Source organism: Barbus barbus (assembly GCF_936440315.1).
Source record: "Barbus barbus genome assembly, chromosome: 3".
Lineage (NCBI taxonomy): Eukaryota > Metazoa > Chordata > Actinopteri > Cypriniformes > Cyprinidae > Barbus > Barbus barbus.
The window spans coordinates 43,627,572-43,699,660 of record NC_136731.1 but is presented as its reverse complement, the minus strand read 5'-3'; the positions used below and the strand labels follow the sequence as shown (position 1 = coordinate 43,699,660).

At 39.0% G+C, this 72,089-nt stretch overlaps 2 protein-coding genes across 2 annotated transcripts; one reads left to right on the top strand and one right to left on the bottom strand.

The window, feature by feature from the left end:
• Nucleotides 1–11,556: 11,556 nt before the first annotated feature.
• Nucleotides 11,557–13,928, bottom strand: LOC306850103 (uncharacterized protein). The gene is made up of 4 exons (XM_079385545.1): nucleotides 13,798–13,928; nucleotides 13,172–13,477; nucleotides 12,928–12,993; nucleotides 11,557–12,277 (listed from the first exon to the last, which is right to left on the bottom strand). The coding sequence occupies exons 1-4, from the start codon at nucleotides 13,844–13,846 to the stop codon at nucleotides 12,048–12,050; spliced, it is 651 nt and encodes a 216-aa protein (XP_079241671.1). The 5' UTR covers nucleotides 13,847–13,928; the 3' UTR covers nucleotides 11,557–12,047.
• A 36,205-nt stretch (nucleotides 13,929–50,133) lies between these two features.
• On the top strand, nucleotides 50,134–56,893 carry LOC306850154 (uncharacterized protein). Its single transcript, XM_079385617.1, has 2 exons — nucleotides 50,134–51,091; nucleotides 54,991–56,893. Exons 1-2 carry the CDS (start codon nucleotides 50,403–50,405, stop codon nucleotides 54,998–55,000), a joined length of 699 nt encoding a protein of 232 aa, XP_079241743.1. The 5' UTR covers nucleotides 50,134–50,402; the 3' UTR covers nucleotides 55,001–56,893.
• The last annotated feature ends 15,196 nt before the right edge of the window (nucleotides 56,894–72,089 follow it).

Below are 72,089 nucleotides of genomic sequence, written 5' to 3'. Positions count from 1 at the left end.
TGGTCAACTGATCAAAACATAGGCACATGTATTTTACTATGGCACAGTAATATAGTAATAATTTACTACTTTCTCCAGTTTTACTGTTGATTTCCTCTTTTCCTGATCATTTGGAATGAGGATAAAAAGACAAAAAATAACAACAACATGCAAATAAGTTCAAACATCCATTCAATATCTATTATTTCCTGAATATTACTGATGAACTGATCAAAAAGTAGGCTACTGTTCACATGCGTTTTACTACTATATAGAATAGTAATATAGTAATAATTTAGTACTTTCTCCTGTTTTATTGTTGGTTTCCTCTTTTCTGATTATTTGGAATGAGGAGAAAAAGACAAAAAAAAACCAAACAAAAAAATCAAACATCAATTCAATATCTACTATTTCCTAAATATTATGAAATTCAAGAGGGCCGCCCCTGATGACGTCATAATATGCAAATTAGATGAGTATATTTACACCCCACATAAACTTTCGGTCATGCTCAACATTTTTCTAATTTACAGTAGATCTCTATCTTTAAGCCATTTCAAGCCACAAGCTTTTGAAATCTTGATGTCAAAATCCAGCATTTTTTCCAAAAAACCCTGGCGCCTAAAGGGTTAACAAAAAATGTTTTGAGAATTAGCAGTCTTTCATGCAGGGCTCTAGACTCATTCTTCCCACTGATCTCACTTTTGCGCACGAGCACATAATTTGGTTGCAATTTGTTTTTTGTTTTTGCTACAACATTTGATTAATCAATGCATGCTGATGAACTTTTATCATAGTTTATATTTATATGGTAACGAAAGTTTTCAACATTCAACTCTTTTTCATCTGTATTATTTGTGATTTAAATTTTGTGAACAGGAATTCCTTTTTTCGTGTGCTTTTTACTTTCAAATTTGCGATCTTGGTGTCACATTTTACAAGAAAAGATCATTGTCTGTTTTGCTTATATCTATACACCTTTAACTTTTTAAGACTAAAACAAAAGATGGATTCATTGTTATTCTTAATTAAAAAGCGCAACAACAATAAAACAGTACGTTGACAATGACAAACTCTTACATAACATTTATCAACAAAAACGAATAAGACGAGGCATGGCATAGGACACACCACATGCTGTACTATATACCTAGTATATTACAGAATGTTTAGCAAACTCTGAGGAAGCAAATAAATATTAATATATATATATATATATATATATATATATATATATTTATTTAATTAAGGAAAGCAGCATAACCTGAGGTAAACAGCAAAGATAACAAGCTTCTCAAAACGAAAACAAAAAGAAAAGTAAAACTAAACTGGCTGTAGCTGACAGGACTTGCATGTTTTTTCTACAAGAATACCACCACGTTCACCTTCTCTGGTTTAAGAAGCGGTCTTTTACTTTAGTTTGAAAACAAATCCATCCGTTGCGCTCCATCCGCGACGCGCACCTTCGCGCTCGTGCTGACGCGGCAAGTATAAACCAGGCTCTACCCACTAAGCGCTCGCGCTGAAAGCACATCTCTTCACGTGATCAGTGAAATCTGACTCCTGCTATAATGTGCTGCGGCTGGCAGCGCGCGCTGTATGAAGCAGACGCTTTGGAGTAGCGACCTGGCACTCGTACAAATGCGACCACGTCAAATTTTAACTCGCAAACAATTACCATTTTGGTCGCAGTCTAGAGCCCTGTCATGTTAAATGTAATCTTCGTATTACAACAATAAAAAAAAAAATTATTTATAAAAAGCTTTAGCAGCAACACTAATATTAGCAGTAAGCAAAATGAACATAGAAAGTCTAATGTTTTCAAATGGAGAAAATAAAGGAAAGGAGTCATATCAACTTCATTTTTAACTTCATTTTTAAAAACAGTTTTTTAAGCTGTTTAATAGGATAAAGAGTGAAGAATAATTCACTAGATAATGTTAATTCACGGAATAATATTCTCTGGAATATTGGAATATAACAAGCATTGTATTTTATTGCATTTCTCAACTGGCATGCTCTAAATTATGCTGCTGACAGCGCGGTTTATCTATGCCTTTACACAGAACTATAGGCTACTCAAACTGCGATCGATCGCGGAGATAAATAATTAATTTCCATAGAGTTGTATTAATTTAGATGTTTATAAACGAAATAATGGTTATATAGTATGTTAATACAATTTAGGGTGCTTCAAAAAAGTGAATCTTGTTAAAAGTTACATGCGGTGGCCGTGCCGAGCATTTCTTGAGCATCAACCGCTGAGTGAACTGCAATATGAAAGCGGCTTCACGAGACTAATGATGAGCATATAGACAACAGAGAGAGAATTACATTCAATGCTTTTCTTTCCAACATGCAATCATTCATGGCTGTATTATTTAATTCATGCAAAGTTACGTCTTTATTGGGAGAGGACTTGACGGATTATCTATGCGACTCCGACTTCACGAGACTAATAGACCACAGAGAGAATTAAATTCAGCGCTTTTATTTCCACCATGTGCTAATTCATGGCTGTGTTATTTCAGGCAAAGTTATAGCCTATCTTTATAGGGACAGGGCTTGACAGAGTATCTTATTTATCATATTTCTTAGAGCCAAGTTGCATTTAAACTATATATCAGGCATTTATGTAATACATCTAATTTGTGCATTAATGCCTGTATTATTAAATAGTTTACTAACTACAGCAAATCAAGTACCTGCACGCCGTTGCTGTCTCGTCTCCCCTCAGATGCGCTGCAATTGCGATCCTGCGCGCAATTCTGAAAACGTCCACAAGATGGCGGTGTTTATCGGGGAATCCGATATTACAAAACCGATATTCGATTATGGAAAAATGCTTAAATATCGGGAAAAATATCGGTAAATCGATATATCGGTCGATCTCTAATTGTGACAACCCTAGATCAAGGTTGATATAACCGGGGTGGAAGTGGGGGATAAGCGCCCACCTCTCAAGAAATGCCTCATATGGCGTGCATCTCTGTCGCCTCTGTCAACCTGGATATTGAGAAGCACCCCAGCTGTGTGGATTAGGGGTCGACCGATATGTGTTTTTCAGGCCCGATGCCGATACCGATTATTACAGACCAAGTAGACCGATAACCGATATATTGAACCGATATATATGTCTGGTGTAAAAATGAAAATGAATGTCAAAATTAAGAATAACAAGGGCTCTGACAAAAACGGCCTTCCCTAGTGTTGGTTGCACTTCTTACTCTTGTCTTCCCCCATGCATCCATCTACAATAAGGGTAATATATAAAGAGAGAGTTAAAAGTGGGGCCACTGCATGCTTCATGATTAAGCCTATGAATACTAAATACTAAAGCTAAACAGCTTGGGGAAATGTAAGTATTTGGCTTCAATAATTTACATGTTAGAAATGTATGTGTAATAGCATAACCTCTCATAATTCTTCATCATAACCTACAAGAGGTGACTATTCAATTCATCATCTAATGCTCATCAATTGATTAATTTAAAAAGCGCAATGTATATAATACGTGTAAATAATTTAATTGTCTTCATAGCTCCATTGTAGAAGTTGCGAAGAAGACCGCAACTATTTTAATGAAACTATAACACTAATAGCCTGTTATAGGCTCACTTGGTTCAATAGCCTATTGAAATGTCCCAATTTCCGTCATCCTAATCTTGGCCTATGTGACAGTAACTTAATCTTGGCCTATGTGACAGTATCTTAGTCTTGGCCTATGTGACAGTAATTTCCATTAGTTTTCATTTACAGAGCAGTGCAAATGAAGGCATAAAACATTAATTTAATTTATCTTTTAATCAAATGAGAGTTGAACTCTATTTTTTGGCAAACAAATGTGTTTACTATAAATTAAAACATGTAAGAAATAGCGTATTGTGTGATTGTTCTTTTAAACAAAAGTTGTAATAATTGTAGTAGTATTAGTAAATAAACCAAACTTTTATTTTGACGGGTTGCCATGAGGACCTCTTACGTTTCTGTAGCCTATTTATGATATGACGATCGTTTTACTCAAACAAAACAGTCAAATGCTCATGAAGTAACTCTCAGAGCAGTTCTGGCGATGATGTTCATGTATTTATGTCCTCATTTAGTGACATGGCAGATGCGGAAAACACCGCGAGCGTCGCGCACTTCTGTGTGTGTGTGTGTGTGTGTGTGTCAAAACCGCGCGTCTGTGCCTTTCACATATACAGAGACACGCCGAACATGCAGAATTCCTATTTAAATAGTCTTTTTGCAGCTTAATGTTTACAGATAGTCCATATCATGAGTCGATTTAAGTGTACTGACCTACTTTTGATTAATTCATCCAAACTTTGACTAATTCCATGACTCCGCGTTATACAGTAAATTCCATATGACTGGATTCCGCGATTCCCCCTGCGTTTCCCCCATCTCGGAAACCATAAATAGATAAAATTGAGGTTTTTACAACTTCAGTGTAGTGGATTGTAATTTATTGCAACTTGTGCAAGGTCTGCTGCTGCCTTTGAGAGAGAACTGATGCGTGATGAAGCAGCACCAGTTAGCAAGCGCTTTCGGTGTGAGAGTGCCTTTAGTCTTCCACGTTGATTGGTCGGACTCCTGACTCTCAACAAATCAGATGCGCGGTGGGCGGAGACTGCTCTAGGCCACAGAGTGGTGAGTTCCGACAGGCTGCATCGGAGCCAAATAGCGCGTTTCAAAATTAAATAATTTTATCGGCACATCGGTTTTGAAAATGACCGATGCCGATTATCATAAAAATACTTAATATCGGTGCCAATAATCGGCCAGGTCGATAATCGGTCGACCCCTAGTGTGGATAGGGGGTGTCTGCTGCATGGGCAACAACTGATTCTCCATATTACCTTGCCCAGGCCTTGTGGCTCCACTGGAGAGGACAATCCAGTGACGCCGCAAGGTGTCAACACATCATGGGAAGTGGCAGTTACCGGTGATAATTAGAGTAACAAATGACCTACTCTTATCATCTGATCGTGGTTGTAGCTCTCTATTAGTGCTACTGGATCTTAGTGCCACGTTTGACACTATCGACCACAACATTCTTTTGAATAGACTAGAAAACTTTTTTGGCATTAGTGGACGTGCATTAACATTGTTCAAATCGTACTTATCTGACAGCCATTAATTTGTAGCAGTGAATGAAGAGGTATCATATCGATCACAAGTGCAGTATGGAGTACCTCAAGGTTCAGTACTAGGGCCATTACTTTTCACGCTTTACATTTTACCCTTGGGAAATATCATCAGGAAACACAGTGTTAGCTTTCACTGTTATGCTGATGCAGCGTGGCTGGTCTAAACATAAGCACTGACTCCAGTGATACACCATAGATTTGTGCAGATGCGCAGATCAGCACTAACGTCTGCTGTTAAAAATTAACCATCCATTCACCATATCATCACGCAAAACTAAGAATTAGAATCAGTGTATTGTGACGATCAAATATAGGTGCGAGTGGGTGGATAATCTGAAGCAGTGGACTCGGGTGAAGTTTGAGCTCATCCGTGCATCTCTACAACACACTGACATGGGTCACCAGTATCAAACAATTGGCTAGTTGCATATCTCCAACATCTTGGATTTCAGTTCTAGCGAGTGTGTACATAGATACTTCCGGTTGTGCTAAACACCAGTGCAGAGATCCGGGGAAATCCAAATATTGCCTTCTATGTATACACTTCAAATACAGATAAGATCTACACTGCTATTATTCCTATACTGTAAATGTTAACTCTGCCAGTGCATTTGAAACTTAGGTATGTTTGGGTCCAGTAAATGAATGAAATACACTAATCCCTACTGTTCACGAAACGAACGTTGAACTCATGGTCTGTACACACAGCTACACAATGTCTTTTTCCTTTACCAATTGTGTAAATTTACAAATTACTTATTTCTCGAGTTTGTATTACAGAGATTTTTTTTTTTTAAATTAGATATTTATCTTGTGAGACATTGGCTGAGATTGATCTTCATAAATATACTTTTCTCAATTGTGCACATACATAAGATTGTTCCATCATTTTCACAACATATTTTAATATTTTACACAGTTAACTTTGCATCAAGGATATTTTTTAAATGAAAAAAATGGGCTGTAAAAGGATACAACAAATAAATTAATTATCAGATAAAACAAATCTTTAAATTACTAATGCAAAAGAAATCGTAAAAATACTTGCACTGCTTACAGATATTGATTTATGCAACAGATCTTTCACAAAACAAATATTAATAAAACACACAGGGAAATGCAAACACTGATCTTTTAATTAATGCAAACCTACCATAATTACATTAGGCTATATTAAATTGTACAATTACAGTTCTAAATTATCAAATAAAGTGAATAAAACAAAAATCTTGAGTGTCTCGTTTGACAGTCTCAAACCTTATGATCTTATAAATAGCAGTCAGAACAAAAACAACTCTTGAAAATGTACAGTATTGCACATTTGAGTGATTTGTGTTTGAATGAAGAGATCCCCGTAGACTGAGTAACCACTGACACTAAACCGCATAATCAAGAATGAAGCAATTCTCCACGTTTTATCTCCATGAATTTCCACAAAGAGGTACGCAATAATGTAGGGAGGATATTTTCTCTTGTCTTTGATATACCACTATCCGATATTTAATTAGAAAAACATTAATTATATCTATCTAGCCAAGTTTCGTATGAAGTTCCCCTTACAGTAAATGTGAACTTCGCAAGACCGGAAGTAAGTGTGCACACACTCGCGTCGCCAAAGCTCACCAGTGCCATCTTGTGCACTGAGCCCATAAAGCACGCTCTGCTGGACAAACTAAGTAATTAAACCATTTAGAAGCATTTGATCTGCGTAATGGTAGCGCGGCGCTCATCGTTTACTCAGGAAAAAGGTCTATATGTTCTAAAAAAAATTATAATAATCGGCACCATATTCGCCGATAGCGATATATCTGCGACAGGCTCATTCCGGCTGATAAAATCGACAAAAGGATATAACGGTCGAGCTCTAATTTTCATATTTTTGTAGCAAAAACTAGGGCTGTGCAATTTCAATTTCAGCCACCAACCAGCCCCTTTCCAGCAGTGCGCGTTCACTCCTCCACAAAAGCCCAATTTCATGTGTAAATCAGTAAAATCATGTGACGCGACTTCTGCAAAATGGGACATGCTTCATTTTTTTAAGTGTATTAGATTTATTAGGTTTTAAAAGCACAAAAGTCAATTTGCGCTGTTGCTCGGGACGATTTCTGTGCCTGCACTTTACACGGATATGTAAAGTCATCTTTTAGTTTAAGGGGTGCACCTTAATGGGCAAATACACGCAAAAATGTTTCAAAACGCGGCACTTAACGATTATTCACGAAAACCCTCGTCCGCATAGCGATTATTCACGAAAACCCTCGTCCGCTTAGCGATTATTCACGAAAACCCTCGTCCGCTTAGCGATTATTCCCGAAAACCCTCGTCCGCTTAGCGATTATTCACGAAAACCCTCGTCCGCTTAGCGATTATTCACGAAAACCCTCGTCCGCTTAGCGATTATTCACGAAAACCCTCGTCCGCTTAGCGATTATTCACGAAAACCCTCGCCCGCATAGCGATTATTCACGAAAACCCTCGTCCGCATAGCGATTATTCACGAAAACCCTCGTCCGCTTAGCGATTATTCACGAAAACCCTCGTCCGCTTAGCGATTATTCACGAAAACCCTCGTCCGCTTAGCGATTATTCACGAAAACCCTCGTCCGCTTAGCAATTATTCACGTAAAGCGTCGTTATGTAACAAATTAACAAGTGTTGAGAATGAAAATACATGTGTAAGATCCGTGTGGCTCTTAAAGTGACTGCCGACTGTATGCTTAATATTAATCAAACAACAAAAAACTAATTCAAAATCACTAACTGCTCTTGACTGAAGGAAAAAAAGAAAGTTTAATTCTTACAGTGAAGACTATGCTGTTTCATTTTACATTTGATTAACTTTGTTTATTACCCTAGTACTCTGCTGTGGTATTGTGAAATTTCGCTGCTCTCTAAAATATATGCCATGTCAACCTTATAAAAAAAATAAAATAATAATAATAAAAAACATAATAAAAATCATGCTTCTGTTTTTTGCCATAATCGAGCAGCCCTAGCAAAAACTCTAGTCTAGATGAAGAATAAACACCAACCTCCTTGTTCCTCCTGTTTTATTCTCCAGGTTTCTGGTTCTTTATATTTTATTCTCAAGGTTTCTGGTTCCTCGTGTTTTATTCTCCATGTTTCTGGTTCCTCGTGTTTTATTCTCCATGTTTCTGGTTCACTTGTGTTCTCCTCACTCTCTTCTTTAACAAACACCATCTTCACAGCAGATCTCAGTTCAGATGATACTCCTCCAGATATTCCTGCTTGCTTCAAAAATAACGACTCTGAGGATGAGAATATTACAGGTATTTACTGACCTGATTCAAAAACTGTATTTTTCTATTTACAGAAACAACATTTCTAACCGTTTAGCATCCTGACAACACAACAGAGAGCGCGTTGAATCTGAACTTCTTCCTCCTAGACTTCATGGTGTTTGGCAAACAAAAGTGTCTTAGCGCCACCCGCTGGACTGGAGTATGAAGCGGAGAGAGGAGGGAAAATAATACGGGGAAAATTTATATAAATTACTTGGTGAGCCTATAAGGTGCGCTGTATTTATTTATTTTATTTATTTATATATATATTTTTTTTTAAAAAGCCGATCTGCACAAATAAGTAATTAAAATTATAGCCTCACATGGTATTTGATCAGCATCAGGGTCATTCTTCAATTGGGGTGGCAAATGAGAGGCAGAATTTGTAAAAATGCTTGTTTGTTTGTTTTTTCTAATAAAATATATTGCTATGCATTTAAAATTAGTTTAATATGCTGTATCCATTAAAACGAAAGCTTTAGAACATTTAGATTTTTTTATAATTTCAATCAAACTTCTGTCATTTTGAGGAAACACCACAGACTTTATATTGCAAGTTACTATACTCTAACTGTGGTGTTACCATTAAAGACCACAGACAGTGACACCACACAAATCAGCCTAAATCCAGACTTTTCTAAAATGGAGGCTGCCATCATGATGATTTCAAGATCAGGGGACATTTTTGAAATATTAATAAGTATGTATTTATCAAAATTTTGATTAAAACATGTCAGATCTGCAAGTTATCAACATAACACAGACACTAATAAAGTGTGGCACATGAAATTGTCAGAAATTTAGCTAACTTTAAGAAAATTAATAATAAAGAATGTACCCCTCAGATAAACCAGCACCTGCAGTGACCTTTACACACAGGAAGTAGTCCAAATAGATTTCCCCCTTTTCTTAAGGGAGTGACATCCATTGTTGTAACACCACAGACATGAGTTTGGGGGACACAAAGTTCTTCTTAAATAAAAAAATACGTATTTTTTATATAATATAAAAATTGTAGATGTTAAATAAAATCTATATTCACAATATAACCACGTTATTTGTGTTAAAAAATTTATATTGTTGCAATTACATTCCATGGTAACTCTCTATGTGTCATGATTCGCCTACTGTGCAGGAGATGAAGGAGAATTAACATGAACAGTCTTTATTCTTTCAACCAAGCAGAAACACACACATAGGGAGAGGACTGATGACATGGAAAGACACAGGGCTTAAACAGAAGCAAAGTAAACGAGGAAGAACTGAAACAGGTGAGGAGTAATTAAACGCAGGTGGGACTCATGGTACTAAACGAGAACAGGAACAGGAAAAAACAAATATGGGCATAAGGAAACATGAGGGAAACCCAGGCTTGCGTCCCAGTGTGCATACTATCTATCCTAAATTCTATGTGATATTAGTCATTTTCAGTACTATTTAGGGCAGATAGGGTGGATAGTATGCACATTGGGACGCAGGGCAGGCCTGCATTCAGCCCCGACAAAACAGCAAAATGTTTATTAAACGGAAACGGTGGTGCGTTGAACACCTTGTTCTGATGACGCAGGAGTTGCAGCTATGGCAGCTGAGAAGATCACTCTGTGTGTTCTATTTGAAGAATTTTCTGAGCCTGATGAAATCGGTATAGATACGTGTTTAATACTGTAAAATACACTCGATGTTACAGTCACTGCCTTTGCCGTCCAGAATAAAAGAGAACATCCCAGTCGAGTGAAGGGATTTGTGGAAACTGTGGTTCCTAATTACTGTGATCCAACATTTGCCTCGCATTTCAGGATGAAAAGACAAGCATTTCAGTTGAAGGATAATCTGCTTCTTACCTCCGAGACTGTGTTATGATCTATATGACCTTTTTATTTTTATTGTGAGTATTAGGCTCATTATTGCTGATCACTGTTGTTGTGCTATGATATTGTAATATTTACCATAATATAATCAGAGGAGCATAGAAACCCATTGTGCGGTCTGTCTATTTAATAGCGCGTGGTTTATATACACGTTGCTGCTGATTGGGCTGACATTTCCGACACCCACCAAACATGAGAAAATGTATCTCAAACCCCGTTGCACACCGTTTCCAGGAAACATGTCATTCAACCCGGAAACCGTAGAAAAACATTGAGCACCGGTGTGAGCCTGAGCGTGCCCCAGAACATAGAGCACGTGGGGCACAAAACGCAAGACACGGGAACAGAGGCCTGACAGTAAGGCGGGAACATCCATATTTTGTTACAAATGCAATCTCTAAAACTCAATTAAATATGTATTTTAAAACAAAAAAATGTGACTATTAACAGTGCACAAATTGTGTTTACCCTACAGAATACAAACATTTTATGATTTATTGGTATTTAGAAATGTATTTCAACTGTTGTAAAGTAGAGGGACACCACTATAATAATAAAAGATAAATAATAGCCTAATAATAATATAAAAAATAAAAAACCTAAAACCCCCAAACTTTGAACAGGTTTAGCATGAAAAACAACATCCTTGGGTTCTGTGTCCATCTAAATATCTGGGACTTAAGACATAACCGACTGTGTTTACAAGGATATTTTGATATAGGATATTTGTCCTTTCAAATTCAAAATAACACACCCACTTAGCAATTGGTTTCTGGCCCAGCTCTGGTCCACACAACCACTTTACCCTCGGCCCACATACCACAAAGACAGCCCCGGAGTGGCCCTAATCTGAATTAAAGACAGGGGCCACACATGGGCCGTAACTCGGCCAAGTCTCAGCTAGTTTCAGCCTGACGCAGTTATTATTTTCATGTACTGTACCACATTGTTTAAATAGCAAATGCATTTGCACTCATTTATGCGCTCAAGGGTGTGCTGATCTAAAAACGAGGTGTTCAGGTGCATTGTTGGCTATTTTGAGGCAACACACTTATATATATATTTGAGACCTGTCAAACTGATTTATATACCAATCCAGTGCAAACATACAAATATTGTAACATCACTGTAAGGACAATACATTTCTGTTAAAAAACAAGCTCGTCCAGTGGCCTTTTACAGTGATTTCATATTATGTGTCATTTTGATCATAGGAATTAAAATATTAAAAACACTATTACTGTGAAGATCTCTAGCAGTTTATAAATTCACTTTATTCTGTTTATTTATTTATATTTATACAGTGTCTTGTGTGCAGAAGGATTCCAGTAAGTTCATCTGTCAGTCTATATAATCTGTTCCCAAAATAAATGTACATAAAAACATCAAGGAGAATGTGTGCATCGTTTCTGTTTTATGTAGTCAATCAGTATCACATGAATTCTATAAATGACATTCAACTGCTATTTGAATTATATCGAAATACAAACTTTCACTCTGTTGTATAATTAAATCTTTATGAGAAGTCACAAATGGGAGAGTGAACAGAAACAAGAGCTGAGATCATTCTATGGCATCATTTATGGTGCTATGTAATTAACCAACTAATAAATCAATCAAAATCACACTCTGTGCATATCAATAAATGAATTACAAACAACAACAAAACCCAATCCGTTAATAGATATCAATGCAAGTACGGGAAATATTAATGCATGTCTTATTTCTAGGGTTATACCCTAAGTTCAGCAAACATATCTGGAACTAATGCTTCTGCTCATTTCACACTGATGGTCTGATTTCACTCCATGGATCTGACGGAGATATCTAGTCTCTTTCATCCTGTTCAGCTCACTTGAGCCGAGCCTCACTTCTCTGATGTCATAAGCAATAAAAGCAACAGCAGCCACTCCCACCAGAGCAGAGACGACCAATCGGATCACAGTTTCAATAAAACCACAACAGTGGATGTGATCTGAAAAAAGAGAAACGATGAATCAGAACTGTGCCTTTACCTCCTCTTCAATTAGACTTGCAGGTTTTGTGGGTTATATTTAAGTTCAAGCATTCATTGTGAAGGAAAAACATCCAAAAGCTGTACTGTCTGCATGTTTGAATGTGTTTGCATACACTCTTTCTTTGCCAAAACAGCATTAGAGAACATAATTAATATTATTCTAGGCTCTTTTAAAAGCTTCAGCCTCTTCTTTAATCTCAGCTCTCATAGAAACCTGTGCAATTATGTGGTTCTTTCTCTGAGATCTTTTTTTTTGTTGTTTCAATGTTTTATAAAGCCACACGACTCGCGCTCAGACACCTGTTGCTCTTCTGTGGTCTGCTCTCTGCTCCGGTGAAATCACAAAAAGAAAGAAAAGGAAGTGCACTTATTTTTGCACAAACATTTCAATCTTTCTATGAATGCATGAGCTGATCAAATAAACCTTGAATGCAATGTAAGAAAAAGCATCTGCCAAATGCATAAATGCAATGCAAATTCACATCTTGCCATTTTAATTGGTTTATGTGGTGGATTGTTTAGCACCCATCAGCAGTAACATAAAGCGCCACATAAGGATATGTTTGATAACAACTGCATGAGTGTGATTTCTGACTTAAGTGATGTACCTGAACATGGCTGATGGAGTTCAGTAATGTTGGCGTCCTCAGTTTGATTGACAGATACATTATTTACTGCACAAGTGGATGACAAAAAATTGCAGCTTGATGATCTTTCTGGTGATAAAATACTTTGCACAGATTCTGATAATGACAAATACTAATAAGATTTATCTTCAAATGTTCATGTAAGAAATATAGAAAAATACCTAAATGAAGAATGCTCATGCTAACACAGTTATTCTCCACTCACCATAGACAGTAAGATTGAAACGCATGTAGCTGGTCTCTTTGCTGATAACTGTTACTTTATAAAGTCCAGAGTCAGTGGTTCTGGTGTTTGTGATGGTCAGAGATCCAGTCTGATGGTCCAGCTTCAGTCTGTCTTTGAATCTCTCATCAGGACCATCGTATGTTGAGTTGGTTTGCGTGAGTCTGTCAAATTCAGCTATTCTTGTGCTTCCAAACATCCACTGTATCAACAAATATTTCTGTTCTTCAGTAAGATCAGTGTTTAGAGTGACAGAATCTCCCTCCATCACTGATACGGTCTTCACATCTACAGAGAAATGGGAACAGACTATAATCATCAGTTACATTTCTTTAGTGAATATTGGATGAATTGCAGTAATAAGGATGTAAGAATTTAAAGTGAGTGTTATTAGACATTAAAACAATGAAAGTTCAGAAGTTCAGTTTCAGGTAATTTTTCTCTCTTGAAAACAGAAGTGAAACACACATTTGTTTGTGGATCAGACTGATTTCAAACTAAATATCGAGCTCTGTTTGTAAAGATATTAAAGAGATATGGAACTGATAGACTTAAAAAAAAGAAAAAGAAAACCACCGTTTATTTAAAAAAAAACACTCATAACTTACCAACCAGACCCCACGAGCACACAAAGAACAACACAACATCGGTAATCATATCCCCTGCTCGTTTGTCAGACACTTTAAACACGCAGTAAATCTAGCAGCGACCACTTTGTCGCTTCATGTCGCCAAATACCACTAGTAGGCGTTCCCGCTGCTGGTTGCCTATAGAGGATGGTGTTGACTGAATGTGTTTTCTTACCATTTAAAATATACGTTTTGGAGGAGGAACTTTGTACATTAAGTCCATAAACTTAAACCCCCATAATATATATATTTTTTTTTGAGTAATGAATTGAGTAATCAGATAAAATCTGATTTTTTTTGTGTGTGGTAATAAAAACAGACCTAAGTGAACAATAGCCCTTAAAATGATTTAAATATGTATATAATGATATTATGAGGCGATATTAATTCAGTAAAATAAAGTATCAAAAGCAACTAATGTCATGGTTTTATTGAACAACACTGTTATACATAATGCAATACACATCATATAAACAATATACAACAATTAATTAACTTGTATCAATTATGTACAAATGATGGCAGAGGGCGCCAGTGATTGCTTTTGTTAGATTTACAGCGCGATCAGATCCTTGGCATTTAATCTAAATGTCCACTAACTCTTTCATGTTTGGCCACTTCTTTATGATAGAAATGCTACTGTAATTTCTTAAACACGCACATGGACATCAAAATATTTCAATATCTAATTTCAAAATTAGAAACACATTCTCCTGTCTTAGCATAGGTTTACAAATGATAGCACTATTATCTGCTATATTAATGATTATTTTAAAATTGTTTACTATATCGTGTACTGTGTTCATTCATCACTGGAATGCGCCATTTCCTGTATTTTACAGGTGAATTGATCAAATAAATGAATAGAAAGCACGCATATAGCGGCGAAAAACGCAAAACAGTGTTTGAAGAAGGCGTTTTGCGTCACTACGTGTGGGTTGCTTCTTCCCATGTCTTTTAAATTCATGAAATAATCAGTACAATAAAGGCTTTTTAAACAATTTTGAAGAAGAGTGCATTGGATTTCTCTTTTCTACACTGGTTCTTCTTTAAACGTCATTCACGTTTTTGATGAAAGTCGTAATCTTATCTCGTGTAACATCTCTCCGTTAATGTTTTTTCAAAAAACAATCTTTCTTTCTTTTGTAAACCTGTAAACAAACAATGTTTTTGTCTTTTGAGTTTAGGATCTAGTGCGAGCGACTGTAGGACGACAAACAGCAGAGATTAAGCGAAACAGAAAAATAAAAATCTCATCGATCATCTTTAATAAATTCAGATTCTTCACAGCTCTACAACGGCATTAGGAACATGTTTCTCTTTGTGTTTTTATTATTAATGTACGGTAACTTTTGAACCTCGATTTCTTTTCCGTTTCGATTTAGACATGTTTACACAAGTTTAGGCAAGTTTGTTTGATGATGTCTCTATTTAATGATGATTTAGTAATGATAGAGGAAGTAACACATCCAATAGAGATACACTTGAAGAGTATTTTTGCTATTATGCCTACTTGAGAAGAAACATGAAAGACCCAGGGTCAGTTGCATAAACTATATGTTAAAACTGTCTTCAGAAGCAGTTTGAGCAACTTGCAGTAATCAAGGGATAATGCATCCAAACTCAAATTAAACCAATCTAGCACTTTATGTAATTAAGTGACATGAAAAGTTCTGACCAGTCTTGAAAAAAATAAAATGATGACTAACTTTTAACACAGTTTGAGCAGTTTATGCAACCAGCCACAAATGGTTTCAGATAATGTTGTTTTCTACTTCGCCTAAATAGCCTACTATAAGATGAACAAGTCTGAAAACTTATTTAAGTTACAATCTATGAAAACATATCATTAAAGGATAAAATAAAAATGTAGTCCTCAAGTTGTTCTAAACCTATGAGTTTTTGTTCTGTTGAAAATGAAAGCAAAATAAATGTTAAAATGTACACTAAGTGCAAATAGACGCCTTGTTGGCAAAGACTATTTCCACCAACATGTGATTGGGTTAAAACTAAAAAACGACGCTCATTTAGTATTAGTTTCAGTGGTGTAGATGTTAGGCGCATCAACTGACGAACAGTTGTATTGATTAAAATATGAATTGTTCAAGTATAATGAAAGGGAATATAACCATTTCTGTATGAAGTTATTCTACTAATATAATGTTGTATCTGCCTGTGTGTAGAGGCCTGCATGAATGGGACATGGTGAGGCTGCATGTCCTGTTTGACATTACACAAAATATACAAGGGGACCCTTACTTTCACAAACATAAAATTAAGGTCTCCTGTCTGCATCTTGGTAGCAGACTAGACACAAAGCCAACGGTAAAACGCATGTGTATGAAATGTATTGAACACGACTAGAGGAAAAACTATTTAAAGAGGACACAAAAAGATATTTAGGGGAGATCTCTGCAGTTTTCTCGGCCTTATTGTCTAATGATAATAAAGTCTCTCGTCTGGCATCAAAACCTCAAGACTTCAAGAGTGATTCTTCATAGAAAAGGCAGAAGCCACCACACGACCCGAATTCAAGCCCGCCGTTTGCTGAACTTTTTTCTCGCTTTTCAAATCTCATGTTGCATCAGAAAGGCATTTATTTTCAATAAGAATGAAGGACGTAATCAAAAAGTTGAAAATAAAAGTATCAGGTAGGTGTAGGGAGGGCTTTATTGCCCCAATAAGGTGGCATCCATTTAATAATTTGAATTAAAACTATAATTTATATTCAATATGTTATAACTGCATACTGTTTTATAATCTACTACAATACTGAGGTGCAGATAATTGCCACTATTTTCAATAAGTAGTATAAATAGCAGAAAATTTGCTATTTTAACAGTGTAAATATAATCTATATGTTAAATAGCATATGATTAAAAAATACTTTTCTATTTTACTTAGTGTAAATAGCATCTATCGCTACACTTAGTGCAAATAGCATCTATCGCTACACTTAGTGCAAATAGCATCTATCGCTACACTTAGTGCAAATAGCATCTATCGCTACACTTAGTGCAAATAGCATCTATCGCTACACTTAGTGCAAATAGCATCTATCGCTACACTTAGTGCAAATAGCATCTATCGCTACACTTAGTGCAAATAGCATCTATCGCTACACTTAGTGCAAATAGCATCTATCGCTACACTTAGTGCAAATAGCATCTATCGCTACACTTAGTGCAAATAGCATCTATCGCTACACTTAGTGCAAATAGCAAATTTTTTTTAGGGATAATGCGATAAATAGCTGCTGGCTAAAAGAAAACACGTTCAGCAGTTTCTCACTCAGACCCCATGAGAGAGAAGCATGTTGTGGATTATAGTGGAGGACAATCTGCGTCGTACGGTGAAGCCCCCGTGTTTGCTGTGAGGTAGAGCCACATGAATCCGACATTGGAACCCAGGGGGAAGACATGAAGGTGGAAAGCCAAGACATTGCATGTCGGCAGAGCTGCGTTTGTCTATGACCGTATTACACTACTTAAAGGAACACGCCACTTTTTTTGGAAACAGGCTCATTTTACAAGTCCCCTAGAGTTAAAGAGTTGAGTTTTACCGTTTTTGAATCCATTCAGCCGATCTCCGGGTCTGGCGGTAGCACTTTATATCATGTACAAGAAAAGACGTTATTATTACCTTCATTGTAATAATATACCCATATCAAAATTATTAAACATGAATATAGTATTTGTTTTCCTTCTAATTAAATTTTCCATATCCATCCAAGAAATCCTTGTGTACACATTTACAAAACAGATGGACAATAGAAAAATCACAGAAATAATCAATATCAAAATTTAATTTATCTTTTAGACACTTTTAGCAGGATATGTACAATAAAAAAAACAAACTATTTTACTTTATTATGTAAACAGTATGCTATATCTGACAAATACACCGAGCTTTATTCCAATTTTTAAATGAATTGGTCCACATTAAGCTTTTATTCTTTATACATTTATTAGTACAACTTGCCTCAAAAGAAGTACTTCCACAAGCAAAGGTAGATATTTTGAAGAAAGTTTGCAAGCAGGCTGTTTTAGGGCACCATTGACTTCTGTAATAGGATAAAAATACTTCAGAAGTAATGGTGCCCCACGTCCTTCAAAATATCATTGTTTGTGTTCAGCAGAAGAACGATATTCATACAGGTTTGTAACAACATGAGGGTGAGTAAATGAAAGAGTTTTCATTTTAGGGTGAACTGTCCCTTTAAGTCATTTACACAATTCTGAACCAGATTCAAGATTCAAGATTTTTATTTGTCACATACACAATTATACAGGGTATAACCAGCAGTGAAATGTAGGTTTTTTTTTTTTTTTTTAAAAACCACCTTTCCAGTGTGCCTCTTTCTGAGGAATTATCAATATTAAAACAGAAACAATCACTTTCTCTTTTAGTGTTGTTCTCCCTTATTATTTCCCCTTTTTTCTCTCTTTTTAGCCCTTATTATCCTCAAATGTTGAGTGCTAAACTGTGCACTTCGCACTCCAGATCAGTAGATGGCCTTTAATTTGTCGTATTTTAACTATCATCTGTAAAGAAGAAAAAGAAGAGACGTGCTCTGAGCTCTTATGACGTTTTCAAAGCATCTCGAGTCATTTAGAAGTGAAAGCATGCATACAGAAACCTGTATTAATAGAGTTTATTGAAGAGTACAGAGAGAACATGAGTGATCCAGAAGCGTTCAAGAGTGAAGCTGAAGAAGAAAGATGTTGGGGTTTATTCCCGATTCTTCATTAATGATGCTGTGAAACATTAAGCATTAGATTTTTGGTTTGCGCTACTCTTTCTTTACAATCACTTTCAGTTAAACTATAATGTGTTAATAATTTAATTCCATTATTACTATGAATGTAGTTTTTAGAAAACTTTTTAGATGCTATGAGCTCTAATGTAGTACTCACCTGTAGTTAAAGAGGATGGGTGTTGTTTTTACATTTCTGTGTTAATGCTTTATTTATTCATTTATTTCAGTCTTACTGCGGTCTATATTTGGAAGAATTTAATATATATATATATTTTATATTTATTTATACAGATATCGTCTATGTACAGGGGCAAAATGAAAAAAAAAGATAGAAATTTGTGCTCTCAAATGATTAATTGCATCCAAAATAATAATATGTAATAATCAATAATAATTGATATTATATAAAAATATTTTAAATGTAGAAGCTTAACATATTTTTCTTAAATATATACATGCATGTGTGTGTATTTATATATGCATAATAAATATACACGGTACACACATATATATTATGCAAACAGAAACTTTTATTTTTATTAATCGACAATAGAAAGACAGAAAGCAGAAATGCATAGAATGTGGGATGACCACATATGAGATTGCAGTGTTACAGAATGATGTGCTCTTTGTCTCGATGCTTTTACTTTTACTATAGTAATATAATGATTTACAAAGAGACAACACTGTATAAGGCTCTGGTCTCTTCACATATAGAATTAGGAGGACATCTGCTTCACTTACATAAATGCTTAAATGTCTAAATTAGTTAACTGATTTATTTATGATACGTACACACATACAGAAATGAATGTTCAGTGACTCTCCTCTCACATCAATCACACATTCAGCAATTCACCAATACTTGCTATAATATTCCCATCAGTTCACAAGTGAAGATCAGCATCAGATCAAGCTGAAATCTGCAGACTGAGTTTATTAAAGAGGACAGAGAGAAGATGAGAGATCCCTGCAGAATCAAACACACTGAAGATACTCAACAACTAACAGGCTGGTGTTTATTCTTCATTCTTCATTAATGAGGCCGATGGTTATAAAGCTTCAAGCAGATTTTGATTGTTGTAATAGGAACAATCTTTAGAGCTGTTCAATAATCTAGATCCGTGTTTCTGAAACTCTTTACAGTTGCATACCCCTGCAGACATTTATCCTTCTGCATACCCCCTCTCTCACACTAGTCACAACATATTTTACAAACGAGCACATATAACATATATCTTTGTAAAAATAACTCTCTCACATCATTTTAATACAACTTATCCTAAATATATATTATTATAATACTGTTCTTGTTCAGGAAGCTGAAGAAGAGACTGTAACCCTTTTAAGAGAGCCGGGATTTATTTTTTTAACCTTTTTCTTCACTGTTTTTTTTTTTAAATGACTAGTTATTCTTCCACATAAGATATAATAGTTTTAAGGTTAAAACAGCAAGACTTAAAGAGCTGTCTTCACCTAAAAACATACACAATCCAAAAAATGTACAAGTTTTGTGTTCTAGATGAGAAATTTACACCAATAAAGGTTCCCATGAACATTAGAAAACAACATGTAACCCCTCTGGCTGTTAAACGCCTCGGGTAAATAATTTGAAACGTAGGTCTGTCAAATGAGTAAGAGTTCAGTCATACGTTTCGAAAACTTTTCTGAAGTAAAAATTATGTGTTTGTCACAAAGACATCCAAACAGTTATCTACTCATGTGAGAAAACCACTTGGGCGCATTATCATCAAGCTATTTTAAAGAAATTGAAGAATAAAACTGAAGTTTAATTTAAAGACAATAGACATCATGACTTAAGTGACACACAAAGTGTTTAAAACTTTTTAATCATGTTTAAAACTGTCGGTGTAATTATTTTACTGAAGTTTTAAGTGAAATGTGTATTTGTTCTTTTACAGACACATACTATCTACAGTCTAGATTAAAATGAAAACATTTCTTAAATAACAACAAAAAGTAAAAACAACATTTAAAATTTAGCATACTCAGATTTGTGTTTTCTTTATCTATTTAATTCCTACCTTCTTTATCTAATTTAGGTCCAATTCCTAAAGAAAAATCTCTGTAAGTGTCTTGCGTTACTCAGAGGATGTTTGACTGCTTCTAATCCTTTAGTCTAAAGGATTGTGGTTTTAGGTTTGAAAGATCTAAAAACTTATTTGTTAAAACAAAAGTTATATCATTGTTTAATCATGCTACTTTTCATCCCCTTGTAAAGATACCCGGCGTGATTCTAAAAGTTTTTTAAAAAAGGTTTGTATGAGACATCATAAAAGTCTAAATATTTAACTGTATGCTTGTTTATGTGCATGTTTACGTGTAGATGTGTTGAGTGTGTAAAGTGTACATGCAATGCTGTAGGTATGCGCATGTGTTCAAAAACACAAGACAAGGGCGATGAATTAGAGGTGCTGGAAAAACTCATTGAATTTCAAGATTAGAAACAAAAACGGTTTAAAAGGCGGAAACAAAGCGTTTCTGAAAATCCTTTATTGTAAAGGAGCCGTTGTATAGAAGAAACACTGCTGTTAGGACGATAGTAGCAGAAAGGAAGTAGGAGGTGCTACGTACATATATAGAAAATATAGGGTATGTGAGGCTAACAAGAAGCCACTCACACACTCTGAGGAGACAACGCCAATACTAGAACTTTAAATCATAAGATTCATTGATAAACGACCAACAGATTTTTCCAAAAAACCAATTGTTCCGGGTTAGACCAACAGAGATCGAAATTTGAAAATCTTGCATAATGGCATCCAACTGGACAGATAATCAGACTTCTAATGGAACAGCGGAAGTGATTCCTCCAGCGATCCCAGAAACTGTAATCCAGGTTTGTGAAATTGGCACACATATTTTGTGGTCGATTATTCAAGGAATGGACAGACATCTCTGTTGGCGAATTTTTTTCTTTCTTTCTCAATTGATTAGAATAATTTTGATAAAGAGTATAAGTAAAATTATTTTAGTCTGTAATTTAATTGTTGTTTCTGAAGGTTGGAGTAAAATGATTGGCATTAAAGGTATGACAGCATTAGTAATAACCAGCCTATGTAAACTAGGTATGGACCTAGCTGAGCATTTAACTGGCAGAAATGGTTTTGTTGTATGGTGTGATATGATGTTGATTGTAACCAACGCAATATATTTGATGGGTTTATTAATATTTAAATATGGCAAAGCAGCAGGTTTATGGGGATTTGTAGGATCTGTAACCTTAAGTGCTTTTGTGATAGGATATTATTTAAAAAACGAGGAGATTACTCTTTTGGGAATATTAATTATGATGAACAGATGGGATAAAATGAATAAGAAAATTAACCAATGTTTAGAATGTTGTAAGCGGATGGCAAATATGAACTCAGCCGATCCAGCTTTTATTTAATTTTCAGGAGCTGATGAATTTTGCTAAGCTTAATCATATGGGTTTTGATGAAGCCCTTCAAGCTGAGAAAGACAGGAAGGAACATAGACAAAGACAAGAATAATAACTTGTTTTGAATGAATTAATTACAGACGATATTGTTCTAAATGTATGACACAATCAAATTTTAAAGTGATTAACGGATTGGGGCAAGAAGTTCCTATATGGAATCAAGTACATGCCATGTCTACAAATAAAGAAACAAAAGAGGGATGGTCATTATTAATGTATGGTTTTACAGCATTCAAGTCAGAAAAGAATGAAAGAGGCATTTTTCAGTTGCCTTGGTGGGCTAAGTTCTGCGCAATGGGGCGACAATATGGCCAACCAGCAGACGGACCCATAAGGTCTCTAATTGTATTTCAATTATTTGACTTTGCAGAACAGGAAAAAACAACCTGGAGTGGCAAAGAATTGAGTGGAATTTGTGGTTTAGCTTACATTGACGGCCCGACTTTCTATTTCAGACAGCTGTAGTGATGATTCAGGATAAGGAAGGCCGGACGGCCAAAGGAGCTCTAGGATGGTTCCTTAATGCGGCTGAGTGCAAGCCGAGGACCATAGCGAGAGTTTACCTATCTTGGAGGACATTGCGGGTGTTTGTGAGGAGAGATGGGGGCGTTAATGCATGCTATTTACATAATGACCGTAGAAACCAGCATCCATGAGGAAACATACAGAAGTAACATTTTATAGAAAATATGGAAATATTTTTGATGTTCTTAAAGAAAAACAATTCACATGATTGGCACTATTGTCACGAAATTTATTGCGGACAGACTGCCCATTGACGAACAATTTACAAGGGGATTAGATCATAAAATATCAAGAGAGGGTGTTGCGTCTGGTAACTATAATACGACATGTTCTAATCAATCCCCAGCAACTAATCAAACAAGACGACCAGAAAAGATAGAAATTGATTTTCACGATCTTTTAGACCAGGGGCTGCGACGTTACCAGAGTAAGGAGGACAAGAAGAGACAAAAAGAGGAACGACGCAAGAGGACCGAAAGCAGAACTGGAAGATCAGAAGATCTGTGTTAAGTTAAAAGAGATTCTGAAGTTGATGAGAAAGCAAGAATCTTTAAACAAAAGAATAATGAAGAATATGAGCGAGATGATTAATCTGAGTAGGTTTTCTACTGAATTGAAAATGTTAACAAATGATTTAGAGGTAATGGAACTTCAAACTCTTGTTGCAGAAGTATAAATGTTAAGATGTTATGTTTCCAGTATGTGCTGTATATGGAGAGCACGAATATGAATTACTTTGAAGTTATTAATAATGTGTTTATGAAGTTTGTTTTGCAAAGAAATGGTTGTTGTCAAGGAGATGCATTTTGCACATTTTGCAGGATGGACCTTCTAGTCAAGACCAAGTCATGAGGTGTTATTCATGTTTGCTATATATGAAGTGTAGGGTTTTTGTACTTACATTTGGAATGTATATGTGTGAAATGATGAGCTACATTTGAAAAATGGAGAAGTTGTTATTTTGTATTTGAACTGTTAACCTTGCCATGAACGATATCTGAGTGAAAGGTCACGGTCTCTGCCAGCTGGAGGAACTGAAACCAACCCAGACGGGGGGGAGACAGGGACACATGCAGGAGAAATGCAGGTGGATGGAGAACTATAAAAGGCTGAAGGCAATGATGGACAGGGCCAGTGGCCCGCCCGCCAGCAACAGCCAGCAAGTTGCGTGGTGAAGACATCTCGTTTGTTATTTGCTTATGAGTTACTGTATTTTTTTAATAAAACGAAGCCATTGTATTGGTGATTCGTTAAGCTTTTAAATCAGTCTCTGAGTAATTAATTCGTAAATAACTAGTTATCAGAACCTAAGTAAATCCTTAACGTCGAGTTTCAAGTGGTCAGAACTTGACTGAATTAGCACGGACGCCGGGAACAGAGGGGTGAAGCTACATCTAATATCCATTCATCGGAGAGGTGAGTATAGAAAGGTCTATTATGAGCCTATCATGAGAAATATGGATATGATTATAGGGTTTTAATTCCCTGTACCGGTATAAAAATACTACAGAGGCAATACAGGTTTGTTCACAGTGAGTCAGCAGGAGAGATAGATATAAAAGAAGAGCAAATCACAAACAGTTAAGTAGTTACACAATATAATGAAATACAATAAGAGTGACCTGAGTAGCCCCAGACATCCGAATTCAGACTGTCATTGTCCAAGGGGGCAACATAAAACTGGTGTTTCTGCTCGGTTTGTGACGGATTTCGGGAAGAAGAGACAGTATCGCCAAAATAGGAAATAGGAAACGTTCTCCGGGTCTGGCGGTAACACTTTTAGCTTAGCTTAGCATAGATAATTGAATCGGATTAGACCATTAGCATTTGGTCACCAAAAATGACCAAAGAGTTTTGATAATTTTCCTATTTAAAACTTGACACTTCTATAGTTAAATTGTGTACTAAGACTGACGGAAAATTAAAAGTTGTGATTTTCTAGGCTGATATGGCTAGGAACTATACTCTCATTCAGGCGTAATAATCAAGGAACTTTGCTCTAGAGCTGGGGACTACTTTCAGGTGCTGCTTAATATCATTGTGCCTGCTGCACCCATGGTACAGCAGCAAAGTTCCTCAACAATGATTTTGCATGTGCCTACCAACAGCTTCCAAACATTAGGGTTTGGTATCGAGAACCGGTTCCATTTTAGAACTGGTTCTAAATTTCCAGGAACCGAGTATTCCATAAAATATGTGTATTTCAATTCCGCCCAACGATTCCTGCGTTCGCATTTTAATGTGATTTTTAAACGATTTAAGCGCAGTAATTGAAATAACACATGCACTATTTGCGTGTAGCACACACATCTGAAGAGCGAGCACAGAGAACAGCAACTTCAATGTGGGTTCCCGACCAGTGTCCGTTCTCAAACCGTTCCATGCATTTTTCACAGCAGAAAAGACTTCTCTTTCACTCTTGTGATTATTATGCAGCCGTTTTTTGTCTTAAGTAAAAAAAAAAGTAAGACTTCAGACTACACATTGCTACCTGACCCTTCATCGTCTGCGACAATATGCATGCTTTATTCAAGAAGGCGGGACTATCGGCTAGGTACCGTGAGCGTAAACAAACAATGGCTAATGGTGTGTTTTGCTCTGGCTGTCGTCATCAGAAAAGCTCAAAAAAGAACACCTGACAGTGGACACATACCTGGATTGCATGAAGAGGTCAGTATGGACTGTGAATCCTCCAAAGAGAACTTGAGGTAAAATATTGTTTTTATTTGACCTTGGCTCACTCTGTCAAAGTAGTCCCTCGAGAAAACATCATAAATGCAGGAGTATTGTTGCCATAGCTCTACTAACATTTCCTCCATTGTAGGCACTGGACACGCCTACGTCCTGTTGCCAATGGTCACTGTCACTCGTGTCACCGGAAATTACTAGCTCTCCATTGAAATGACAGGGATCGAGTCACTTTTCCGCTGTGTTGCTTGAAGGGCGAACGAGGCATTAACTTGCTACTAAATATAACCCTGATGTGTTTGATTCATTTGTCAAAATTTTTTTTTTGCACAATTAAATATAATTGTGTGGTGTTAAAATCACGTGCAAATAAACAAAGAGATTAAGAATCGATCAGGTTCTCAGCAGATGACGTTCTTTTATGAGACAAAATAGTGCAATCCATTTGGGCCCCGCATGGGTGTGAACAATGGTAGGTAAAGGTTTACTGGGTCCATTTGTAGTACACAAAAAAGAATATGCAGATATGAATTTATACAGTACATATATTTGTGTGGTAGTGTGTTGCATGTAAACAGAAAATTTCAATTTGCATGTCTATTTTTACACATTTCTTTCACGAAGATACATATATATAGTAAACTGAAAATTGTAACAAAATGACATCCATCAGAGAGAGGTAAAAAAACAACAACACGGGACAAACTACGTTCCATATGGTTTCATACGGAACACTTCTTTGATGCCTTAAATACGGGATGAATCCGTATTATTATACGCAAAGATTGGCAACTCTACTTTTGCCCAGCATGACTTAACATGTGCTTCTTCAGGTTTCCTTTACATATGAAACTCTTTCCACACTGAGAGCAGGTAAAAGGCTTTTCTGAAGAGTGAGTTACCAAATGTTTCTGAAGGTGTCCTTTCTGTGTAAAACTCTTTCCACACACAAAGCAGCTGAAAGACTTTATGCCAGTGTGAATTAACATGTGATTCCTCAGGATTCCTTTACATATGAAACTCTTTCCACACTCAGAGCAGCTAAAAGGCTTTATTCCAGTATGAATTAACGTGTGAATGTTAAGGTATCTTTTACGTGTGAAACTCTTTCCACACTGAGAGCAGCTGAAAGGCTTTTCTGAAGAATGAGTTACCAGATGATTCTTAAGATGTCCTTTCCGTGTAAAACTCTTTCCACACTCAGAGCAGGGAAAAGGCTTTATTCCAGCATGAATTAACATGTGATCCTTAAGGTTTTTGCTACACGTGAATGTGTTTCCGCACTGACAACAGCTGAAAGGCTTTTCCCCAGTATGGACTCTCATGTGTTTCATAAGGCTTACTTTCTGTTTGAAAGTTTTTCCACACTGAGAGCAGCTGAAAGGACTTTTGACGTCTGTTATTTGAATGCTGTCACTCACTGATTTTTCTCCACCGACAGCATGATTTTTCTGACACTGATGTTTCTCCTCTTCATTCAGATCTCGTCTTTCTTCTTTCACTTTCATCAGGCCTAAAATTAAATCATTAAAAAGATGAAAATCAATTGGAACATTTGAAAAATAAAAGGATAAAACATTTGTTTACAGACGAAAACATTGTCAAAACTGTCCCTGTTCACACAGATCAATGAAAACGACTAAAAACACTGCATTATGCTGACAGGCCAGTAGCTGACGATGTCACTTTGTAAAGAAATACAATAGACTGAACACGTAATACACATGCACATGATGTTACTGTTTTTACAAACGGGGATCCCTTTGCACATTGCTGTAGTGTGTATGCGAAACTTAAAGGGGTGGTTGAATGCGATTTCACTTTTTTAACGTTAGTTAGTGTGTAATGTTGCTGTTTGAGCATAAACAGTATCTGCAAAGTTATGATGCTGAAAGTTCAATGCAAACGGAGATATATCTTTTAAAATCAGGAACATGCAACAAAGGGGGCGGGGCCATGTTGCGCTGCTTTAGAGAATTCAAGTTTATTTGTACAGCGGTTTTCACGATGCAAATCGTTGCAAAGCAGCTTTACAGAATATTACAGTTTTTCCATTATATTTAGTAATAGCTTATTAGTGGTGACTATCACAAGTTGATGTCCATGCATAAATATAAAAATGCCTGCATGTCACAATGGGCAGTCATTGCATGTATCAGAATTAGGCTACGTATTTGCTCTCCCACAAGCACTTGCTGTGTAAATAGCGAATCCGCCATGGCGCATTAGACCATGTGCTGGGCGCACGGACGGTTTTTCCCATAAACTAGGCAAAATGGACTCGGACACGCCTTAAATGCACCTGCGCCTTGCGCTTTAGACCAATATAATGTTGAGGTGTACACTTAAAATGTTTTTAAATAGAAATAAATATCTATTTTCTACAGTAATTTTTAACGTCTGATTTGAACGCTCTGTTTGAAGGGGCGTGTCTGCTGTGAGACTTCAATGGAAAGGCCCACTGTTGTGACTGGCTAACATCTTTGCATAGGAAGGTTGCAGCGATGAGCACTGAGCAGATGACAGTCTGTTTGATCTCATCATTACAGCTGGTTTTCTGCACCATCATGAAATGCTTTCATCATAACTAACAGCAAACATGATGTAAACACTGTAAAAGGTTCATTGTGCTGTGTAAGAGAACCATTGACTATAACAAGAGTTTTAATTGTCCAGATAAACTTGTGCTGTGTGATCGACAGCTCCAGCAAACAAGGAGCGTTCTTTGATCGCTTTCTGTATATAATTTAATCACAATTTAAATAACAGATTATATTTATGCTTTTAGGAGAAACAATGATAAGTTTGGTCACTGGCTTGATTTACTGACACACACACACACAACAGTGTTTCCCCTAGGTTTACAGCTTGGGGGGGGGGGCATATTTGACGCAACATATTTTCCGATGCACGCTCCCTAAAACTGATCTAATGCCCGCGTTAACTGTGAACACACACACACATTTAAAAATGGATACAAATAAAATCTGATGGAACTTGAATAATTACACACCAGAAATCACTGATTACAGATCAAGCATTAAAATTACGGTTTTTAAACATTTTGGAACCAGAAGAAGTGCCTTGGATCTGTTTTTCTATAGATATATTTGAGCACCTTCTGGGATCACTAAACAGAGTTCCTTTCAGCAAGTAGCGCTCCAAGACATTTTCCTTGAATTATTAAAATAAACAAGGTTACTTCCATGTTGTGACAGTGCTGTCAGGTTTATATCTTACAGTAAAAGTCTGTTTGCAAACCTGCTGCAAAACTGTTACTGATTTACCCAGAGACCCGGGTTCGAATCCACTGTGAGACACCAATGTGTTAACCCCTAGTTGCTCCAGAGGCGTGCGACCTCTGACATATATAGCAATTGTAAGTCGCTTTGCATAAAAGCGTCAGCTAAATGAATAAATGTAAATGTAAATGAAATGAACCAAACAAACAAATATTGCCCTACTGACACATTCACATGATTGAAACCACAGTCATAGCGACTTTACTTCAAATTTGACTTCTACTGATTCAGTCTCACACCAGTTCAACCAAAGACTATAGAATAAAGAGACTTTGGTTCAACACAGTTTTCCAAAAAAAGCTAAAACAAAGTCTAATAATTAAATCTTCTCGGTGTCGGTTCAATCACATTTTCATAAGAACTTTGAAGCATGAATTTAAGACATTTACTTATTTTTACATTAAGGATCTGTGGACACAATGGGCCTCATTCATGAAACACGAGCAGAACGAATTTTTGTGTAAATCGTTCGTAAAGCCGTTCTGACGTAAATTTTCGGATTCATAAAAATGTTCGTATTTTCAAAACGTTAGTTGCTACGAAAGAAATTTACACCTGCTCCCTACCAGGTGTAAATGGTGCGTAAAACATCCCAATGTTTTGCTCATTGATGGCGCTACATTTTAATAAAAATATTTAGGCCTACCTTACATAATCACGTATGTATTACGCAGCATTTTTGTAAAATAATATACAGTAATTATATACAGTATGTTGTGTTTTTGATTTTACTATTATTATGAACAACAGTAATTGAATCTGCAAACTTAACACTTAAGCCTAATTAAATAATTAATTACTTCTGTTAGGGATGTATAATTAGACTTACAATTATTACAAAAACGGTTTTCTATAAAATCGTCAGAATCAGGCAGTAAACATTTTCTATGGCTGATATAGCGCTATTGCTTGATTTGGCAGACAGAGCGCTGCATAAAAGACGTATTTTTAGAGACCGTGCAGACTTGCTTGCAGAGAATGATGACTGGTTGATTAGTCGTTTCAGACTACCCAGACCACTTCTTTTGTATTTATGCAATATATTGGAGGCCAAACTCAGAAGGGAAACCAGAAGATCCCACAGCATTCCTGCACACTTGCAGGTGCTGTCCGTGCTTGGTTTTTTGGCAACAGGAACATTCCAGCGGGAGATTGCAGACAGGTCAGGAATATCTCAGTCATCCATGAGTCGCATCATCCCAGATGTTCTTGATGGCCTAATACGGCTACTGCCTCAATATATAAAATTCCCCTATAATCTGGTTCATCAGTTGGAGGTGAAGCAGAGATTCTTTGCAATTGCACACCTGCCAAATGTCATCGGGGCAATTGACTGCACACATATTCGCATCAAGGCGCCATCAAATGATGCATTTGCATTTCTAAATAGGAAAAACTATCATTCCATCAATGTGCAACTAATTTGTGATGCTAAATGCGCACTACTTAATGTAGTGGCCCGCTGGCCGGGTGGAACCCATGATAGTTTCATCCTTCGGAGCAGCTCAATTTGCAGACATTTGGACAGTGGTGCAGTTGAAGATGGATGGCTAATTGGTATGTAAACCCTGTTTTTATAAATAACTGTTGGCCTGTTTTAATTTTTCCCTCCCCCCTCACACTTAGGTGACAGTGGTTATCCCCTGACACCATGGCTTATGACCCCTTTGATAAATCCCCAAAGCCGGCAGGAGCAGGCATACAATGAAGCACACGCAAAAACCCGGTCAGTTGTTGAACGCACAAACGGGATCTTAAAGGGACGCTGGCGGTGTTTGGACACATCAGGTGGTACACTATTATACAGACCAGAAAAAGTTTGCAAAATAATACTGGCCTGCTGCGTTCTACACAACATTGCCATGGAACATGGTCTGCCAGACCCAGAGGATATTAGACCCGAGCGTGGTATGGTGCCTCCAAGGTCGCCTATCCGAAACATGGTCATACCTGTGGCTGCAGTTGCAAAGCGACAGGAACTAATTCTACATTTCCAGGGGTGTATGTATGCGATTTAAAACAAGCACACAAAATAGTTTCTGTAAAGTTATTTTTTATGTTTAATTACGTCACATATTTCTCGGATGCTTGCATTTATTTCCTTTAACGTGTTATTTATTGCCAACACAGCTTCACAAATTTTGTCTTGCTTATCCAGTACTTCTTGACTTAAAACCGCCTGTGCAGAGCCAACACTGCGGGATGGTGCGGAATAGGCTACCGGTCCAGGTGCCGTAGAAGTTATGAGTCTGGTTATCGCTTCAGTGGTCTCATGGCCGGACACAGTTGGCATTTGTCTGTCTTTACAAAGAATAAAAAAAATAAAAATCATCTGAAAAGTGCATTTCCTCAAATTATTATATCTCTTAGTTTTAACACTTTCAAATTGACCTAAATTGTTTAATAAAACTGTAGCCTTACCACCTGACTGTGGCGAAGTGTTTTCCTGCAAGGGAGGTTCATCACTGTCACCATCGGGAATTATACCTGACAGAGAGGGTTCACCGAGTATACTGATGATGCGTTCATCGCATGCAGATACGTTCGATGATGATGATGGTGGTCCTCCTCCTGTTTGTATACGATTTTGTCGAAATGAAGTAATGCGTTTTTTGCAGTCAAGCTTCATGTCGAACCATTTCCTTTTAACTTCCGGGACAGTTCGATTAACAGATAAAACTGCATTAACAGCATCTGTAATGTGCTGCCAAGATTCCTTTTTTTTAGGACCTGATACTCCAGTATGTACACTTGAAAATAAAATGTTGCGTTTTGTATGCACTTCTGATATTAAAACTTCAATTTCTGCATCTGAGAAATTCTTCTTTTTCATTCGCTTTTGAGAGGACATGATGAAATCCTTATTTTCGTTTCATAATATGATGCCCATATATAGTTGACAGTCGTAATTCATAGGCGGGGATTATGCTAATTGTGAATGAGCGTGCACGAGCGCCCTATTTACCAATGATTGGAATTCATTAACATACGCATGTTTAACTATCAAATCGGACGTTTACGAAGCGTTTGTGAATCCAGAGGAGAGTTTTCGGGAAGGTCTGTTTTACGCGCAAATTACTCGGAATTTACTCCTATATTTACGAATGTTTCATGAATGAGGCCCGTTGTGTTTAAAGCTTTGTAAGCCTAACGTACCACAACCAGTCTTTAAAGATACATGAAGAATAAACACCAACCTCCTTGTTCCTCCTGTTTTATTCTCTGGGTTTCTGGTTCCTCCTGTTTTATTCTCCATGATTCTGGTTCCTCCTGTTTTATTCTCCAGGTTTCTGGTTCCTCCTGTTTTATTCTCCATGTTTCTGGTTCCTCCTGTTTTATTTTCCAGGTTTCTGGTTCCTCCTGTTTTATTCTCCAGGTTTCTGGTTCCTCGTGTTTTATTCTCCATGTTTCTGGTTCCTCGTGTTTTATTCTCCAGGTTTCTGGTTCCTCGTGTTTTATTCTCCATGTTTCTGGTTCAATCATGTTCTCCTCACTCTCTTCTTTAACAAACACCATCTTCACAGCAGATCTCAGTTCAGATGATACTCCTCCAGATATTCCTGCTTGCTTCAAAACTTAATCACGACTCTGAGAATGAGAATATTACAGGTATTTACTGACCTGATTCAAAAACTGCATTTTACAGAAACAACATTCCTGTTCAGCATCACAACAAAACAACAGATAGCGCGGTGAAACTGAACTTCTTCCTCTGAGGTTTAAGGGTGTTTGGGAAACATATCCATGTGTTTTAGCGCCCCCCGCTGGACTGGAGCGTCCAGAGGTATAAATGCCCATTTCGCGCTGTCATTTTCCTTCTGCTTATGGTTTAGAATTGTACATTGTTAGGCAACGCCTTTCACTCACTAAATTAGCGGTTATCAGTTTCATAAACAGCGATCAATATGTATTTATGTTTAATGTTAATCAGTGTTGGGGAAGTTACATTTAAAATTAATGCATTAAGACATGTTTAAACAAGGGTATGAAGATTTCTCTATTCTATTATTATTTAGTAATGACATGAGTAACACATCCAATAGAGACAGTGGCGGACTTGATCAGGCAAGCGGCCGTTCAGGGCCCCGGGGAATCAGGGGCTGTCTGACTGTCTCAGATGTTTTATGATTTAAAACCACAGATTAGCAATTATTGAGTTAGGGTTTCCAGATTTTGCACCACATGTGCAGGTTTTCATGAAGGGAAGTGTTGCGGAAAACTTTTTTAAAGGCCCCATGGCAGCGGGCGGTGGATATTATTGCGGTCCACCCAGGTAAAGTCTATGTGTGGGAAACACTGACCGTATCCAGACACAATATTTTAAACTAACCATTCAGAGACGTCCTGCTGCAGCCGCTGAGTTGCAACTTCTTCATCCGGTGCTTCTCCATCCGGATCAGATTCTGGGTCAAACTGAAAAGCTTGAAGGACTGCGTGCCTACGAGCCATTGCCATACATTCACTGACAACATTAGCGCATTGTAGTGATGGGTCGTTCTTGAACGATTCGTTCATTTTGAACGAATCTTTAATGTGACTCGGGAAGAACGAGTCGTCTCGGGGAGTGATTCGTTCAGTCGCGCATGCGCATTATACAGCATTCTCGGGTTTGAGTCGTTCGTTCATCACGTGACAGCCCCGTACGCTTAACCAATGCAGCCTGAGCCGGAAAGAGAATTGATTAGTTCTTGATCGAGTCTCGGGTTTGAGTCGTTCGTTCTTTTGTCACGTGACGTGACAGTTTTGGACAGAGAAATTAGTTAATTTACAACCTTCCTTACAAACGGGTGCATAGTCATTATTATTATTATTACAATTATTAGTATTATTATTTACTCTTACAGTTATGTGATGCTTTTCTGGTCTCAAATTATTGCTTTTAATTTCTGTCACATGGTTCTTTTCCATAACACCATATGGTAAAAAAAGATAATAACGAGTTGGTTAAGCTCTTCTTGCACTACACATATATCTGCACAGTTTTGTTTTATTTAACTGGTTTGCACTCTATCTATTCTGCCATGTGCCTTATGCCACTTTATCTCTTTTTTATTTTTCTACAACGTCCTCATTTGTATATCTGTATAGTTGTATGTACATATGTTTAAACTGTATTTATCTGTATTTGAACGTCTACTGTCAGTGTCTTAAATGTTAACTGTATGCACCAAGGGTCTGAGAGTAACGCAATTTCAGTTCTCTGTATGTATGTACTGCACACGTGGAAGAATTGACAAAGCAGACTTGACTTGTTATGCTTTGTTTTTATTTATTTTTTTTAGTCTAATCTTCATAAAATACAATACCTTGTTGTATTTATGTCTTTTGAGTTAACCCTTTAGATTGGACTATAGTGTTACTTACTATACTTTTGTAACATATGACACTTTAGACATTAACACTCTGTACACACTCCTGAATTGTTTTTTTATTGTTTATTTTTGTGCCAGAAAAAGCTATAGCAAAGAGGATAACTATTCCAAAATGAATTTAAACTATTTAAATAAAAAATACAAGAAAATTAAAATATACTAAAGCCACAGAGCCTTAAAAAACTAAAACAAAATACTGCACAACAAGCTAGGCTTTTTTTTATAATAAAATAAATAAGCTTTAAAATAAATAAAATGAACAGACCATTTTTATTTCTAGGAAAATGCTTATTACACATATTTTGATAATTTTATGATAATTCTTAAATATGATCCAACATACAAAAAATACAGTTTTACTTTATAGTAGCCTATTTGATATGTACTGATCCGGCAAGTGGTCACGTGACAAAAGAACGAACGACTCAAACCCGAGACTCGATCAAGAACTAATCAATTCTCTTTCCGGCTCACGCTGCATTGGTTAAGCGTATGGGGCTGTCACGTGATGAACGAACGACTCAAACCCGAGACTCGATATAGAAGAACTAATCAATTCTCTTTCCGGCTCACGCTGCATTGGTTAAGCGTATGGGGCTGTCACGTGATGAACGAACGACTCAAACCCGAGACTCGATATAGAAGAACTAATCAATTCTCTTTCCGGCTCAGGCTGCATTGGTTAAGCGTACGGGGCTGTCACGTGATGAACGAACGACTCAAATCCGAACACTTGTCAGATAAGAGGTGGTGCGCTAATCATAGACTAAAGACCCAGGTAAACAATTAAGTAATATTTTCTGTTTCTTATAGCATTATAGTTTAGTATTGTTTGTAGTGTGATAAACGTTTGCATAAGTAGTAGATGTGTTTGGAAAGTAACACATAACATTTGAATTATATTTTGCTAAAATGAACGAAATGACTCGACAAAAGATTCGTTCATTTTGCTGAACGAGACTCAAAGGTCCGAGTCGGTAAAATGATCCGAACTTCCCATCACTAGCGCATTGTACCATGGCCGCAAGCTGCAGGACACACACCCACCCTCCATCTTGCCCCGCCTCTCTCCTCATCATTAGCATTTAAAGCTACAGACACAGAAATGGCTCGTCCTAAGGAAAGCTCATTGTGGGACTGGCTTATAGCAGCTGAAATTCTGCACCAAGGCTGAATTTCGGGAAAAAGACTTAAGATACAGTACTAGGGACCACTTAGGCCTATATAAAAACATCCAAAAAACAGCATGTCATGGGACCTTTAACGTTCTGCTTGTTTGCAGGTGTGGTTGCTGAGATGGATGGAGAGAAATCAGTGTCAGTATCAGTGACAGAAGGAGATCCTGTCACTCTACATATTGATGCTGAAATGCACAAAGATGCTCTGATGCTGTGGAGGTTTGGAGATAAAGGAATCCTCCTAGCTAAAATCGACAGTGAAACAGGTGAAATCTCATTAAACAATGCTGATGAGAGATTCAGAGATCGCCTGCAGCTGAATCAGAACGGATCTCTGACTATCAAGAACAGCAGAACTGAACACGCTGGACTTTATGAGCTCCAGATCAGAGGCCATGAGAGCTCACAGCGATTCCTTCTTTCTGTCAATGGTGAGGAACTGAATGAACAAGTCTCAGCATATGGTATTGCTAGCATACATGTGAAGTCGTTTCAGATTATTACATTCACTGACTCTCTTTATAGCTGTCCCAGATCCAGGTCTTTCTTCAGGTGCTATAGTAGGAATCTTTTTTGGGGTTTTAGTTCCTGTTTTGCTGCTTGTGGCTGCAGCTTTGGCTCTGATTTACTATCGCCAAAGGATCTCTAAATTAAAAAAGCAAGTGGGTAAGTATTATTTACTTTAAACAAGATATCCATCTCCTCCAAACCTTCTTTAATTATTTCGAGTCACTTGTTTGTCCATTTACAGTATGTTAGAGTCCAGTACTCTGAATCTGTAGTTTGACAAGCTGCTTGCCTTCTACTCCTGCATTAATAAATAAATGAGCTTGTCACCGATTGATAAAGTCATCAAATACAGTTTTTTAAATGATTTGAGAAACACAATTTATGAGTCAGTTGGTGTCAGATTTCATTGGAAATATGACATTTCAAATTTTCATATTCTAAATTATTCAAAACAGCTCCACTTGCTCGACTGAAACAGCTGCCTGAGAGACCGAATGACTTTCCTGACACGGACTTTGACCCTCATGAACACATTTCTGTTCTTTGTTTCTATGTGAAGCTGTGTCAGGTGAAGAAAAGGAAGAGACGGTGACGGAGGGAGATTCCTCAACTCTACGCACTGGTCTCACTGAAATAAATGCTAATGAAATGATTGAGTGGTGCTATGAAACTGAAGACAATCGCATTGTTGAAATCAGTGGAGGCACCAGAAGGCCATGTACATTTGCGGGTGCTGATGGGAGATTCAGCAGCAAACTGATGCTGGATGATAGAACTGGAGATCTCACTATCAGTAACGTCAGAACTATTCACTCTGGACTCTATAAACTAAACACCAGCAGCAGAAGCACTATAAAAACCAAACACAAAAGATTCATTCTTACTGTCAATGGTAAGTATATCTCAACTCTTCCAGTGTGCCTATGATCTGAAACACATTCTCAGAGTGCTCAAATATTACATTTCTTTTAGACTGCTTGCAAGTATAGGACCATGTCATTCATAATGTTATGAGAATAAAGCCTATACAATTATGAGATTAAAGCTGTAATATTGCATGAATGAATAGGCATAATTTGAGGAGAAATAAGTCAGAAGACGAGAAAAGGAATCATAGATTGTCTTTGACAATGTTGATTACTTAATTTTAATGTATCTTCATTTCTTAAGGCTACATCTTTATTAATCCATTTACAGTTTTCAACTAAAACAAGACATTTTATGCGTTTTGACTGTCCATTTACTAAATAAAAGTGTTGTGGGGGGTTTGCTGAAAAGCAAACTTTTGAAAATGGGTTTCAAGGTATAAGTTTTCTGAAAAACAAAAATGCAAATTTGTGAAAATGATAGTGTTTTTTTTTTTTACAAAGTGACTTTGCCATCTACTGGCCCGGCAGAATAATATAACATTTTTAGTCGTTTCATGGACCCACTAAATTTTATGACGCAGTTGTTAAAATGTTTATATTTAACCAACTGTAGTAACAAAAGTGGCTTATTTCATTAAGAGTAAATTAATAAAAAATTTAACTAAAATGTTTGTTTACAACTCAGTTTGTATTTGACTGTTGATTATTTTATCTAAATAATAAATCTGGACCAAGAGGATTCCCTGTATACTTTACGGCATTAGCCATTACATTAAAAAAACAAAAAAACAAATCTCATGTAAATGTATGTGATATTGAAAATGCAAACAGAATTCATTCAGTGGCTTGTGAACTTACAGAGATTTACAGACCGACTGAAGCTGAACATGAAGACTGGATCGCTGACCATCAGAAACATCAGAATCACAGACTCTGGACATTTTGAACTGCAAATCATCAATAACGAACAGACCACATTCAGAAGATTCAATGTGGCTGTCACTAGTGAGTAGGACAGCTTTTATTAATATGTGTGTGTGTGTATGTGCTTGTTTATGCTACATTGTGGGGACCAAATGTCCCCACAAGGATATTAAAACCTGAAATGTTTGACATTGTGAGGACCAGCTTGTGGTCCCCACGAGGGAAAACAATTATTAAAAATAGTAAATGTTTATCTGAAAGTGTAACAATGCCAACAGGTTTTCTGTAAGAGGTAGGTTTAGGTTTAGGGGATAGAAAATATCATTTGTTCAGTATAAAAGTAATAGGAGTCGGAAAATCCCCACAATTCACAGAAACAAATGTGTGTGTGTGTGTGTGTGTGTGTGTGTTTATTTATTTATGCAACAGACTTCAACAGGGTTTTCCACTTGTCTGTGTTTGTGAATATCAGATTATATGAGCAGCATGAACCACTAAGGGTGGTTTTTTTTCAAGAGAGAGTTTTAAGAATTTGCAAAATGTTGTAATGAAAATAATTTTTGTTAAATTTCAAAAATGTCAAAAAAAAGCATATCTAGTGGTCATGTCAGTGGAGTTTTTGCATTATTTTCTCTGTGTTTAATTGTTGAGACAAAACTTTATAATGTGACTTTACGGTGTTTCTTCTTATTGCACATTTAATCAAAAATAAGAGCAACTATTTCTTGAGTGTCTGTTCTGTACATTTGAAGTAAGGCCAAATGTGCAATCAGCTGGTTATTATAACAAAAGAAACCCATTCATGTTCAGTTATCACATCTGTTGATAACTTAAAATGGTCAAAACGCCACAAAACATATTCCTGATCATGCTGTTTGTGAGGAAAAGAGCAGAAATTTAAGTCTTTATTCACTGAAAATCTTATTGTCTGAGGTCAACAAAAAGATGAACTGCTTCTTTCACTTTAATTTCTGTGATTTTCTTTCAGATTCCGCAGCTGAAGGAGTGAATGAACCAACGATTGTGACGCCGCTGTTGAATGGGGAAGTTACTGAGCAGACGACGAGTCCAGTTTGATGAGATAAGACACGTCCACCACTGTGACATCATCCACAATCAGGCTTAACAACATTTCTGTGAAAAACTTGGAAATAAACAAAAAGGTTGTAGTGAATTCTTGTGTGATGAGCACATGACAAACATCAGGTTACAGAAGATGTAATGCAGAGAGTGTTGCGCTTCAAAGTCAACCATTCTCTGTCCACACTGAGGATGCTTTGATGACACTGAACTGATCCGTGGAGCTACAGCTACCGAATCACTGCTGGAATAGCTGTACCTACATTGTTCTCTACGTCTGAACCAATTCCAGAGTCAAGATGATGCAGAAACAGACAAACACTGAACCGTTTGCCACTTAAAACACTACTCTGCTTATTTACATTTACATTTAATCATTTAGCAGATGCTTTTATCCAAAGCAATTTACAAATGTTATCGAGGTGGAGGAGGGGGACAGAGGAGAGAATGAAATGTTCTGAAGAGATTACGCATGTCTGGAGCGCTGCTGATCTTGTTGTGTAAGTGTGAGGATTTGGCAGTGTGGACTTCAGTAGAGAAAGATGAAAGCAAAGACTGATACCTACTCGGGTCCGACGAATCGTTTGATTAGCATGCAGTGATCTTTAAAATATTGAATTAGTGAGAATGAGAAAAGTGTGAATATAGCCTATACAGACAAGAAAAGTCCACTGATGAGTTACAAGCGTAAGCCTACATTTAATTTTAGTCATTTTAACTTATGGCTGTCCATCGATTTAAATATTTAATCGCGATTAATCGCTGGATTGTCATGAGTTAACTCGCAAATAATCGCAACTTAATCACATATTTTTATCTGTTCTAAATGTACCTTAAATGAATACTCAACATGTTTTAATACTCTAATCAACATGGACAAATATGGATGCTTATATGTTTATTATTAGTGAAACCATAGTTAACACAGGGCATGAAGAGTAGACATGTTTCAAAGGTCATAGATGGTTTTCAAAGAACTTGTTCATGTCTATTAGACACATGAAAAAAGAAATAGCGGTTCCCATTACTTCTCTTTCCTTGCACTGAGCAATTTACTTACACAAACCTGTTTACATTTTCACACCACTTCTTCTGAACATGTGTAGCGGGTCCCGGCTAGGTCTCCGCTGGCAGATATATATGTGTAATCCTCTGATAGGAGTGCTGGAAATCTGGAAATATTGGAAATATTAGATAGAAATCAGCGACGCAGGACAACGTTTGCTCATTCTCCATTCATTCGGATTATATTTATTTTTTTAACTTCATTTTAACTTTGAATCTGCAATCATGAATTATTTTCTGTTATTTTTTCTGCTTTACATTGAAGCACAGGTTATACCCACATTTGGATAACATGAAGCCATATATTCTTCCAAGGTCTGTTTTCACATACATGTATCCTCACATATTTTCCAAACATCAACTTATCAAAATTTGTATAAAACCAAAAACAAACATTTTCCCTTTAAATCACATCTTTGTCCTCTCATCTAAAGAGTATTTTTGTACTAACTGTACATTTTATAAGTGTTCACTTTATACAACAGAATAAATCTCATTTGCAGTTAAACTGTATTACATTCACACTACATGAACACAAACTTCAATAAACATATCTGTTTCATAACTTGGCGCCCACTCCTATGAACTGACACTGTATCATTGTCTAATATTAACGTGTGCCATTAACAAGGCTGCAGCCGTAACTGGTCTTACTCTATACATTCGAAATAACTTACTAACCTTTAAACATTGTACTACACACACACAGCAATAACTCACAAATGCCCCGGAGCCGCAAGGAACAAACAAAAGAAACAATTGATGCGGAGTCGGCCGCCATTTTCTTAGCTACGTACCATCAGACTTAACCGTTTACACATTTGACATACTTTTAGTTTACAGACCACACATCACCGGGGACTCATATTAGCTTATAAACATCTGTAGTCACCTAAAAGTCGTGTAACTAACCTGGAAATATTGGAAATATTAGATAGAAATCAGCGACGCAGGACAACGTTTGCTCATTCTCCATTCATTCGGATTATGAGCTCACCTTGCTCTGCGCGTTGCTAAGAGTCCCAGAGTGCCGCTGATAGTGGGTGCTGCCACCCTGTGTCCATTTTATGAAACAGCATATTATTGTGCTTCTTTGTAATCTCTCATTAGTATTCAATTCTATAAATCGGAATAAAATAAAATACAATTGCAATAGAAAGAAAAGAAACAAAAGTTATCATCTCAAAAACATATTTTGTGAGTGTCACATCCACCCCAACAAACAAAAATGGCTCCCGACATTTGTTACAACAACAAAAAAAACTTTTTTTTTTCTCTTTTCTTTTTTTCTAATAAACTTGTGTGGTGACTGGCATGTAGTATGTGTAGGGCATGTACAATTGTGGTGCGTAAGAAGCAGGTAGGATGAACTGTCTGGTTATGTGTGGCATGAAAGGCAGGGGGCCCGAGGTAATCGGTGAGGAAATGGAATCTACATGGGTCTGTATTGAAGGTTGGCCCAGTGAATCATAAGTGAAAATCGGCCTCGGTCTCCTCTCTCTGGTCGACCTCCTAACCTCTCTGTGTGCATCTTCCACAGGCCAAGTCATAATAGAGGGATAACTCGGTCTTCCCTCCTGTACTTGTTCAGCATGTCCATTTTTCCCATCCTGGAGCTGAGGTAGGTAAGTGACATCAGGTTGTTCACTTGTCTGTGATTCATCTCCCACTAATTCCACTTTTCTGTCGTTTGAGCTTTGTTTATCCTCTTTTACAGGAATGTTTTGTTCATGCTCTCTTTCAGGTAGGTTTGTACCATCCGTGTGTGTATTGTCTCTTTCAGGTAGGTTTGTCTCATCTGTGTGTGTATTGTCTCTTTCAGGTGTCTCTCGTCCATCTGGTAAGTATGTGTCCATAGGTCCAGTTTCTCTCGTCGGTAATGTATTTGGACATTCTTTGTGGGTCATGGTCGGTTTCGTTGGAGTCTGACCAGGCACTGTTGCAGGAAATGACTTTGACACTGGACTTTGCTCTTTCCCTGAGGCCGCTGATCTGCCATGTCCATCTTGATCATTTTCCATCCTGACTACAGGTGTTCTCAGCCAATAACCTCCTGTCCACTCATCATCATCATCAGTATCCGGTATTCCATCATTGTCAGCAGAGCTTGCCCTCTGTTGAGGTTGCTTTTGTCTCTGATGGGGAGTTACAACAGAATCAGCTGACTGTGCTGGGCTCTCAACAGGCAAGTCATTTACTAACAGTAACAAGTTTCTGTGTATGGTTCTGTTCCTTGCATTTGGGTCTCCCTCAGGATGAATGACATATACCGGATTGTCTGAGATCTGCTCCTTCACCACATAGATCCTCTTCTCCCAGTATGAGCGTAGCTTACCGGGTCCGCCTCGCTCACCCATGTTTCGAACCAGTACTCGATCTCCTGATCTGAGGACCACACCCCTCACCTTTTGATCATAGTAGGACTTGTTCTTTGCACTTGATGACAGGCTGGATTTGTTTGCAATCTTGTACGCTTCCGTCATCCTTTTTGACCATTTATCCACATATCCTTTGTGTGTCACTGATTCGGTGTTTCCCAATAATCCAAACAAGAGATCCACGGGGAGACGGGGGTGTTGCCCATACAGCAGGTAATGAGGTGAGTATCCGGTGGACTCGTGGCGAGTACAGTTATATGCGTGTATCATTTGTGGCAGATGTTCTTTCCATCTCTCCTTTTCTCTGTCTGTCAGTGTCCGTAACATTTGCAGTAGTGTGCGGTTGAACCGCTCAGCGGGGTTACATTGTGGGTGGTATGGGGATGTTCGTGAGTGTCCGACCCCTGACAGCCGTCCAAGGGTGCGGAAAAGGTTGTTCTCAAACTCGCGTCCTTGATCATGGTGGAGACGATTTGGATAACCCAGACGAGGTATGTAGTCGTTGTATATCCGTTCAGCTGCAGTTTGTCCCGATTTATTTTTAGTTGGGTAAGCCTGAGCAAATCTGGTAAAATGGTCTATTACTACCAGAATGTACTCATAGCCTCCTTTGCTTTTCTCCAGATGTAAGTAGTCTATGCAAACCAGATCGAGAGGGGAGGCAGAAGTCAGGCCACCCATTGGCGCGCGTATGTGTGTGGTGGGTTTCTTTTGTTTTATGCAACTACATTTTCTTGTGACATACTCCTCTATGCATCTCTTCATGTGTGGCCAATAAAAACGTTCCCTGGCGAGGTGGAGCACACGTTCTGTGCCAACGTGCCCCATGTTGTCATGGAGATGTTTTAGGGCAACTGACCGGTACTTGGTGGGTAGGACTAACTGTTTTCTTTCTGGTGTTTGGCGGTACAGGACTCCATTCTCCAAATGTAGTTGACTCCACTCATGAAGGAGCTTGCGAGTGAGCCCACTCACTGACCTTCTGACCACATCAGTCAGAACATTATTTGTCTCTTTTAGTCTCATTATTTCCCCTATTCCGGGGTCATCTCGTTGGGCTTTTGCCAGCTCTTCGTGGCTTATTTCAGGCAAGAGTGAATGAGGCTGTGGCATGACATCAGCAGAGGTGGTGTAAAGTGCAGCTATCCAGGCTACATCTTTCTTCTGGGCTGCTCTACCCCCTTCCCAAGTCGCATGCAGCACATCCTGAGACAGCTCCTCCGTGCATGTCGCCACATAGTTGTCAATATCGAGTGGGATGCGTGAGAGTGTGTCGGCGTCTATATTGTTTTTTCCAGGTCTGTATTTAATATTGAAGTGGAACTCTGACAATTCTCCAACCCAGCGATGTCCAACTGCATTGAGTTTTGCAGTGCTCATGACGTAAGTAAGCGGATTGTTATCAGTGTAGATGGTGAAATGTGGAGCATAGAAGAGATAGTCTCTAAACTTCTCACATACTGCCCACTTCAAAGCAAGGAACTCAAGTTTTCCGCTGTGGAGTCGGTAGTTCCGTTCAGCCGGTGTCAGAGTTCGTGATCCATATCCAATGACTCGCATTTTCCCACACTGTCGCTGATAGAGGATTGCCCCGAGTCCTTTCTCCGATGCATCCGTGTGTAGGACGAATGGCTCCTCGAAGTTGGGGTATGCGAGGACTGGGGGGTTGATCAGCATACTGACAAGCCTTTCCAAGGTGCTTTGGTGATCAGCCTTCCATATGATGGCTGTTTTGGACGGGAGTTGTGGACCCTTGGACTTAAAGTGACGTGGAAGGGGTTGAGGCATGGAGGACTTAAGTTGGAGCAGCTCATACAATGGTTTTGCTATTTTAGCAAAGTCCTGTATGTAGGAGCGGTAATAACTCAGGAAGCCGAGAACCCGTCGGAGGTCACCAACTGTTTGGGGCGTTTTGGTTTTTAAAGCTATCACTGCCTCGAGGTCTTTGGGGTCAATTCGAACTCCCTCTGCCGACACCAAGCGTCCAACATAGCGAACCTCCTTCTGAAACATCTCGCACTTTTCTGCCCGTAGCTTCACCCCATGATGCTGCAGTGCTTGGAGGACCTTGCGAATCACCTCCACGTGGTCACTGAAAGATCCGGAGTAGCACAGTAGGTCATCCAGATACGGGATGCAGTACTCGTCTCTCAGAGAGCCTAACATCTCCTCCATGCTCCTTTGAAAAGCGGCAGGTGCATTAGAAAGTCCAAATGGGATCCTTACCCATTCGTAGAGCCCCCAGGGGGTGATAAAGGCAGTGAGATGGCGTGACCCTTCTGCCATAAACCCCTGGTGGTAAGCTTTACCTTGGTCAAGTATACTGAACATTGAGTACCCACCTAACGTATCTATCAAATCCTGTATTCGCGGCAGTGGATGTCTGTCGGGTACTGTTTTTTGGTTTAGGAGACGATAGTCTATGCATAGGCGAAGAGTGCCGTCCTTCTTCCGCACACATACAACTGGGGCAGAATAGGCAGACTTCGATTTCACTATCCAACCCTTTACAAGAAGATCTTGAATGTAATCTTTTACTTCTTTAAACAGTGGTTTGGGAATGGATGTGTACGCTCTCTGCACAGGAACATCGTCGTTGAGGTTGATCACCATTTGCAAATTTGGGATACAGCCAAGGTCATTTCCATCCCTTGCAAAGGCGTTTGACTCCTCATGAAGCATCTTTCTAGCAGTCTCTTGCTGTTCTTCCTCCAGATGGTCGAGGTTTACAGGTGGGTCCCACAGAGGTGGATCAGGGTTGCTGACCTGAGTGGTGGTGGCCTGACTGACAGTCGCTGTAGGCTGTGATTTGTCCAGGATATCTGCCTCCACCACATTTTCAGCAAGCTGCAGGATCCCTAGAGCTGTTTTACGTGGTATTGTGATGTCATGATTGGTGTTATTACCAATTGGAATGGTGACATAGGGCTTGGTTGGGTTCTGAATTTCAAACAAACCTGGCCCTGCATCCCACTGTCCAGACGATAGGCTGTCTTCATCTGTCTCGAACAACACTAATCGGGTAGAGGCATCCATGTTTGACGGAACCCGACACCTCACCCACAACACTTGACCAGCTGAGAGCACGATATCCTTGGCACCTGTTCTTAAGCGTCCCTGCTGCATGACTGGCTTGGCCGTCTGAATAAAGTTGACGAGGGCTTCAGCTGTTTCTTTGGGAACAGATATGGCATTGCTAAGAAGGCTAGCAAGTACCGGCACTAGTCTCTCTGGTTTGCCACTAATCAGTACTTCCAAAACATTAAAGCCAATCAAGGGTCTGTCCATGGGGTAGCTGCTGAGGAGGAATGGGACACTAATGGACAGGTTGGGGTCCAAATTCCCTGGCAAGTTCACTGTAATAGCTACCCACCCATCATATGGAATGAGACTGCCATTTGCTGCAATAACTTTCAGTTCCTCCTCCCCTAAGATCTCCGAAACTGAGTGAATACTGAGGTCAGGTAGGTACTCTTCTTTCCAGGCACGGCTGACTATACTGACTTGTGACCCAGAGTCGAGCAAAGAAGTGACTGCTAAACCATTTAGATAGCTCTGAACTAGGGCCTTTTTCCCAATCAGGCCAGCAACAGCTCTAGCTTTAGCTACACGTGGTGACTGGGGAGGGAGCTGAGCTACTTGGTTACAGTGACTTAATGTGCTTGTCGTTACTGGGGTTGAGGGTGAAGAGGAGCGTATTTTGTCATTGCTGACCTCACTTTCTGGTTGGGACTTATTCTCAGACTCGGTCACTAGATGTCCCTCTCTAGTGCCCGATTGGAGTTTCCCTGTCTCTTTGGTCGCTTTAGACAACCTGCTGCATGATGTCCTTCTTCCCCACAGGTGAAACAGTGTTTACAGTCTTGTCTGTTTTGTTCCACGCAGCTTGGACAGCCATAGGGTTTTCCACGTTTAGATTGTGTTCTATTTTGACTGTACTGGCGCCCATTGTGGGTTAGCTCGTGTTGGTTTTGTTTTTGCATGGTCTCAACCAGTCTGGTAAGCTCCTCTACTTTGGTCGTGAGGTCTCTCAGAGGATCTGGTTTTGTTTGACTTGACTTGGACCCTACACTCTCTGACTTTGTGCTCGGTGTCTTTACCACATCAGGCTCGAGCTGTGCGCTGTGCGCATTTGTTACAGTCTGCCGGCGGGACAAGCCAAGTCTTTTCATCCTCTCGTTTTCTTCACTAGTGATTTTCATCACATGACGCAGAATCATCTCATCAGTGATCCCACTGTTTGCCAACAAAGGTTTGAGCTCTCTGCGTATGTCAGTGTATTTGTGTCCAAAGCCTTGGTACACTGTATGTAGGAAAACATCTTGCACTGTAGCTGCAGAGTATTTAACGTCAGTGTCAGCCAATCTTGATGTCAATAGGATGCGTTGTTTCAACCCTATCACACGATAGAGAAATTGTTGTGGTGTCTCGTTCTCATCCTGTTTTGTACACATCAACTCTTGGAATAGCTCTGTGCTGTTCCTTTCTCTTAGGTGGGTTTGGAGAAATCCCTTGAGTTCAGTCACTGCCATGTCGTCTTTGTTTATCAACATCTCTTTGAATATGCCTGGTCTTATGATTTTGAGCACACCACGAACAATCTCTGAGTCGGAGAATCCTTCTCTGATTCCATCATCAATTTGCCTGCAGACATTATTGTAGCTGATATCTGAGGATTGATCACCGACCTGCCCGCCTTGCACTTTAAACTCTCCCCGAGGAAGGTAACGGAGTTCCCTTAAGGACACCATCGCCTCGCGAGCCGACTGAGAGGCAGGTTCACCCGGTGGGTTTCTGTCTGGCTGCCTAAGCAGGGCTGAGGATCGGGGTATATGTGTCTGTGGCGGCGAAGCATGTACTGGTATACGCTGTATGAGTTTCTTGCTAAGCTCTTCGTAGCTAGCGAGCACTTTAAGCAAATCAGCGTTCGTTGTGTCAGGTGCATTCGACATTGTAGCCTTAACTGAGCCTGGATCTAGTTCAGCTATATCACTAGGCGATGCAGTACTGACTGAAATAGGTGTGTGTCGACTCTGCTTGTGAGTGTCTGTGATGATTTCAGGAGGTGTTTGGATAATGACAAAACCCTTAGAAAAATCAACATGGTCATCAAGCTTATCACCACTCTGCCCAGTATGCAACTCAGAATCACCCTTTACATTTAGAAGTGACATATCATCATCACGACATTTCACTACATCATCAATAGCATCTTTTAACATCAGCAACTGGGCCATTCCCTCATCCTCTGTTTCAAGTAACTGCTTACTGTACATGAACGAGTTGATATGATCGTAGCATTCCTCCTGATCTCCCTCCACAAGCTCTGACTGGTCCACGTCCGACACTGGATTCACCGCTCTGGCGACTCGAAGAAGCTCTTCAGCTGACAAGGTGAGTAGGCCCTTCCTAATGTCCCACACTAGGCTCTTCCTCCCACCACTCGACATGATGGCTCCTCGTCTCCCTCACGGCTGACAACCCAGTTCGGTGATGGCGTAGTCTGCTCTGGATCGCAGATCTCCACTCGTCCACGATCGCAGTCCCCCACAGCTGGACAGGGCTAGTTGCTGGTCAGCATTGTCATCACTCGGCTCCCGCTCCAATAGGTGGCGCCGAAGGATCCCGGACGAGCCCCCAAGAATCTGTAGCGGGTCCCGGCTAGGTCTCCGCTGGCAGATATATATGTGTAATCCTCTGATAGGAGTGCTGGAAATCTGGAAATATTGGAAATATTAGATAGAAATCAGCGACGCAGGACAACGTTTGCTCATTCTCCATTCATTCGGATTATATTTATTTTTTTAACTTCATTTTAACTTTGAATCTGCAATCATGAATTATTTTCTGTTATTTTTTCTGCTTTACATTGAAGCACAGGTTATACCCACATTTGGATAACATGAAGCCATATATTCTTCCAAGGTCTGTTTTCACATACATGTATCCTCACATATTTTCCAAACATCAACTTATCAAAATTTGTATAAAACCAAAAACAAACATTTTCCCTTTAAATCACATCTTTGTCCTCTCATCTAAAGAGTATTTTTGTACTAACTGTACATTTTATAAGTGTTCACTTTATACAACAGAATAAATCTCATTTGCAGTTAAACTGTATTACATTCACACTACATGAACACAAACTTCAATAAACATATCTGTTTCATAACTTGGCGCCCACTCCTATGAACTGACACTGTATCATTGTCTAATATTAACGTGTGCCATTAACAAGGCTGCAGCCGTAACTGGTCTTACTCTATACATTCGAAATAACTTACTAACCTTTAAACATTGTACTACACACACACAGCAATAACTCACAAATGCCCCGGAGCCGCAAGGAACAAACAAAAGAAACAATTGATGCGGAGTCGGCCGCCATTTTCTTAGCTACGTACCATCAGACTTAACCGTTTACACATTTGACATACTTTTAGTTTACAGACCACACATCACCGGGGACTCATATTAGCTTATAAACATCTGTAGTCACCTAAAAGTCGTGTAACTAACCTGGAAATATTGGAAATATTAGATAGAAATCAGCGACGCAGGACAACGTTTGCTCATTCTCCATTCATTCGGATTATGAGCTCACCTTGCTCTGCGCGTTGCTAAGAGTCCCAGAGTGCCGCTGATAGTGGGTGCTGCCACCCTGTGTCCATTTTATGAAACAGCATATTATTGTGCTTCTTTGTAATCTCTCATTAGTATTCAATTCTATAAATCGGAATAAAATAAAATACAATTGCAATAGAAAGAAAAGAAACAAAAGTTATCATCTCAAAAACATATTTTGTGAGTGTCACACATGCAAAATGTCACTGTCAACTTCTATGGGTTCTTCTGGATCTTTCTTTTAAAGAAAGTCGTAAGCTTCGGCATTTTTCTCAGAGTTTCTTAATTTCTCAGTTTTTTTTTGCTGCTCTTTTCTCTTTTTACCACCAGTCATATTTCTTACATTTTCGTTCGACATTTTGACATCTGCGTGTTCCGCTGAACTGTTCGAGTGTGTGAGAAGATGCTCTACGTAGCTGCGCATAATACTTCGATCAAAACGTGTTTTAAATGCAAAAGAGAATTGTCTCGGGGGCCCCCTGGTGGTCGGGGCCCTGGGCTGCAGCCCATGTTGCCCACTGGGATAACGCGGCCCTGATAATAATAATAATAATAATAATTTGTGTAGCCTATTCTTAGACTAGACTACAAATTCAAGCAGCAGAAACAGCCCACACTCAGTTTTCTTTATTTGAAAAACATGCATTTTCATTCATTCATAGGCTATATGGTTGCAATAAAATATTAGTTAAAACATGTAGCCTAAGTGCCACTGTATTAAAACAAAATGCTTTATTGACTGGTGTTTAATAGACGTTCAGTTATGCTTTCAAATTTCATGCCATTTGTATGTAATTTCACAGTATTTTCACCTCCTAAATTACTACACTACTACTTCATTATTCTAAAATGATAAAATTTACTCAGGCTGACGACATTTTTGTATGACATTAAAAAAATTTTTAATTCAAATTGTAAATAAATACCCTAGATTAAGCAAAACAAATGTGATTATTTATGAGAACTTTTTAACTGCAGGCAGACATACATTATGGTACAGTACAAATATTTTGAGCATCCCTTATTCTGTCCCTTATTTACTTTAAAAATACAATTGTCAACACAACAGTGCACTAATGCAGACTGAGCTTTTAATTACATTATTTTAATATAGTCAAACATGAACTAAAGTGGGCCGGTCTAAGACATGAAACTCCAGGGCTGAAAATGAGTCCCACAGGCCCTTGGTTTGAGCTGTTTCATCTGAAACTTGCACTGATTGATCTTAAAATATATCAATGCCTTTCTTTTGTCTCAATATGGACGCCAGTAATGTTTGTTTGGTTTCCTATGGCACATTTATAAAAATTATATAATTGTCCTAATTGAACTATGCAGTAATCCAGATTTAGTCTAAGCCCTGTCTGTGAAACCAGGCCTATAATTTTAAATTATTTTCATTTAGTTATGCAGATCGTGGAATTTTGTTTTTGTTTTTTTAAGGAAAAAACAGCGCACCTTACAGACTACTAAGTAATTTCTCCCGTATGATTTTCCTCCTCTCTCCGCTTCACTCCAGTCCAGCGGGTGGCGCTAAAACACATAGGTTTTGTTTGACAAACACCATTAAACCTCAGAGGAAGAAGATTAGTTTACCGCGCTGTCTGTTGTTTTGTCCTGATGCTGGCTCAATACAAACTGTTGGAAATGTTGTTTCTGTAAGCAGAAAAATACAGTTTTTTGAATCAGGTCAGTAAATACCTGTAATATTTTCATCCTCACAATCAGGACTAAGTTTTGAAGCAAGCAGGAATATCTGGAGGAGTATCATCTGAACTGAGATCTGCTGTGAAGATGGTGTTTGTTAAAGAAGAGAGTGAGGAGAACACCAGTGAACCAGAAACATGGAGAATAAAACACGAGGAACCAGAAACCTGGAGAATAAAACACGAGGACCCAGAAACCTGGAGAACAAAACAGGAGGAACCAGAAACCTGGAGAATAAAACAGGAGGAACCAGAAACTTGGAGAATAAAACAGGAGGAACCAGAAGCCTGGAGAATAAAACACGAGGAACCAGAAACCTGGAGAATAAAACACGAGGAACCAGAAACCTGGAGAATAAAACAGGAGGAACCAGAAACCTGGAGAATAAAACACGAGGAACCAGAAACCTGGAGAATAAAACAGGAGGAACCAGAAACCTGGAGAATAAAACAGGAGGAACCAGAAACTTGGAGAATAAAACAGGAGGAACCAGAAACCTGGAGAATAAAACACGAGGAACCAGAAACCTGGAGAATAAAACACGAGGAACCAGAAACCTGGAGAATAAAACACGAGGAACCAGAAACATGGAGAATAAAACACGAGGAACCAGAAACCCGGAGAATAAAACACGAGGAACCAGAAACCCGGAGAATAAAACACGAGGAACCAGAAACCCAGAGAATAAAACACGAGGAACCAGAAACCCGGAGAATAAAACACGAGGAACCAGAAACCCGGAGAATAAAACACGAGGAACCAGAAACCTGGAGAATAAAACACGAGGAACCAGAAACCCAGAGAATAAAACAGGAGGAACAAGGAGGTTGGTGTTTATTCTTCATTCATATTTAATGAATGTGGTACGTTAGGCTTACAAAGCTTTAACCCTCTGGGAAGTTTTTTTTTACATGCCCTGACATTTGTGTTTTTTCTGTATCTAAAAAATAATAATAATTGATGTCTAAAGGCTGATTACACTGTATTCAGCGCAAACTGTTCTACAATAATATGTGAGCAGCTTGAATGCAGCCTACACATATGTGCGTTTATGAGTGTTCAGTGAAAAACCAAACCGTTGCTGTTTTTTTTTTTTGTTTTTTTCACTAACAAATGTGGACCACCTACTGTTTGGTTACCCACATTCTTCAAAATATCTTCAAGAAGGATATTAAAACAGGTTTGGAACATGTTAGCGAGTAAATAATGACAGAAATTTTAGGGTGAACTATCCCTTTAATGACAAGCAGCAGCATGTTCTGTCCCTTTAAAGGTAGTTTCATATTGAGTGCGATGCAAAAAAGCGAGGCGAATCGGCGACAAATGGTGATTTCACACTGAGCGCCAAACGATGGATTGTCTTCTGCTAATTCACCTAGGGATGTAACGATTAACCGCGAGCCGGTTGAAAATCGATTCAAATATGTGACTATTAAAATGCTAGATTCAAGATTTTTATTTGTCACATACACAATTATACAGGGTATAACCAGCAGTGAAATGTAGGTCAGGTCCGCTCCAAGTACAGTGCAATTATAAAGTATACAGATATATAAAATGCTAAACTGAGATGCTAAACAAATTGTGATACAATTAGGGGTAGTAGGAGTTTATATGAATGTATGCATAGCCGGAGGGTGAACCAACTCCAGGGTAAGGCTAAAAGCAGCCAAATCTATTAAACATCATAATACTTTTTAGGCAACAACCAGACGTCATGTAGGGTAATAAAATATGTTTAATGGGACTGAATTTGCACGTGATTACAATTTAATAAAAACATTATAAATTGATAATTAATTTTCCTTTACATGGTTATTCAAACAGCGAATACATTATTGCTATATAGAAAGTGACATTATCACTAACTTTGATCTATTGTGAGTTTAAGCACTCAAAAATACCAATTTCATGGTTTGTACAACCTTTTCTAGAACTATTCAATGACTTTCAAGTATTCCACACAACTATTTCCAGCACTTTAAAGCTCTAAAAATCATATAGTTTAAATGTTATGTTTAATGGGAAAAATGTATATCAAATATGGTTTTGTGATAAACAAACACGTATGTAAAATTAAAAATACATCATATTACCACTATAACCAATAGATGGCAGCAAAGGAGTGCTTATTAGTCATTCATTTCTACTTGCTTTACATTTTGAAATGATAAAATAACTATTTTAAAACATCAAAGTTTTGCACTGTTTCAGAAAAGTCACAAATCAATGAAGTTGTCAGTCAGTTCTGTATAATACTAATAATAGAAGATTAATGGTACATTTAGTAAGAGTAAGATATATTAATTTTCTATATGAAAATTAGATTTTGCACGTTACTGATGTTAATAAAAGTAAATTTTGTATGCTTCCCAATTCAGTCTCAGTGCTTTATTGTCAAATGTGTATTACCAAAAAATAAACATGTAATATTATTAGTAACTGCACGTATTAATGCAAAACAGTAGTCATTTTATGATTAAATTATCTTTATTTTTGACACCCCACACACCAGCCTCCAGACCTACCAAATCTGTTTCTGGGACCAACATCCATACAACTTATTGGCGCTGCTCTCAAATGTTAGTCTGGAGTAGGGATGGCTCGATACCATAATTTTGGCTTCGGTACGATACCAGAATGTAATACATCGGTATCGATACTAAATCGATACCATATAGGTGACAAATAACCAGCCTCAAAAGATAAGTGAATTTAGAACAGTTTTATTAAATATAATAAGAATAATAATAATAAAAACAGATTCATATCTTAATAACTTTGTATCAAACTAACAAAAACCTACCGGGAACATAGGTTACATTTTGACTGAGTTTGAAGAAAAAAAATACAACTGAAGTTGCGCAATTAAGGCAATAAATATTGCTTTATTGGAAAGTGTTATTCTAACAGTCAAAGTAATATTCAAAATCACATTATTATTTCTCTCTCTCTCTCAGATTGTTTTCATATTTCAGACTCAGCCAAAGAAAAAGCATTAAATAAATCTCACTCTCTCTGCTACTTCTTATTAGCGGAAACATTCCCTTCATATCATTGATACTAGGGATGCAACAATACAGTTAGCCTACGGTTCAATACATACCTCGGTTTTTTAACACGGTTTTCGGTTCGGTTCGGTTCTGATGGCTTGACACATAAGTGTTTTTTTTTGTTATTCTATGCTTAGGCAATAGGAACAGTAAGAGGTTAAGGAGAAAAAAATAAAAACGATTTATTGCAATACTCCTTTATTTTACTTAAAAGCCAAGAACAGTAGCCTACACTAGTTCCTAGTGTATTGTATAATAATAATAAAAAATAACACTGAAATCTTAGAGCTGCTGGTAGCTCATGTACAAACTGGGGAACACATAAATTAGTTGTTTCTTTTGCTCAAATAGCGTTATAAAAAGCTTATTTCTCAGGCTAGAATAGCCAGTGCGCATGCGCAGTCCTGAGCGCGCGTCTCAGAGAGCTGACTGTTTCTATAGCAACCGGGACTTCTAACGGCAGCTGCAGTGACGCGCTGACTTTACTGATTAACGATTGGTTCTTTCATTCAGAAGGCGGGGCTTCCTGCGATTGAGCGGTCATATTGAGCGTTGCATTTTTTCCCCATTTAAAACAATACGAGTGACATGTCTTTGATTATACTCAACGGCAAAACCGAAATGTCTCCACATCGCGGATTTGAAAGACGCCGGCGCTTCCTCGTACTGTTGCCTCACTTCACCGCCGCTCGCCATGTTTAAGTGTGGAATGATGGTTAAGCGCCCCCTAACTTTAGAGCATATGATTGAATATTCACTCGCGGGAAGGAGTTTCCTCATCTCAGCTCGTGGACTTACAGGCACACACAAGCAGTCAATTCGGAGAGAAATAAAACGCACATAAATTATTTAAACGTAAAACCGAAAAAACCGCAATTCACAAGCGCGTATTGAACCGTGGATGTCGTACCGAACGGTTCAATATTATATTGAGAATTGTGGCATCCCTAATTGATACTAAAATTAATATAGCTAAATTATTGCTCAATTCAAATCCAATTAATATTCGATTGTATGTAATGCAAGTGCAAATATTACGTGACCAAAACTTCACTGGTTCTAGCGTGTCTCACGTGCACGTTTGAGCTTGCTGTATCACATCTGTATGAGCGTTGATCAGTTGTAAATAAAAGTTCAAATTAAATCTGAATTTATGAATGATGCACTCACCTGAAAAGATCAGGATGAGCAAGAGACAAATGCTTAAAAAGGTTTGATGTGTTCTCTGTGGAAACGCATGATTTATAGCAACGCTTGCATACAGGTGCAGTAAGGTAAGTTCGTTCACCTTTGTCATCTGTTTTGTATCCAAAGTAATGCCATATTTCACTTCTACTGTTCTCTTTATTTATTAATTTCGGGTGCGCTGAGTTTCATCTGTTTGATCCATCGCGTTGTTCTGTTGTCACATTTTACCGGTTGCGCAGCAATTCGGGAAGCACTGCCATCTACAGGTGCATTTCTTAACAGCAGCGTATGAAATACCGAATTGAGCAAAATTATGATATCGTACCGTTTGAAATATAATATATACCGGTATTTTTCCAGTACCGGTATATCGCGCATCCCTAGTCTGGAGCCCTGCACTGTTACAATAGGGTTCACTTTTATGTTCACATTTCTCAGATTTTAGCAAGTTACTGAAAATGAACCATTGTAATTTTTATTTCAGAGCTGATTGAAGAAAAAGAGGAGGAGGAAGAATCAAGTGAAGTTGAGGAGAAAAATCATGTCAAAACTGTAGAAAATCCTTTGAGTTACTCTCAAACCAAACAGAAAGATTTAAAGAAAATGGGAGCCAAGAGATCTTTCACCTGCACTCAGTGTGGAAAGAGTTTTACAAGCAAATCAGGTCTTGATCTTCACATGAGAGTTCATACTGGAGAGAAACCATTCACTTGTGATCACTGTGGGAAGAGTTTCTCACAATTATCAAATCTGAAGGTACACATGAACATCCACACTAGGGAGAAACCGCACACATGTGATCAATGTGGTAAAGTGTATTTATGGGCTGCAGGTCTGAAGAAACACTTTTTGAAAGAACATACGAAAACACAAACTGGTGTGGGAGAATGCATGAGGTTTAAGTGTGAAGGGACTTTTACTTCAGCAGCCTGTTTAAAACCGCATGAAAGGATGCAAACCGGAGAGAATCCTTATTTGTTCACACAGTGTTCTCACTGTGACAAGAGATGCATTAAGTCAGGAGACCTGAAAATACATGAGAGGATCCACACTGGAGAGAAACCTTATATGTGTTCACACTGTGACAAGAGATTCAATCGGTTACAACATCTGAAAACACATGAGAGGATCCACACTGGAGAGAAACCTTATAAGTGTTCACACTGTGACAAGAGATTCAACAAGCCAGGAGAACTGAAAACACATGAGAGGATCCACACTGGAGAGAAACCTTATTTGTTCACACAGTGTTCTCACTGTAACAAGAGATTCATTAAGTCAGGAGACCTGAAAATACATGAGAGGATCCACACTGGAGAGAAACCTTATATGTGTTCTCACTGTGACAAGAGATTCATTAAGTCAGGAGACCTGAAAATACATGAGAGGATCCACACTGGAGAGAAACCTTATAAGTGTTCTCACTGTGACAAGAGATGCATTAAGTCAGGAGACCTGAAAATACATGAGAGGATCCACACTGGAGAGAAACCTTATATGTGTTCACACTGTGACAAGAGATTCAATCGGTTACAACATCTGAAAACACATGAGAGGATCCACACTGGAGAGAAACCTTATAAGTGTTCACACTGTGACAAGAGATTCAACAAGCCAGGAGAACTGAAAACACATGAGAGGATCCACACTGGAGAGAAACCTTATTTGTTCACACAGTGTTCTCACTGTGACAAGAGATTCATTAAGTCAGGAGACCTGAAAATACATGAGAGGATCCACACTGGAGAGAAACCTTATGTGTTCTCACTGTGACAAGAGATTCATTAAGTCAGGAGACCTGAAAATACATGAGAGGATCCACACTGGAGAGAAACCTTATATGTGTTCTCACTGTGACAAGAGATGCATTAAGTCAGGAGAACTGAAAACACATGAGAGGATCCACACTGGAGAGAAACCTTATATGTGTTCACACTGTGACAAGAGATTCAATTATTCAACACATCTGAAAACACATGAGAGGATCCACACTGGAGAGAAACCTTATAAGTGTTCTCACTGTGACAAGAGATTCAATCGGTTACAAAATCTGAAAACACATGAGAGGATCCACACTGGAAAGAAACCTTATGTGTCAGGGCCGGATTCAGCCAGCCCCACTAGGGGGTGCAGGTAGAATATCAGGGGGGGCATGTCTTTTTTGGGGTGTCAAATCCCCCCAAACCCCTAAAATGCATAGAAATCTATACAAACTATACTATGGGAACAGAGCCATGTTCCCACTGTGTTACCTACAGCACTTGTGAATTAGCAAGTGGTACACATGTGGATGTCTGGGCTGCAGGAGCCGACCGGGCAGCAGAGAACATTAATGTTCCGTCTGATGAAAAATTTACCGAGAACTCCAGCGTTATACCATACGAGGGAAAAAAAACAAAGAGATTTAAACATTAAAATAAAATAAGCCTTCACACACAGAATATAACCTAGCAGTCAAAAATCCCCCCACACACACCTCCCATACGGAAATGTAATATATGTACACATATGAAATATACATATATGAAATATATCCACATATAGAGTTAAAACATATATGCACATATATATCTGCCCATATATAAAACCTATTAGAAAATGGGACAATTTCATATATTGACATATAAAACCATCCCATATAAATATATATGTTTATGTATGTATAATACAGTATTTGATATATATGTCACATATATATTCATCAATATACATGACATATATTTCTTTGTATAAATGTTCAATCTAAAAATTATGCATATATGCATAGCATATTACTTACATATATATGTAATTAATATATGTTTTTATATAGTCTTATTGTATATTTTACATTTAAACTGAATTATATATGTAAAATATATTTTTGATAAATGTATATGGAATATATAAATGGCATATATAAAAATATTTTTTGCACATATATTTTGAATGTATGTTATGTTCTTATATTAGGTATATGAATTGCAAAATGGTTTGCATTAACGTATGATGTAAACTAAACAAATGTAATAAACATGCTTGTACAAATTTCTTACATGTTTTTTAAATATAGGTTATGGACGTGTACTTACACACTAGCAATGCAATGCACATGGCATGCCTAAACCTTAAATGTTAAAGGGTGCAGTTAGCAAAAAAGAAGTAAAACAGTTAAAACATTACATCTTTATTAAAACAGTTATAGAAATATTATTTAGCTGTGCAAAATTAGAAAATTACTGAACACTGAACACACAAATATTGAACAAAATATTACAGCAAAACATAAAACAAACCCAAAAAAGGAAAATCCACCGACAGGTATATGATACAGCCTGCCCATTTTTTAAGTTTGAGTCTTTTTGGATGCCCGTAGCTCAGTGACCTTTTGATTAATAGCTATCCCTAGCTGGCCCCTGGTGGTTCCAGGAAATTTCTGGATCACTGCATCTGTAAAAAAACAAACAAAGAAATGCATTTTAGTTTATAACATTTATCTAAGGACATCCAAATTATAATCACCTAAAACACACTACATTAACACAGGACATACTATGTTAGGTAGATAAACTGAATGTTACAAAAATTTAGGCACTATTTAGGGCTGCAACAAACGATTATTTTGATAATCGATTAATCTAACAATTATTAGAATGATTAATCGACTAATTGTTGATTATTTCACTAATTAATCGGTAGACTTTGATTATTCAGCTTTTGCAATTAGTTAAAATATTAAGTTTTACATATTCTAACAAATAAAGGTCACTTCAGCTTTAGAAAAGCATAGTATGTAATTACAATTATTATACAATTGGTAACACTTTACAAAAAGGTTCATTAGTTAATATGAACTAAGAATGAACAGAGACACTCACCATTTAATTAGCTACATGGAAAAGTAACTGAATAACACATCGTTCTGCCTAAAATCTCCTTTTGGAAGTCATATGGATAAGAAACAAAACAAAGGTAAGTGATAAGACGCTTTGTATAAACTATTTTATTCACCACATAATGTCTTAAAATAACTTATAGGGTTATGAGAACCAAAACAGTCCTGAGCTAGATCAAGCTTTGATAAACCAAACTATCACTTTAATAAAATTTTTCCCCCACTAATAAAAATATTTTATCACATTGGAGAGCTGCTTTATAACATAAAATCAAGTTGCAATTCTAACTGAAAGCAACACTAACTCTGGTTTTTCATGTTTAATTCCATAAAGCTGCTTGAATTTAGGCTATGTATTACATAAAGTAACATATAAATAAACATGATGTGGCTGGACTTTACTGCAGTATGTTACTGAACTGCAGAGCTCATGCAAACACACACGTTGTAATCAGATGCATTTTTAACTGCTGCTTTCACACTACTGTCAGTTTTTGTTGTGTTTATTTCGTTACTGAGAGGAAAGCGTGCAATATATATTTACATATTGTGACGAGTCGGCTGCCTCCCCCCTGTCCATCATCACCACCCCGTCCCGTATTCGCCGCCCTTCACCAGGCTCCCGACGGGAGTGGGTGTGTGAGAGAGGAGGGGCGCTGGATACTCACGGCTGGCGGCTTGTGATGAGGCGCACCTGATGTGAATGGAGCCTCATCACCGCCGCTGTTAAACGCCGAGCGCGCCTCTCCTCGGGAGACCGGTCTCTTCCCCGTGCATGTCCTCGTGGGTCCAGGAAGGGAGCGTCGAGGAGGACTGCCGCACCCGTTAGGCAGCTGACGGGCCAGGATGCCGGGCCGCCGAATCCCCCAGAAGCGCCGGGAATGGACGAAGCCGCGCAAGAGACGCCGCCGCCACTCGCTCCCGGCCCCGAGAGGGGAGCACGTGCGGCCACCGGACTCCGCCCCTTCCCTGGACCCTTCCCTGACGAACACTACCCTCCTTCACTAGCCCCGCGGCACAACGAGGACACCAGATTCCCCGTTTATTTGGACACCTTTCCCCTTGGACACTTTATTTTCCCTTTTTATTGTTGAATAAAAACCTCTCCGAGGCTTGACGCCACACCAACTGTGTCTGTCGTTTGCTCCTCCCGCCACAATATTCATCCAAACACTGCTCAAGTTCGGCTGCATTTGCTCTGAAGCACTGTGTGCCTCTTGAATTGCATCCAGTATCGCAGGCTCTTACATTAGGTCATATGAGATCAAACGACTAATTGACAACAAAAATATTTGTCGAAATTTTTTTTGGCGAAATTGTCGATAATGTCGACTAATAGTTTCAGCCCTAGCACTATTCAGACCTAGGTGTAAGTTTCATCACACTGATACACAAAGATAAAACTGATAAATTCTGATGGTTTTACTGTCACATTTGGTTTAACACAATTAAAGTAAATGTAAATGTATATTAATTAAAGTAATATACATACTCATTATTGCATCAATCTTTATACTGTCCAAGGCCTCTTTTGATTCCCCAAGGCTTGCATTTTTGGACTTGCCACCTGAAGAAAGAGCAACATAGAGATTAGAACGATATCAGACGAACTCCACTCCTATCTTACTACTCAACCATATATAACATTTTTCAACCTAACTCTTAGACAGCCTGCTTCAGTAAAATGGGGATAATGTAAATAGTCCAACTCAAGTTATTTATAAAGCATTATATTTCAATGTAAATGTAAATGAGCGTACATATATCTGTAAATATGTGAGAATTACTATAATAGAGCAGGTTTATTTTTTGATTTTTGACCCCTTACCTAAAGACTTAAGATATGACGTTCAATCTACATGATTACCAAAAAATAATCATAATTATACAGACACGTGCACACACTATAATCAATTACATACCTCTAAGATTGCTCTTTAGAAGTGTCTCAATATCAAAAACTCCAAGGAGAAGCATCCGTGCCATGGTAGTGGGGCTGTTTGTATGGCTAGCTGACCACAACACATTTTTTGGCACACAAACTCCTGATCCCGGGTAAATTTCAAGCTGTGGGGAAAGGACAAACTTGCATTAATATTACAGTTATATTAATATATAAAACATTGCTTTAACAAAATGTATTTAGGGGGGCTGATACAATTTAGCTTTGCCTCACATATTTTCTATACAATTACTAGTACAACTATACAACTATAATAATGTATTTATATACTTCCTTTCAAGGACCTAAAGACTTTTTATAAGGCAAGATATCAAGACATCAGATAATACAGAAATTACAATTAACATTTGTGACCCTGGACCACAAAAGCAGTCATTAGTTGCTGGGGTATATTTGTAGCAATAGCCAACAGTAACATTTAGACTGATATATTTCAAATGTTTATTTCCTTTAATTTTGATTATTATAACTGACAACTAATAAAAGTCCCAAATTTAGTATCTCAGAAAATTTGAATATTGTGAAAATGTTCAATATTGAAGACACCTGGTGCCACACTCTAATCAGCTAATTAACTCAAAACACCTGCAAAAGCCTTTAAATGGTCTCTCAGTCTAGTTCTGTAGGCTACACAATCATGGGGAAGACTGCTGACTTGACAGTTGTCCAAAAGACGACCATTGACACCTTGCACAAGGAGGGCAAGACACAAAAGGTCATTGCTAAAGAGGCTGGCTGTTCACAGAGCTCTGTGTCCAAGCACATTAATAGTGAGGCGAAGGGAAGGACAAGATGTGGTAGAAAAAAAGTGTACAAGCAATAGGGATAACCGCACCCTGGAGAGGATTGTGAAACAAAACCCATTCAAAAATGTAGGGGAGATTGACAAAGAGTGGACTGCAGCTGGAGTCAGTGCTTCAAGAACCACCACGCACAGACGTATGCAAGACATGGGTTTCAGCTGTCGCATTCCTTGTGTCAAGCCACTCTTGAACAAGAGACAGCGTCAGAAGCGTCTTGCCTGGGCTAAAGACAAAAAGGACAGTATTCTGCCCTCGCATGTACGACGTCTGATTTGTACGGCTAGACAGATAGTTAACAGCAATGAAGAGAAACTTCGTAAGTTTTGTTGAGGATTGATGTCTTATCTTTTGTTGCCTTTTTTCTTCCTCAGTTTTATTTCTCAAGTTTTTCCTCATTTAAGTCTGTAAGACTGAAAGAGTAAACAGAAAATAAACATTACAAAAGTGTAACGTCTGTTGTCTTTTTTACACAATAAACTACAGACGTTCTTATTGCATAGAAATTAAACAAACATCCTCAGTAACACCAAACTATCTGCTAGACTGTTACATGTATAATATATATGTGAATCAACAGATGTAAATAAATCAACTAATTAATCTGAGGCGAAGCGCCGAGGCTCGTTGCTTAGCAGATAAATCAGTGAGTCGGAAAACAAAAGACTTCAATCTAGAGCATACGCGATGAAACTAATAAGAGTCACGAACGTAATAACACACATTACTTAAATGTAAACATATGCATCATACAGAAACCACAATTCTGACGAAAAATTACTTACAGACAAAGATTTGACCAAACTCTGTAATGACGCAGACTCGTAGGTGATTTCAGCGCTGTAGCTCGGCTCGAAACTAGGTCCATCACTAAAACGGGTCCGACTAGGAAACGAACTAAACGCCGATGGGCGGAACACTCCTCGCCTGGTATATTATTATACCACTATCAACATCTTAATTACTCCAAGATTAATCAACCAAACAAATATATAATCAATCACTAATTACATTTATAAACAGTATTAGTACGTATCAGAATGTCCATCACTTTATGAGTCCTTAGACATAAGAAAAACAAGCTCTGAGATGGGTCTGATGAAGGTTTTTGTTGTTCCTTGCCTTACAACTTTAACTTCAACCTTGCGGACTTTGTTGTCTTTGCTAGGCAATGTCTTTACCACAAATCCAATTGGCCAGTCGTTCCGTTTAGCCTGATTGTCTTTCATCAGAACTACATCATCTACTTGTATGTTTGGCTTGTCATCAGTCCACTTATGACGTTTCTGGAGAGTCACCAGATACTCCTGTCTCCAACGTTTCCAGAAGCTCTCTGCCAGACACTGCACTTGTTTCCACTGATTTTTGTGAAGAACCTTATGATCAAAGTCACCTGGAGGCGCTGTCACTGGAGTTATCTTTTGAGTGAGAATCATTGCAGGTGTCAATATTGAAGGATTGTCAGGGTCAGTTGACACTGGAATCAATGGCCTGGCATTAAGAATGGCCATGACTTCTGCCATCAGTGTCGTCAACACTTCATGTGTGAGGTGTTTCGTGTCAGACCGCAGCAACATCCCTTCCAGAATGCGACGTGCTACTCCTATCAGTCTTTCCCAACAACCTCCCATATGGGATGAATGGGGGGAGTTGAAAGTCCACGAGCATCCCTGCTTGTCAAGGAAACTTGTCAGTTCTGGATCACTGATGTTGAATTTTAACTCTTTGCACGCTCCAATAAAGTTCGTGCCTCTGTCGGAGCGAAGCTGTTTAGATGACCCACGGATAGCAAAGAATCGGCGTAAGGCATTTATAAAACTTGAAGTGGACATGGATTCTAACACTTCGATGTGTGTCGCTCTCGTGCTCATGCATGTGAATAACACTGCCCATCGCTTACTTTCAGCACTACCTCCACGAGTGCGCCGAGTGACAATGCTCCATGGTCCGAAGACGTCCAGACCGACATGGGTAAAAGGGGGTTCTGAGGTGAGTCTGTCAGCTGGTAGTGGTGCCATTTTCTGCTCCATTAACCTCCCTCTCAGTTTTTTGCAGGTCACACAGTTATAGATGACACTTGACACCAGCCGTTTACCTCCCACTATCCACACTCCTGCTGACCGGACGGCACCTTCCGTAAAATGACGACCTTGATGGAAAACGTCCTCATGGTAATGTCTCACTATTAGAGATGCAATGTGATGAGTTTTGGGCAGTATGACAGGATGTCTCTCGTCTCTGGGTAAGTCAGCGTTGGTAAGGCGTCCTCCAATCCGAAGGAGTCCATCCTCGTCGATGAAGGGATTTAACTTTCTCAGTGGACTCTTTTTTGAGAGCTGAATCCCATCTCCCAAACATTTTAACTCTTCTCCATAGAATTCTTGCTGGACACAACGAATGACGACTGTTTTAGCTTGCCAACGTGCATCAACTGCGTCCACCTTTTGGGTCTTGGAGTATGTTCTTGTTACTTGAATAAGTTTTGTGATGGCTTGCAGTAATCTCTTCCAGCTAGAAAATCGTTCAAAGCGTGCTGAGCTGAACTGACCTTCTGCAGCTTTGGTGTAGTTGACAGCAACTTGGGCTCGAACTTCAACATCAAGTTCTGGGTCAACAAGATCAAAGCTGTCGCTTTGTGGAGGCTCACTTCTGCTTTTCAAGAATTCAGGGCCTGAGAACCAGTTAGAGGCTCTGAGGATGTCTACAGACGTGGGTCTGGTGGCGTGATCTGCCGGATTCTGTTCAGTGGCAACATACTGCCATTGTTGTGAATGACTTGATTTCCTGATGCGATTGACTCGGTTGGCAACATACACATGAAATCTTCTGGAGGTGTTATGGATGTACCCGAGAACAATCCTGCTATCAGTGAAAAATCTCACGGCATGCATCTCAATGTCCATCTCGCAGCAAATTGTGTCCGCCATTTCGGCTGCCAGGACAGCGGCACACAACTCTAAACGTGGAACTGTATGGGCTGGATGCGGCGCCAACTTCGCTTTGCCCATAACGAATCCTACGTGGCACTGGTTTTCATCATTGGTGACACGCAGGTAGGCTACTGCAGCGATAGCCTGAGTGGAAGCATCAGAGAATAAACAGAGTTCTCGACTTTGAGATGAGACAAGAGGGATAGGCACATACCTTCTCTTGAAGTGTAGCTTCTCTAGTTCCAGAAGAGACTCTTTCCACAACTTCCAGGACACTTGCTTGTCTGATGGGAGAGGATCATCCCAATCATATTCTTTGGACGACAGTTCTCTGATGAGAACTTTTCCTTGGATTGTGATGGGAGCCACGAAGCCCAGTGGATCATAGAGGCTCTGAACTGTTGACAAGATGCCTCTTTTTGTGAACGGTTTCTCTTCTTGGGATACTTGGAAACCAAAACTGTCACTCTCCAGATTCCATATCAGTCCAAGGCTCCGCTGAAGTGGGAGTGGATCTGCACTAAAGTCGAGGTCTTTTAAGTCTTTTGCAAGGTCCTCTGGGGCAAATGCTGTCATGACTTTGCTGCTATTGGAAGCGATTTTGTGGAGTTTTAAGTTCGATGCTGCTAACATTTTTTGAGTCCTCTGTAAAAGATCAATAGCTTCCTCTTCTGTCGGAACCGACGTCAATCCGTCGTCCACGTAGAAGTTCCTCATGACGAACTCCTTGCTGCCTGTGCCGTACTCATCCTGATGCTCTTGTGCAGCTCTCCTTAGACCATAAATGGCAACTGATGGTGAGGGGCTGTTGCCAAATATGTGCACCTTCATTCTGTATTCAGTGATGTTATTGTTCAAGTCGTTATCCCTGTACCAAAGGAAGCGCAAATAATCACGATGATCCTCTCGAACAACAAATGCGTAGAACATCTGCTGAATATCAGCGGTGACTGCGATGTTCTCTTTCCTGAAGCGGATTAAGATACCCAGCAGGGCATTGTTTAAGTCTGGCCCACTAAGCAGCACGTCATTCAGCGACACACCGTCATGTTTGGCGCTTGAATCAAAAACAACTCTTATTTGATTTGGTTTTTGAGGATGATAGACCCCGAACAGAGGCAAGTACCACCTTTCTTGATGTTCCTCGAGTCCGGGTGCCAGTTCTGCGTGGTCATTCTCAAATACCTTTCTCATGAACTCCAGGAAGTGTTCTTTCATGTCTGTGCGTCTGTCTAGAGTTCGTCTGAGAGATACGAGTCGTCGCAGAGCCATCTCTCTGTTGTTTGGAAGACGACGGTGGGGTTTGCAGAATGGCAGTGGTGCTACCCAGCTGTTCGCCTGATCCACATAAACCTCTTTGTCCATGATGTCCAGGAATGTTTGATCATCTACTGACAGAGCTACTTTTTCATCATCAGGGTGGCTGTCGAAGACTGTGGCTCCAAGTTTTTCTGTCTCCTCACCTTGGAATGCGCAGTCCAGACTTCTTGGTTGGTGAGTGTTTTTTCTGTTAAGTGTCTCTTTCACTTGAATTTTGTTAGGACAGGGACTTAACATGGATGTCCGTCCATTAGGCAGTGTGTGTGTCTTGTACACTCTGACACTGGGTGGTTTGTGAGCCCGGTCTAGACATACATCTCCTACGATAACCCACCCGAGATCAAGACGTTGAGCGTAGGGGTCTTCATGGTCTCCGTTATACTGCTGCCTCACTTTATGCACTCGCAAAATGTCTCTTCCTAGCAGGATAAGGATCTGAGCATTTTCGTTGAGTGGTGGTATCTTATCTGCTACATGTCTCAGATGTGGGAAATAGCGAGCAATTTCGGGTGTGGGGATTTCGGCTCGGTCGTCTGGAATCATTTCACACTCAATGAGTGTTGGAAGCTTGATCTTGATCTTTCCATCATAGGATTCCACCACAAAGTTTGTTGCTCTCCTCCCTGAGGTTTCCATAACACCAGAGCAAGTCTTTAACGTATAGGGAGACGCCTTTTCATAGAGGCCAAAGTGATTGAAGAACTCAGGGCGAGCAAGTGAACGATTGCTCTGGTCGTCTAACACTACATATGTCTGAATTACCTTTCCTGGATGACCTTCAGGGTAGACTTTAACCAAACATATTCTGCAGCAGGATTTGGCATTGGTGCTTCCCCCACAAACCTCTGTACATTTTGATGTTACTGCAGGGAGAGCTCCAGGAGGAGTCTCGTGGGTCTCCTCCTCCTCGCCTTGATCTGCTGGAACTTCTGAGAACCAGGGTGCTGGACCAGGATGTAAAGCTGATGTGTGAGTCTTGCTGCCACATTCCCTGCATACTACTTCTTTATCACAGTCTTTTGCTCTATGTTTGGTCGAACCACAGCACCTGAAGCAGATGTTCTTCTCCCTGAGGTAGGTTTTACGCTCCTCTATTGGCTTGCTGCGGAAGGTACGGCATTTTCTGAGTGCGTGAGGTTTGTTATGCAAGGGGCATAGTCGGTCTGGATCTGTGGCTCCTTTTTCAACAGAGCTTGTAGGAGCTGCTTTAGCTTCAGAAAACACGTCAGTCTTCCTCACAGACACTGGTACTTTGTTGTTATATCTTGTGGGTCTCTCTGTTTTGGTTGGACCGGAGTAGTGAGCTTGAGATATCATAAAGCTAGGGTCGTTTCTGGTTTTAGCTTCAGAACGAATAAACTGTGAAAAGAAGGTGAAAGGTGGATAGGGGACATGGTTGCATTCTTTGTACTTTGACCCTTGGGAAATCCACTTTTCTTGAAGACTAAATGGGAGCTTTTCTAATATGGGGTTCACTCCGCGTGATGTATCGAGATATGCTAGTCCAGGGAGGTATCCTCCTTCCTTTGCATATTCGAGTTCAAGCAAAAGGTCTCCAAGCTCTCTTAATCTCACATTGTCTCTGTTTGAGATTCTGGGGAATTCCTCGATCCTCTTCAGGAGTGCATGTTCAACTGCCTCTGGGGTTCCATAGGTCTCTTCTAGTCTTTGCCAAACCATGCTAAGCCCTGCAGCTGAGTTGTGGCTGTGTATGGCTCGGATTCTTCTTGCTTGTTCCTTAGACGCTGGCCCAAGCCATTTAACCAAGAGGTCTAACTCTTCTCTTGGAGATAAGGTGAGTTCATCAATGACACTTTGAAAAGAAGTTTTCCATGCCCAATAGTTTTCTGGGTGGTCATCGAACTCCATTAAACCAGATGTAACCACTTCTCTTCGCATTAGGTATTTTGCGACATCTGGCGTGGTTGCTGTATGCTTTACAGAATTGTCAGAGTCCCACCTCTGCTGTGCAGGCTGTCTCAGGTAAGTTGCATCTACCTGTGGATTGAAATGTCTCTTTATCTGTGTTTGCACAGGAGGGGCATTTCCTGGAGTTTGTTGTATGGTGCTCACTGATGGTTGAGATTTCACATTTGTAGGAGCTATTTGTAGGTGAGTATCTTCATTGTCAATTCTGAGGTTACTCATTTCTTGTTTGGCTGTCTCTACTGCAGGTTGTGAAGATGTGTGCATAGGTATGGGTTCTGATGCACTACTGCTGTGTTGCAAAACGTACTCACTTGTCCGTTGTGCAGCATTGGATGGCGAGAGTGGTAAGTCAATGTCATGATGAGAATCTATATCTGCATTTTCCACAGCAGCCACAAACACTGCTTCTTCTGCGGTGGCTGTAGCTGCCTCCTTTTCTATCTTTAGAATGTGCATTTTTGCTTTTAATGTTGCTTCTTCGACCATCATCTCTGCTTCTTTCTGAGCGAATGAAACCTGCATGCGGGCAGCTTCGGCTCTGGCTCGAGCTCTGAGTGCAGCAGAGCTTGTTGTTGATGATTTTCTACTTGATTGGGCGATGGATCTAGTCACCAAGGACTGATACATTTCTTCGTTGTTACTCCGTTTATCCATCCTAGTTGCTTGGATGACGATGGGTCAGCAACGCTGAATCAGTGTTGAGTGTTGAACTGCTTCGTGTTGAACTTGGTGTATTACTGTCTTCTTACTATTCTGCCCTCGCATGTACGACGTCTGATTTGTACGGCTAGACAGATAGTTAACAGCAATGAAGAGAAACTTCGTAAGTTTTGTTGAGGATTGATGTCTTATCTTTTGTTGCCTTTTTTCTTCCTCAGTTTTATTTCTCAAGTTTTTTCCTCATTTAAGTCTGTAAGACTGAAAGAGTAAACAGAAAATAAACATTACAAAAGTGTAACGTCTGTTGTCTTTTTTACACAATAAACTACAGACGTTCTTATTGCATAGAAATTAAACAAACATCCTCAGTAACACCAAACTATCTGCTAGACTGTTACATGTATAATATATATGTGAATCAACAGATGTAAATAAATCAACTAATTAATCTGAGGCGAAGCGCCGAGGCTCGTTGCTTAGCAGATAAATCAGTGAGTCGGAAAACAAAAGACTTCAATCTAGAGCATACGCGATGAAACTAATAAGAGTCACGAACGTAATAACACACATTACTTAAATGTAAACATATGCATCATACAGAAACCACAATTCTGACGAAAAATTACTTACAGACAAAGATTTGACCAAACTCTGTAATGACGCAGACTCGTAGGTGATTTCAGCGCTGTAGCTCGGCTCGAAACTAGGTCCGTCACTAAAACGGGTCCGACTAGGAAACGAACTAAACGCCGATGGGCGGAACAGACAGGACTGCTGCTGAGTGGTCCAAAGTTATGTTCTCTGATGAAAGTAAATTTTGCATTTCCTTTGGAAATCAAGGTCCCAGAGTCTGGAGGAAGAGAGGAGAGGCACATAATCCATGTTGCTTGAGGTCCAGTGTAAAGTTTCCACAGTCATTGATGGTTTGGGGTGCCAATTCATCTGCTGGTGTTGGTCCATTGTGTTTTCTGAGGTCCAAGGTCAACGCAGCCGTCTACCAGGAAGTTTTAGAGCACTTCATGCTGCCTGTTGCTGACCAACTTTATGGAGATGTAGATTTCATTTTCCAACAGGACTTGGCACCTGCACACACTGCCAAAGCTACCAGTACCTGGTTTAAGGACCATGGTATCCCTGTTCTTGATTGGCCAGCAAACTTACCTGACCTTAACCCCATAGAAAACCTATGGGGTATTGTGAAGAGGAAGATGCAATATGCCAGACCTAACAATTCAGAAGAGCTGAAGGCCACTATCAGAGCAACATGGGCTCTCATAACACCTGAGCAGTGCCACAGACTGATCGACTCCATGCCACGCCGCATTGCTGCAGTAATCCAGGCCAAAGGAGCCCCAACTAAATATTGAGTGCTGTACATGCTCATACTTTTCATGTTCATACTTTTTAGTTGGCCAACATTTCTAAAAATCATTTTTTTTTGCATTGGTCTTAATTGATATTCTAATTTTCTGAGATACTGAATTTGGGACTTTCATTAGTTGTCAGTGTGGTGGGAGGAGCAAACGACAGACACAGTGGGTGTGGCGTCAGGCCTCGGAGAGGTTTTTATTAAACAATAAAAATCAAAAATAGTGTCCAAGGGGAAAAAAAGTGTCCAAAATAAACAGGGGATCTGGTGTCCTCGTCGTGCTGCGGGGCTTGTGAAGGAGGGCAGTGTTCAGGAGGGAAGGGTCCAGGGAAGGGGCGGAGTCCGGTGGCCGCACACGCTCCCCTCTCGGGTCCGGGAGCGAGTGGCGGCGGCTTCTTCCAGCGGCGACATCCTACTCCTAGGATCTTCTGGGGGACTCGATGGCCCGGCATCCTGGCCCGTCAGCCGTCTATGGGTGCGGCAGTCCTCCTACTCGACGCGCCCTTCCTGGACCCACAAGGACACCAGCGTGCATGCACGGGGAAGAGACCGGTCTCCCGAGGAGAGGCGCGCTCGGCATTTAAACAGCGGCGGTGATGAGGCTCTATTCACATCAGGTGCGCCTCATCACACGTCGCCAACCCTGGCTGTTTCAGCGCCCTTCCTCTCTCACACCCACTCCCGTCGGGAGCCTGGTGAAGGGCGGCGAATACAGGACGGGGTGGTGATGATGATGATAAGGGGGGAGGCATCCGACTCGTCACATCAGTTATAATCATCAAAATGAAAGGAAATAAACATTTGAAATATATCAGTCTGTGTGTAATGAATGAATCTAATAAACAAGTTTCACTTTTTGAATGGTATTACTGAAATCAACTTTTTCATGATATTCTAATTTTATGACCAGCACCTGTATATGAGTAAATTCTGAGTAATTTGCAAGTAAAATATACCTTCCCGAAAACTCTCCTCTGGATTCACAAATGCTTCGTAAACATCCGATTTGATTGGTCACTATTTGTCCCACCTGTCCTCTATTTATGGCTGGGTAAATAGTGACAGTGATGAGCGCTGTGTTTTACAGTTATCAACTCAGCTGCAAAAAAAAAAGAAAAAACTAAACAACAACAACAAAAATAAAAAAAAACAGGCAGGGGCAAGTGAGCTTGTAATTATTATGGCAGTGCATCAAAATTGGGGAAGTCGTGGCCTAATGGTTAGAGAGTCAGACTCGTAATTTTTACAAACGATTTACACAAAAATTTGTTCTGCTCATGTTTAATGAATGAGGCCCATTGACATGAACATTTATATGATGACTTACACTACACCTAATAATACTGTAAGTATTAGGGTGGAGAGCGTTGCAGAGTTAAATGTGTGTACAGAAGTGGCTGAGTTAAATTCAGGATCAAAGAGATAAGAAAAAGACCACACTTTGTTGTTTTAAAGCTTTTATTAAGAATGTGCTTTTCAAGAAAGAGACAAGACACTGTTTGTTATTAATTGCTTTTGTTGTGGCAAATTTTAACTTAACCTCATCAGGCAAGAGACAAACTCACTCTTAGTCTTTTAAAAGGTTTAATTCTTTGCAAAGAGGGTCAGACAGTCATACAGAAACACCAGTTGCTGCAGAGTTTGACAATCCGGGGAGGGTGCTCCTCCACCTTATATCCACACTCTAGACACTCAAGGTCACAAGGTTACAAAACATCTCTTTGCTGTAATTTTCCACATATGCTGAAGTAAAAACAACATTCTACTATATCATTCTACAAAAGCATATCTTCTTATATGTAGGGCCCAAATAACCTTTCAGGTCATTACCATACATCTGGCCCATCTCCCCTGGGTCTGGTTTCCTCCCCAACACCCTCTATGGACCCCTCCCTTGTCGTCCACACATCTAAAGCCCGGTACACACCAAGCCAACGCCAACGAACTAGTGGCGACGAAAGCAGACTGCGGGGTCGGCCGACGTCTGCCGACTTCGGCAGCGTCTGGATCCAAAGTTGCCCTGACACACCAAGCCAACGCTCGACACCCGACGACCAAGTAGCACGTCGGTCTGCGGCTGCGTAAAGAAGAAATTCCTTTCCGTACCAGCAGGTGGCAGTAATCTGTGTTTGTTACTCAAAGCCGGAAACCGGAAGAGCTAAAGGGATACAAAACATAAACAAAGGTGCCTGAAATCAGATCAGAATCTCGCTCACCACAGATGGAATCTTGATATTTTGAAAATGTCTGACACGTTGCAAATGGCACTGGCTTTGTCAGCCTTTGGTCTTTTGCTTGGTGAAGAGGAAAAGAAGAAGTGGCCGCGAAAAATACAGAGAAAGCGCACTAAATGGGTGAAACCACGGATACTCCAGAGACAGACTCAAGGGGCTTTCCCGAACCTGTGTCGAGAGCTCGAGTTAGGTGAAACCTCTGATTAAAAAAATTTTGCTCTGCTTTTTCTTGTTCAATTTAACAGGTTAAAAGAACTTATCAGTCCAATTGTACAGAGGAGAAACACGAACTACCGGGATTGTATCTCCGTAGGGGAACGTCTGATGATTACACTACGGTTCTTGGCAACAGGTAAGCAAGCTAAAGGTTATTCGTTATTTGAATATTACATCATTTTATAACGCTTTTTCAGTTGTGTTTATGTCGGTGTATCATTCAGCATTATAAAAAAGAAAATAATTTGATTATTTCGGATGGCAGTTGGAGATTACTTAAAAAGAGAC

Bases quoted from the DNA above. Each gene is read 5' to 3' on its own strand.
- LOC306850154 (XM_079385617.1), top strand. From the start codon at position 50,403: ATGGAGAATAAAACACGAGGAACCAGAAACCTGGAGAATAAAACACGA.
- LOC306850103 (XM_079385545.1), bottom strand. From the start codon at position 13,846: ATGATTACCGATGTTGTGTTGTTCTTTGTGTGCTCGTGGGGTCTGGTT. The intron at 13,478-13,797 runs GTAAGTTATGAG...ATTTCTCTGTAG, and splicing joins GTGCTCGTGGGGTCTGGTTG to ATGTGAAGACCGTATCAGTG. The intron at 12,994-13,171 runs GTGAGTGGAGAA...CCACTTGTGCAG, and splicing joins TTTCAATCTTACTGTCTATG to TAAATAATGTATCTGTCAAT.